This window comes from Chenopodium album, chromosome 14 (genome assembly GCF_948465745.1).
Source record: "Chenopodium album chromosome 14, dcCheAlbu1.1, whole genome shotgun sequence".
NCBI lineage: Eukaryota > Viridiplantae > Streptophyta > Magnoliopsida > Caryophyllales > Amaranthaceae > Chenopodium > Chenopodium album.
The window spans coordinates 43,944,016-44,016,104 of record NC_137847.1 but is presented as its reverse complement, the minus strand read 5'-3'; the positions used below and the strand labels follow the sequence as shown (position 1 = coordinate 44,016,104).

General features: G+C 32.6%; 4 protein-coding genes across 7 annotated transcripts in view; 3 read left to right on the top strand and 1 right to left on the bottom strand.

Moving 5' to 3' along the window:
• LOC145579290 (nucleobase-ascorbate transporter 2-like) overlaps nt 1-5,006 on the top strand; it is a 5,713-nt gene extending 707 nt beyond the window's left edge. Inside the window, exons 2-14 of the mRNA XM_081636540.1 lie at nt 8-105; nt 680-856; nt 1,589-1,689; nt 2,411-2,486; nt 2,680-2,739; nt 3,110-3,294; nt 3,405-3,501; nt 3,596-3,682; nt 3,793-3,851; nt 3,944-4,035; nt 4,127-4,204; nt 4,304-4,464; nt 4,558-5,006. Of these exons, the coding sequence (XP_081492666.1) occupies nt 8-105; nt 680-856; nt 1,589-1,689; nt 2,411-2,486; nt 2,680-2,739; nt 3,110-3,294; nt 3,405-3,501; nt 3,596-3,682; nt 3,793-3,851; nt 3,944-4,035; nt 4,127-4,204; nt 4,304-4,464; nt 4,558-4,770 (1,484 nt within the window). The 3' untranslated portion in view covers nt 4,771-5,006. The remainder of the gene's footprint in view (nt 1-7; nt 106-679; nt 857-1,588; nt 1,690-2,410; nt 2,487-2,679; nt 2,740-3,109; nt 3,295-3,404; nt 3,502-3,595; nt 3,683-3,792; nt 3,852-3,943; nt 4,036-4,126; nt 4,205-4,303; nt 4,465-4,557) is intronic.
• A 200-nt stretch (nt 5,007-5,206) lies between these two features.
• On the bottom strand, nt 5,207-14,337 carry LOC145579288 (O-fucosyltransferase 8-like). Of its 3 annotated transcripts, XM_081636539.1 has the most exons (11): nt 14,246-14,337; nt 13,989-14,117; nt 11,611-11,744; nt 11,384-11,483; nt 11,070-11,140; nt 9,473-9,561; nt 8,692-8,812; nt 8,452-8,595; nt 7,688-8,022; nt 7,336-7,576; nt 5,207-5,714 (listed from the first exon to the last, which is right to left on the bottom strand). In XM_081636539.1, exons 3-11 carry the CDS (start codon nt 11,653-11,655, stop codon nt 5,406-5,408), a joined length of 1,455 nt encoding a protein of 484 aa, XP_081492665.1. In that variant the 5' UTR covers nt 11,656-11,744; nt 13,989-14,117; nt 14,246-14,337; the 3' UTR covers nt 5,207-5,405. The 3 variants fall into 3 exon arrangements, with proteins under 3 accessions (XP_081492665.1, XP_081492664.1, XP_081492663.1); XM_081636538.1 differs by having other exon boundaries at nt 13,989-14,297; XM_081636537.1 differs by lacking the exons at nt 13,989-14,117; nt 14,246-14,337 and adding an exon at nt 13,189-13,662 and having other exon boundaries at nt 11,611-11,697.
• A 20,627-nt stretch (nt 14,338-34,964) lies between these two features.
• Nucleotides 34,965-39,639, top strand: LOC145580277 (shaggy-related protein kinase eta-like). The gene is made up of 12 exons (XM_081637700.1): nt 34,965-35,143; nt 35,717-35,809; nt 36,161-36,220; nt 36,308-36,580; nt 36,662-36,736; nt 36,813-36,869; nt 37,311-37,451; nt 37,558-37,608; nt 37,736-37,831; nt 38,116-38,199; nt 38,393-38,494; nt 39,060-39,639. Exons 1-12 carry the CDS (start codon nt 35,129-35,131, stop codon nt 39,153-39,155), a joined length of 1,143 nt encoding a protein of 380 aa, XP_081493826.1. The 5' UTR covers nt 34,965-35,128; the 3' UTR covers nt 39,156-39,639.
• A 4,159-nt stretch (nt 39,640-43,798) lies between these two features.
• Nucleotides 43,799-50,331, top strand: LOC145579287 (protein CLAVATA3 INSENSITIVE RECEPTOR KINASE 4-like). 2 transcript variants are annotated; one of them, XM_081636536.1, is made up of 11 exons: nt 43,799-44,207; nt 44,407-44,542; nt 44,643-44,714; nt 45,696-45,839; nt 45,917-45,988; nt 46,071-46,130; nt 47,724-47,800; nt 47,922-48,059; nt 48,180-48,518; nt 49,127-49,518; nt 49,917-50,331. In XM_081636536.1, the coding sequence occupies exons 1-11, from the start codon at nt 44,117-44,119 to the stop codon at nt 50,241-50,243; spliced, it is 1,848 nt and encodes a 615-aa protein (XP_081492662.1). In that variant the 5' UTR covers nt 43,799-44,116; the 3' UTR covers nt 50,244-50,331. The 2 variants fall into 2 exon arrangements, with proteins under 2 accessions (XP_081492662.1, XP_081492661.1); XM_081636535.1 differs by having other exon boundaries at nt 47,907-48,059.
• Nucleotides 50,332-72,089: the final 21,758 nt, after the last annotated feature.

The following is a 72,089-nucleotide window of genomic DNA, read 5'->3' as shown; positions in this document are numbered from 1 at the left end:
GAAACAGGGGAAGCTGTTGCTTTGGGTTTCCAGCATTACATCTTATCGTTAGGAACTGCTGTTATGATTCCTACATTCCTTGTTCCTTTGATGGGAGGTTCTGATGTAAGTTTTATCTTTATTTATTTATACCTTGTTAATTAATCATCATGGGGTTTTGTTGAAAATTCTTGAAATCATTTTATTAAGGAATAACTCTTGAAATCATTTACAAATTATTTATTTATTTATTTTTATTTTTTTTAATGAAGTTAATGTGATTATTAAATATGAATGTAATTTGTGGCACATAGTAAAATTAATAATAACTTATCAAAGTTGAAGTATGTTTTAAGTTGTATATGCTTGGGTGACAGGAATGTTTGCTAATTACTGTAGTAATTACCATGAAAATTTTAATAATAAGGAACATGTTTATGTTACATATTTATAATTAAAAAATAAATAAATAAATAAACATGACCAATTTTATTTGTTAAAAGTGATTTAAAAAAAAATTACATACACCTTAATTAGAATAATTAATTAAGAGAATCATTTTTTATAAGTACAGATTGACGAGCAATTGCTTTGTTTTTGTTAGCGGAAATTTGTGCATGTTGGTTATTGTTGTTGTGTGAACGCATGGGTGCTAATACATAGACATGGTTTTTATATCTTTACAAACTTTATAATGTAGGGTGACAAAGCAAGAGTAGTGCAAACACTACTATTTGTTCAAGGAATCAATACTCTACTACAAACCCTATTCGGAACCCAGCTACCGACCGTGATCGGAGCGTCGTACGCTTACATGGTCCCTATCATCTCCATCATCCATGACTCCACCTTTACAAGGATTGAAGATCCACACATGGTTAGTTTTTGTGTCATCTTTTGAAGATCTTCCAATCTTTTTATCTCTTTCACTATTGTATAGTGTAACATAATCTTTAAGTACTAGTTGAGGGCCCTTTGTAACATAAATAAAAGAAAGTAATAAAAGTAGATTTAGGGCCTGTTCACATTTACTTAATTTCAGTTCAGTTCAGTTCAGTTCAGCTCCAATCAGTTCAGTTCAGTTCCAATCAGTTCAGTTCAGTTCAGTTCAGCTCTTAATTTCCCTCTCACATAAAATATTCATTTCAGCTCAATTCAGTTCAGTTCAGTTCAGTTCAGTTCCAATCAGTTCAGTTCAGTTCAGTTCAGCTCAGTTCAGTAAATATGAACAGGCCCTTAGACCCACCTATGTAATTGGCTTTTAGTAAAGGAACCAACTTTAAGTTTATGAAAGTAAAGTAAGTAGTGTATCAATATACAATATACTTGCTTGTCTATGAATATGCACATAAGATTCCATATTTTTTATACCTTAAAAATTATGTGATACTTATCTTCAAAATGTCACTTTTGGAAAAGGTTAGTCCAATAGGCTATGGTATGGTCATCACAAGCCTAGAAAGCAACAAAATGATGCCCATTTAAACTTTTACCATATGATATGATGTGCACATATTGTTGGAATTCCACTATATATATTTTTTACTATGATAGTACTAAAATAATTACAGTATATGCTTGATGTTTATGTGTTAATATTTGATTGCAGAGGTTTAATAGTACTATGAGGGCAGTCCAAGGAGCTCTAATTGTGGCGTCAAGTTTGCAAATAATCCTCGGATATAGCCAGTTATGGGCTATTTGTTCAAGGTTAATTTTTTCTTTTATGTGTTACTCCGTAGTAACCGTAGTAAGTATACTCTAGACTGTTAGCACCCATATGACGACCATGAGACCCCGGCAATTGAAGCAATGTGACATAGGGGGTCGAGTAGTTATAAATCAATCTCCAAGATTACCGTAAGCCTGATGCCCTAATCTAGCCTGTTCACGCGGTTGCACCCATACGGGCATTGAAATAATGTGACGTAGGGGCCGATAAATCAATCTCCAAGATTTGTCCTATTTCAATAGAATGTTTGTAGAAAATGTCTAACATGAAATACTACCTAGATACTTCGTCTTATTTCCTCTATCTCTTTCCATTTACAATTACTTGCTTAGCTTGCTCTTTGTAACAGTGCACACTTTTAGTAGGCTATCCCGCCCATGAACAACTTTAGTATCCAAGAGCCATTGTGGATTCTTTGGATTTTTGAAGTCGACTTGATATCTAATAGAAAAATGTTTTACATAGCGCTTAGGTTTACATATAAACATTAAATACACTAAAAATATACACTAATTACACTGATTTACGCGTGTTTTTGTCGTAAATATTAATTTAATACAATTTTCAAGAGTGTAATGTTTATATATGGGCTACATATAATATTACCCTTGATAATATATGTAAACTTAAATGTGAAATGGAAGAAATAAATTAAAATGTAATGTTGTAATTAACAAAGATTAGTTTATGGTATGACAGGTTTTTTAGCCCATTGGGAATGGTTCCAGTTATATCACTGGTGGGTTTTGGTCTGCTTGATAGGGGATTTCCTGTGGTAAGTACAATCAGTCTTTAATCATGGTTTAATTTTTAAATTAACCTCATTTCGAGATTAGTTACTGTCTGCATTGTAACTAAATATTTCATTTATTTTCCTGCAATACTCCGTATTAATTTACTCTTCTTGTTCAACTTAAAATAAATAGGCACATTTTTCTAAAATTTTAATATGGTTGCATAATTTTCAGGTGGGACGATGTGTTGAAATTGGCGTTCCCATGCTTATTTTGTTTGTTGTCTTCTCTCAGGTATTTTGTCAATATTATTGCATCCTTTGTATGATTAGGAGGATAGTACTATCGTTTTGTTCAAAGTTTGAATTTTTTCAGTTATTTAGTCTTCAGTGGACATTATTGGGGCTAATTGGATATTAGTGGATTCCACTAACATAACTAGATAAGCTTGATATGATACACAAATAGTTAAACCAGTGAAAGTATTTGAAAGCATGCAAAATCTTGACTGTTTAGCAATGAGTAACTTGTTTAGATCAAAAGGTGGGACATTATCATGGTCTTAAAAGTTCTTCCTATTTGCACAAAAAGAGTCAAAATAGGGAAAAACTATTAGCAATGGAGGGAATAAGACTGTAGAACTAATTTCTTTTCCTTTGTGCAGTATCTGAAGCATTTTCAGGTAAGGAAACTGCCAATGCTGGAGCGCTTTGCTCTTGTTCTATCAGTTACTGTTATATGGGCGTATGCACACCTGTTGACGGCTAGTGGTGCTTACAAACACCGTCCTGCAAAAACTCAAATGAACTGCCGAACTGATAAGGCTAACCTCATCTCTACTGCACCATGGTAAGCTAATGCCAAGAATCTATCTCAGTGATGGGAAACTCCTTACATTGTTGCCATAGCCCACGCTTTTGGGAAAATGCTCATTCATCCCTTGATTTTTGCTTGTGTAGGATAAAGATCCCATACCCTTTACAATGGGGTGCACCTTCTTTTGATCCTGGTCATGCATTTGGAATGATGGCTGCTGTACTAGTCTCACTTATTGAGGTAGCATACAAAGTCACCATAAATTAAGCATTAGTGTACTTCCTATTTACGACTTGGACATGATTATAATGTGTGTAATTTCCTTCTTTAATAGTCAACTGGAGCTTTTAAAGCAGCAGCTCGTCTAGCAAGCGCCACTCCCCCACCAGCTCATGTTCTGAGTCGCGGTATAGGCTGGCAGGTTATATATTATGTCTTCCTACACAGTTGGAGGATGCCCTTCTCTTCCTTTTTTTTTTTTTTTTTCTTGTGGGTGTGCGTGCTTTTACTGATATGAGATTTTGTTCACAGGGTATTGGGATCTTACTCAGTGGACTCTTCGGAACATTAAGTGGCTCTGCTGTCTCTATGTGAGTTTACATGCATATCCCTGATTTTCAGCTAATGCAAGCTTGCTAGCTATATAACTGAACATTATTAATATAAAATGTATTGGATATAGAGAAAATGTAGGCCTGATTGGAAGCACTCGTGTCGGAAGTCGTAGAGTTATACAGATTTCTGCTGGTTTCATGATCTTTTTCTCAATCTTAGGTAAGGCCTAAACTACCTTCTTATATATCTCCTATAAAAGACATCATAAATCTGTCAATAGATTCTCAGTTTTTCTGATTGATACCTGCAGGAAAATTTGGGGCTCTATTTGCTTCAATACCTTTCACTATATTTGCTGCAACGTACTGTGTTTTCTTTGGCCTAGTTGGTAAGTCACACAATCTTTTTGGATTTGTGTAGTGGAAAGTAGACAACAGAAATTCATAAACTAATTGCTTCGGTTTGTTATTGGTTGATGGCTTTCCAGGTTCCGTCGGGCTATCATTCTTGCAGTTCACAAATATGAACTCAATGAGAAATCTCTTCATTGTAGGTGTATCTATGTTTCTTGGTCTGTCTATTCCTAACTATTTTAGAGAATACTCGGCCAGCGCTCTACATGGACCTTCTCACACTAGGGCTGGATGGGTAAGAACATCACTCCTACTTAAACCTCTACCTCCTGCTAAATTTTCTTCTCCAGCAAAAAATAACTCTAGCTTTGGTGGTTGTAATTTGCAGTTCAATGATTTCCTCAATACTATCTTCTCCTCTTCACCGGCAGTGGCACTGATTATCTCAGTTCTCCTAGACAACACCCTTGAATACAAGGATAGTGCTAAAGACAGAGGAATGCCATGGTGGGTAAAATTCCGGACGTTCAAAGGAGACAGTCGAAATGAGGAGTTCTACACCCTTCCCTTTAACCTCAACCGTTTTTTCCCTCCATCATAAAGCATGGTTGAGCCTTAAAGAGAGGGGACAGAGGAATAGTTTTAAAACCCTTAAACCAGTTTTCCGCTCCATCATAAACCCCTTAGAAGTAGTTTAGTTAGCATTGATAGCATTGTGATTATTATCACAATCCTGGTGATGATGGAGAAATGTTATTATCATAGAGTAAATCAAGTTTTGCTCTTTGGCCTCTTTCGGCCTTCCCCGGCGCAATTGATTTATGTATATCTCAACTCGGTATTTCGGGTTCAATTCAATAATAGAAATTATTTATTTGTTCTTTTTAACCAAAGTCCTGACATTTCTTACTACTGATGACAAACAGCACTGATATCTCTTGTGGCATACTATAAGTCAATGACTGAAGTATCATTTTCACACCAAGAAGTAACTCTTGAAATTATGTCCACACGAGAATAAGGAAGATTGCCTTGAACTTTATATTCATTTACTTTACCCAAAAAAATTAAGTGTATTTACATCAATGATCTAGTATAAAATGTTGGGGGGAAATAAAAATCAAAACTGCCCCCACCCGAAAACAAAAGGAAAGTGTAGAAGAGAGATTTTGCTTATCTTGGCTTATTCATCAGGTTGAATGGTTGATTTATTCACAGCAAAAATCAGGTGAAAGTCTAGCGAGCCTTGCACATGCATTCGGGGCTCCTAGGTTGTCGATATATGCTTTGTCCAAATCGTCTCACGTGAACCCTTTGACCTTCTTCTATCATTTTTGTTACCCTATACTGAAAACTGTTCCATGCTATGGTGTCATGATCCAACAATATTGCTGATAGCCTCTTCTTGTTTGGCCGCAAGGTAGGAGCATGACCGCCTCCAAAATAAGTGCGAAACCCAGATACTAATGATGATAGTTGGCTTCCCGAGTCAGTCATGGCAAAAACATCAGCCGTTGCACAGGCAATGAAGTCCAGTGCAGCAAGCTGCGGGAGATGATTAGAAAACATTAGAATCATATTGCTCAGGCTATATGTAAGCCTATAGGCCAAAATGGTCAAGATGGTGTTCACTAAACCCTTTTTCTAAAGCAAAACAAGTTTTCGATAACCCGAGTGTAAACATAGTTCAATACACCATGGCAGTGCAGTGCATCGATACCTCATACTTCAATACACCATAACCACGGTTTTCCTATTGTGGGGGGGGGGGGGGGGGGGGGAATTCTTCACTCAGGTATGCTCATGTAATGTAAGCTGGCTTAGTTTGTGGTACTCATTTATAATTAGTTCAGCTAATTGGGAACAAATAATCAGTTTGTGCCAATGGGAATGGAAAAACAGAACTAGCTTTTGGCGGATGGAGGTTTATAAAACAAAAACAACTGTGTGTGTGGTATTAGAAATGGGAGGGAATGAAACTGAACAATGTGAGTACCATGTAGATTCAGTATGTAACTAGTTAATAATAAAGTATTGGGGATTCGAGCACAAAAAAATAATTACTCCAGTATATCAAACAAAGCCGTGTCTATAAAAACATATAATGATATTTAGGACTAAAGTGAGCCTCAGATGAGTATCAATAAAACTCAGCATTGTCTTTGAACACAATAGGTTTATGTTTTCAGAGCTTCCATTGTAAAGCTACACGATTACTTTGCCAATTTTCCAATCTTACACTTCTTTCATTCTACAGTTACTTGGAAATCCATTATCAGAACAGGAGCTTTGCATATGCCTTTGAGTACAGCAACAACAACAACAAAGCTAGTCCCAAAATGATTTGGGGTCGGCTAACATGCCATTGAGTAATATATTTTAATATTAGGTAAGCTTCAGTTCCTTTCAGGCCCATTATACTGTGCGTTTGTTTGTGTGTGTGTTTTGGGTAGCTTCTCAATTTGAAAGCATAAAAATGTTTATGTTTTGTACAACCACAATAACAAAGCTAGCTGACATCATTGTGAAAAGGCAGTTCTTTTATTTGGTTTCCATTCCTTTAAAATATGTCAAAAAAATGCAGATATATTAAAATTATTATAAGATGTATGAGAGTATGATGGCTATTATAACACCATGTAAAGTGTACAGATTAAAGAGCACTAGAAAGAGTTTGATGGTATCATTTTTCCAACGTGTTGCACCTTCTTTCAGAAAGCCCATAGGCCAAGGTACTAAATAGATAAGTGTGCTTTAGCTGGATGTAATTTTGAAACGAGTGACTTCTTGGGAAGTTGCTTGAACTATGCATTGATTCAGAATGATTATATGCATTGATTCAGAATGATCAAATTGGACAAGTTGGTTTGTATAGGCATTTGCAGTGGTTAATTCTGGGATCTTAAGTGGGGGCAAATGTGTTAATTTTGGGAGCTCTGACCGTTGCCAAAAGTAAAAGATAGCCTAGGTTCTGGATTTGTCAATAACATTTTGGAACTTAAATTTATAACTGAGTAAACATCCATATATATGTGGCGTGACCTACTTTCAGATTAAAAAAATAAATAAAATTCAACAAGACTATACTGGAAAAAAAAAAGAAAAAAAAAAAAAAAAAAAAAAAAAAGGGGATGTTTTACGTATAGGTATCACTGAAACAGCTTACCTGAGAAGAGAAATTCCTAAAAGGCTCAAGTTCACTGGGAGCCAGAAGATCTTCCTTGGTTACCAAATTTGGATAAAGGCTGCTGAAAGGCTTCATCCTTGACTTTCCATCATAAATTTGAGATCCAGCAAGATAAATGTATGTACGACGCTCGAAACCAAGACCAGCAAGAAGAATTCCTGCTTCCTCTGGTGTCAAGGGACATCTTCCAGAGATTCTCAATTCTTCAGGAGACACGGGCCTGTACACAGCATCAAGATATAGAGATATATCAAATTAAATGAGGCAAGTAATAGACCACTGGCTTAGAATAAACGATCCAACATGTGACAGAATGAGATTGCTAACATACTTCAACCCCTTGAGTCGTTGAAGGAGCAATGGGAAATGAGTTTCTCTGTAAGCTTGGAGTTCTTTTCTCTCAATTTCTCCACCACCAAATTCACAAAAGGAATAAGCCACCATATCCACTTCAAATCTCAGATGTAGAGCAAGATACTTGGAAGGACCTTTACTCATATTATCCCTTCTTGAGTCATTGTCAGGCATAAAGTTTCCAAGAAGCTCCTTGTCTATCCGATTTCTTGATGAGTCATATTCCCTAATCCTTCTTACTAATAACGATCCAACTTGTTGGATATTGGGCACAAACTTCAAAGCATGAAAATTGCATTTACACCTCAATTTCTGGAATAAAGATAATAAATCAGTATGTAAGGAACTTCAAACATTTGATGAACTAATAAAAGTAACATACTGAGAACTAATGATCAGGGATCCAAACTGTAAAAAAGATTCAGTTTTCATTTTCCAGAAAATTTCCAGCAGCTTAATTTAAACTTACATTATATCAGATTTCAGAACCTCGACAGCAAAGAAAAGCAGGTTCTTTCACAAACGAAGCAAGACATAAACTCTAATTAAAAGAGCACTTAGTCTTAAGGATGAAATCTTGATTATTTTCCACAGGATGCAAGAAAAGTAGTTTAAATTTAAACTAACCAAAGGAGACATGAACATAATGCTAGACGATCATGGTTTTGTTACATATGTAACATCTTTACATATATGTTGAAAAAAAACATCTATAAAAAACTTTGAAATAATGTTATTAACCTGAAGGTGAGGAGGCAGTGGATCAAACCCAAAACGGTTTCCAAAGCCAAGTAAATGCACAACGCCGTTTTGCAGGAGGATTGGAAGTACAAGTCTCATATAATCAGTTGGTGTTGCCTCCTTATCAAGATCTGCATCAGTAACCTAAAAAGTAAAGTAACTTGAGAAAGTATCCACACATTTGTAGTCCAATTCAAGAGATTGAAGATTGCAAAAAGGCAACAAATAAAAACAACTTACTACACTACCAATTGCTTCAAGGTCTATTGATCTCAACTGTTGAGGGAGTTCCTTGGTAATGGATATGTCATCCTTCAATGAGTTGATGAAATGCTCTTCTTGATAAATATCACCAAACTGGCTGTCAATTTGTATTATTTCATAGCACAAATTAGCAACAAGTATTACATAACTCAAAACATACATAGATTTGATCTAAAAGATTCTTGTGTAATAATAATTAAAACTTCCATCACTGAAAATAAAGCCTATAAAAACATGGGTAAACTTGACTAGCTTGATGATCTTTTGTCTTAGAATGGTTAATTGCAATACACAACTGTCAGTAATGATCCCACTGTATGAAGGTGTTTATAAAGATCATGAAGTAAGTCTAAATGTTAATCACTATAGATTATCAGAAAGGATAACATCCTTTGATCAAAATGTTGCCAGTTGCCACCTCCCGGGTAAGTGTTTTGGTGTAAATTTGACAGAAAAAGTTGGGAAAAGAGGAAAAATATTATAATAAGGTGACAAAGTAAAACCAAGGAACTCATGTAAATTTTTAATTTGAACATTTTAGAAGATGCCAATGTCTAATTTTTAAATCCATCATCAATACAGAAGAAAATAAGTAAAATAGTCTGTTTTCTTCCACTATTTACTTTTTATTTCGGGGTGGAAGGAGGGGGGGGGGGGGGGGGGGAGGGGAAGGGAAGGGGTTGCATAAGGAAGCAGAGAGCAGAAAGAATTAATAGCTTAATGCTATAAAATATGTAGCAGCAAGACGGAATCGCACCTTGGATCCTTCCAAACACTGCTATACAGAAATCTTGGGAGAACTAAACTTGCATTGAGTAGTGATGAAACTGCAACTGCATTGCAGACCTGAAGACACCCAAAATATTCCATCAGGTTTCTGGTTTTTGAAACAAAAAGTAAACAGCAGACAGGTTCTTTTCTTTTTATAAAGAGGAAATATACACATTTGCTAATGGTATCCTTATCAAAGAGGTTTCTTTTTAAGGACACAAGAAATGAAAAAAAAAACTAAAAGAATCTACATTTACTACGACACCCCAGTATGTTGTACCCCAAATCTGACATGACATACAACACCTCAAACACACATGGATACAAATGTATGTTAAAATCTTTAAGGGTTATTACATACTCCGTAATAGAATTACATAAAGATTTTTGTATATGTCTGATACAGTGATACTTCTATTCTGTCTGATACTCTGATGTTCTGTTACCAATTTGATAGCAACTTCATTTAACAAAGGATTATGTTTTAATTAATTATTTTGTTACCAATCTGATAGAAAATGTGTTCATGTAAGAAACAAGTTTTCCCAGCCTTGCACAACAATCAGGTCTAGTCATTGTTTAGGTGAGTCTAAATATTGTGCATATAAAACTTAATTATGTACTTAAGCAGCACCTTTTCATTGTATCCAACAACGGAAAAAAATGCAGTACCTGTTTTTTAGAATATAAAAAGAAAGGGCCCAAGAATCAATTAAAGAGTCCCAAAACTCTTTCATGGCTCATTGTTTAGTGAATAAACTAGTTTTCTTAGGCCCTGTTTAAATCACCTTATATTCACTTACTTCAGAAAAATAAGTCCATATTAGGGTTAAAAAGGGTTACCCAAGTTCAATTTACAAATAAAATAAGTTCTAATAAGTTCTCGTAAGTTCAGATAATTTCTGATAATTTTTAGATTATAAAATAAAATCATCATGACGCTGAAAGTAACATGACAGACAATATATATCAAATTCGGAACTTAATATCTATGAATTTTCCCAACAAGATCACATCTTATTTTCTTAAGTAAGATCATTCTCTTTCCAATATAAACTTATATAGGTAATAACTAATAAGTGCTCATCTGCCTCTCTTTGGCTCTTGCATTTTACTACTTTCGTTGTAATTTCAGAGTCTCCAAATGTTTATATTCTTTATAATAATATCAAAATTAAAATATTTAGCAAAGCAATCACTAGATTCTGCTATTCTGAGTACAGTATTGGAAACATAGAAGTCAGAACAAAGTAACTCGCTAATCTGAAAGCCAACAGGTTAGCAATATAGGCTTCACACAGCACATTAAGGGAGCCAGATACAGATAATGGATAAATTGGAAAAAGATCATGTTGCTTATTGTCATTTTGGCAACGTTTCTAAACAAATACTCAGTCAAGCACTCAAGCCCCTAGCCTCTTGGGAGGTGAAGATATAAGCAGCTTTCCCGATCAGCAAAGGGGGTATCTTTAGAGCAATAAGTACAAAATAGCTGCCAATAATCTTATAGGAAATCAGTTAGTTATGTTCTAACAGCCTAAGAAGTAGGATGAGATTTGAAAATAAAGTGAGTTTGAACTTACGGCAACTCGTTGTTGATTGAGACCTCCATTTGCACTGACTAATATAAATCCATTGCTATTTTTAGGACTTCCTGTACCTCGAAATCGGAAAGGAAAAGGATCAATTTTGGCTTAATAAATTAGTCCACAAAAAAATTCCAACATCAATTTGTGCAACCCTAATAGATCAAATTCTCAGTTAACACATGCATCCACCTAGCTGTATTTATTGCTAAGCTGTCAAAGGAAGTTACTAGATGACCAAGAGGCTTGAAAAGGAAGAATTTCCGTACACTGGGTGCAATTAGTAAGGTAGCATAGAAAAATGTAACTACCTTGATCCTCTGGCCTTTGCACGTCTGCACAAGGTTTCCACACTGATGCTCGCGAAGATAATTCTTTCCACGACTTACTTGGCATACGTCCAAACTCTTGCTACACCATCAATATATGCACACAATTTATCAGTAATCGAGCACGAGGGCAGAAAAGAAACATATGAGCAAAGGAATTTTTTTTTTTTCAAAACAAAAAGCCTCTAGTGTAGATGCTGAAGCAAGACCTGTGCAAGATTAGTTGAAGCCAAGTTCAGAAGACGGCCATACATCAAAGGAGAACTTTCTTCCTTGCTAGAATTAACTCGTACATCCTTCCATGAACATATTCAAAATCAATAGGCATCCTTTAGTTACGTCCCTATGCATTACAAGGAAATTTTCACATACACCAAATGCAAAAAAACTACTATGTAATTGACAACATGAGTGGCAAGGGGACAAATGCATTGAAGTATGAAGTTAAAAAACCAATAAACGAAGAAAATATTTTATTCCAACAGTAAAATGATTATCCTAAACCCTGGTTTCTGGAGAGAACCTCCAGAAAAACAAAGACAAAAGTAAGAAGGTTCACACACTGTAGTATAGTGAAGGTCATCTGGTGTTATTGCAGTAGGAAAGAACCATAGACAAGATCTACTTTATAAGGCTAAATAGAAATAAGTCAACTAGTGAGATTGACAGAGATCATTGAGCCTCAGACACAGATTAGTTCAGGAATTACCAACATCTAAAACCATCATCTGATTGATATAGTAATTATTGATGCCTCAAAGTCAGCAGCTATCGACTCAACTATTACAAGTGATCAATCATCACATAGCCTAATGTAGGAATTTATAGGATCAGAAGACAGTCATCACATAAACCCTCACTTTTGACTTTGGCCAACTTCTATGGACCACCAAATGTAATAAATGATTAGCACAAAACAGCATTATAAGCTATCTTTTGACTAAAAGCGGCTAGCGTAGTTACTGCTGCTAAGAAAGACCAAGTAAGAGTTTGTTTTACAGCAAAGAAAACATCCGGATCAAAATAGTTCATTGAGCTTACCACAAGCTGAGAAGATCACCTACTGCTAAAATATCAACTCCAGTATTTCTATTTTATTCAAAAATACTTATAGCTTACCTATACAATGAATCGGAGACCACTGTTCAAATTAAAGGACCATTGTGGTAACATTAACAAAAAAGAATCCTTGGCACTGAACCATGCTCTACTTGTACATCCTTCCTTAAACTTGCTAACTTGTGGGAGGAAAAAAAAAAAACTAGACACCAACCCACACCAAGGTTACTACACTCAACCTTCGCAGTATAGAAGATGACTAGGAAAGGTTAGCATCTAGAAATTCATTTTGGTACTTCTGTAGTTGTTTCGAGAAAATATTCTTTAAGGATCTTGCAGGTGATTTACAGGGAGAAGCATAAAACCTCCATAGATTACCTCTAAGATACAGAGTCCAACCTCCTATTAGTAGGCTTCTACTTAATAATCTGGTCTATTTTCTAGCTAACTTATGAAAAGAAGTTCATCCATGCCTCCTAACTAATAAGTTCTATTCCACTCATAAATTAAGGTTGTAATTTCTATATGAAAAATAATAATTAAAAAAGAAAATCCCATCAGAAACTAGAAGTGTGGCGCATATAAACAAAGTCAGAATCGCGGAATGGAAGATTAAGGCCCAAATCTAAACTCCGAATTTCCGATAAATCTGATACTAATTTCTCAAGACTATCCAGCATGAAAATATATATCTATTGATTGATGATAAATATAACAAAGTTTGGTACCTCTGACGTGTTCATTTCTAAGACAGAACTTTTACGAAAATTTGCAGAATTGAAGTCCACCAACATAAGGGAATCCAACCAAAAGAACAAACCCATCAACCCAATAGCAAAACCAAACAACCTTAATTGCCTGTGAAACCAATTATGCCTTTTCCCGCCATATACTCCTTTACAAATTGATTGCTTTGCTGCCATACTATTATTATCACATGTACCACCAAAGAGAAAATTCTTGCACCAATGATAATCTGATCCTAACACCCTTCTACCTGAAAAATGATCATTATTGGCCGGACCCTCAGAACACCTCGCGGGACACTCTCTCATCCCAAACAAGAAATCAACATTAGCCGGATGAGGATGTGGACTCTTAGGTGATCCAAGCTTCCCCATTACACTTACAATCTCTCCCTAAAAAATCCGACAATCTAAAATTCTCGTTCGTTCTTCCCCGAGAAATATGAATAGCACAACAATTTTCCCTCCTTTTCAAGTGGGCATTTCTATTTTCACACGCCTACAAACTTCATATACCAATTCAACAAAAAAGACTTTTCACTTAAATTTTTATTTACAAACTTTGAATTTTAATATAAAGAAAGTGTCAAATTAGCTGAAACAATAACATCAAACTGACCTAAGCGAAAAATTCAAAGTGAAGCTACAAATATTCATTAGGTAGATAGACAACGATATGTGAGTGAAATTCAAGCAACAAATCGTGAAATAATTAAATAAAACCTAATTGATTCGATTGCGATAAACATGAATTCATAAATTAATTAAGAATTGCGACTCACCAAATTCCAAATATAGGTGGTTAGTTGGGTGGCTTTGACCGTCCAAATTGATAGTAATCGGGAAGATGAAGGCGACGAGAGAGAGTAAAATAGAAGAAGCAAACCCTAAATTCCGTCATTTTCCCCCAACTTGATTTGAGATGAGAAAATTAGGGTTAGAAATTGAACTGAGATCAAAGGAAAAAGATGAAGAAGAAGAAGAAATTAAGTGAGATTTTTATAAAAATAAATTTTAATTGTTTTTGATTGGAGCGTACCAAAAAAATTGGAGCAGTTGGCGGGAACAAAGAACAACGGCAACAACTTCTTTTGATATGGTTGTTTAAGTTTGTGTTAATTCTTGTTGAACTCCAAACTTGCATTTTTTCAAAAAAAAAATGTGATGTGAAAGGTTGACGATGTTTAAGGTAATCGTCTATTTTTACTCCTTTCTAAAAAGAGAACAATTAGTTTGAATGTGAAGGGGTAAGATTATAAATTTTTGACAAAGTATGAAATATATGTGTGCTACACAAGTGATATTATGGAGTATACTTTTTTTTAAAAAAATTACTTTTATTATTTAGAAAAAATTAGCCGCCCACAACACCAACTATAATAAAGGTGCGTGTAGCAGCACAACCTTTTAAGGGTGCGGTCTACAGCACAAACTATGTAATTGAGTGCACATATTAGCATAAATGACATTAATAAATTAAGGTTCCATGGAAAAAAGTGGAATCTTTATTATTTTATATAATTGTGTAAACATTATTTAAACTTATATGATTTTCCATCATGCGTGACTAAATTAGCCTTACCTTCTATTTATTTTTTTCATTCAAGCATTTCTTAACCTCCACCGTTATATTAAGCAGATTCCTTAAAAAAAAATTGTGCTATTATTTTCCTTCGTTCGCTTCTCCAATTACTTTTTCTAATATCAATCTCACATGATTGACTTAGTTTCCTTTCCCTTTCCACTTAGTTAAATACTAAATTGATAAATAAAAAAAAAAAAAAACATTTGATTACCTTTATTCTACAAGATTTCAGGATACATAGGTAACTTTCTAATACCAAACCCCCACAAAATGATTGTAAATACTTCATTTAAAAAATAATTTTAGAATTGGATTTTTGGATATGTCAAATTGATTTTCTTGTTTTTGATGTACAACACTTAATTGTGGAGGTTAAGAGAGAATAATTTAAAGGGAAAAAATTAATTATAGGAGGCTTTAGGTATAGTAATGTTAGATGTAGGAAACGGATTCAATTAAGTGTTTCCATTTCTAGTTGTTTGGTATGGGTTAAAAGCAACAAATACCGTTTCCGGAGGGTAACCAAATCCCCCAATTTGTTACCCTTGACAATCTAGTGGAAACAAAATATGTTTTCATACCCAATCACAATCTACTCAAATTGTTTCCATTCCACTAGGATACCAAACAAATAATAAAGGTCACGTTTATCATTACCCTTTCCCCTACTTATTTGAATCCTTTCCGTTTCATATACGATGTTTATACCAAACACCCCCATAATGGAAGAGGAAACTAAGTCAATCATCACATGAGATGTAAAAAAAAGTAATTGAAGAAACAAACGATTGAAAATAATGGTGAAAACTTTTTGAAATAATTCAATTTAATGGTTACTTAATTACATGAGATGGAAAATGAAAAATTATGTAGAATGGAATTAATCAAAAATATTTTTAAATAAAAAAGCATTAAATATTTAAGATTTCACTTTCAAAAGAAAGCTAAACTTTGCCAATGTCATTTACAAACATGGGCACGGGCCGTGCCCGTGCCGCCGCGGGCCGTGCCTGGCCGTGCCGGGGTGGCGGCCGTGCCGTGCCGTGCCGTGCCGGCTCCGCGGCGGGCCGTGCCGTGTCGTGCCTGAAATTGGCACACCCCAGCCCACGGCACGGCACGGCCCACGTGCCTAGCGGGCCGTGCCGTGCCGGGCCGCGGGCCAAACCGTGCCTACCTTAATTTTTTTTTTTTTTTTTTTTAAAAAAAAAAATAAATGTTAAAAAAACGAATTAAAAACAAAAATGCATATAATAAAAAAAAATACTAGTGCGATAATCCGAAAACACAAAAAAATGAAGAATAACTTATTTTATTATATGACGGTAGCCGGTACGAATGTACGATAATTCAATAATACAAAATTACAAAATAAGTAATGATAATTAAAAATCGTACAATAGTGTATGAATATTGAATAACTTCATTTATTATACGGAATACGAAGTTCGATAATACAAAAAGAATACAATAGTGTATAATGTAAATATGTAATCATGTAATTATTATTGGTCGTCTTCGTCTTCGCCTTCGTCTTCATCTTCGTCTTCGTCTCCTAGAGGTTCAAGGTCATCCGCCAATTGAGTGGATTGAGAAGTATGAGAACTAAAAGAAGTCGACGTTCCTTCATCGTCGTCGTTTTGTGCATAAGTACGATCTTGAGAACGAGTTTCGGCATCCAACCAATCCTTGAAGCAAACACACATTTCAAGTGTTTCGGGTTTTAGTCTTGTTCTTCTATCGTCTAGAACTCTTCCCGACGCACTAAAAGCTCTTTCGGAAGCAACGGAGGAGACTTGGATAGCAAAAATATCACGAGCCATTGCCGACAAAATTGGATGTTTCACGGCTTGTGATTTCCACCAATCGAGGATGTCGAGGCCAAACTTCTCTTCATCGTCCATGCCTTTCATGAAGTCGTAACTTAAGTACATTTGCAACTCCGAAACATCGCTTTGTGTTCTCCTAGATGATGATGATTCTGTACCTGAATACTTAGACATCAAGTTAGTAGCTTGTGCAAATAAACCTTTGGCCCGTTTACTTACATTTTTGGATGTTTGAGAAGGGGCAAATCGAGACACGGTTCCATATTTACTTTCATAAACATTATATAAATTAAAAAACTCATCCGTCACCTTATTCTTAAAAGTTTCAACATCATCTTCAAAATTCATGTTACTATAATAAATATCAATTAATAAAAAGGTGCCATCATATTTTTGTCTAGGATCTAAAATAGAAGCAAAAATATAAATCATAGGAATATCGGTGTAATATTTACGCCATTTATCCTCCATGGATGGAAGATATCCACGATAAACATGTTCTGATCGGTGTTCCGCAAAAAGTTGTGCAAGTAAACATGCATTGCTAAGAAAAGAATGAGCACAAGGATTATATACAGAAGAAAAACAATGTGTCATACCATATAGTAATTGTAAAAACTGCATATATTTTTCACAATTAGCCCAATCATCTTCAAGTAAAGCATTTTGTGGAAATTTCATATTATAAAAAAGTGTTAAATGAACCTTGTACTCGATTGCCCGACTCAACCTTTCATAGGTGGAGTTCCACCTAGTTGGACAATCCGGTGCTATTTTTATGGTTTTTATCCGTTGTTGCCTGCAAAAACCTTTCCATTCTTGATATCTCATGTTAGAGCTATTAATAGTGCAAATAGCATTCCTTATTTTGTGATAAAATGGACCAATTGCTTGTGTTCCATCCTTCACACACAAGTTAAAGAACATGACAAATGCATCTAACATGAAGTGCATCTCCATCTAATATAACATCGTTCAATTGGGATTTGACCAAATTCGCACTATATGTCATAGAAGTTGCATTATCGAAAGTCATAGACATGATTTTATCCCTAAGACTATATGCATCAATAGCTTCCATTAAATGATGTGAAATGTTAAGACCGGTATGAGGGTATTCAAGCATTTTTAAATGAATGATGCGTTTTTGTAACATCCACTCATTATCTAACCAATGACAAGTAACACATAAATAGTGAATTCCGTACCCACCATCCCATGCATCGGCGGTTAAAGAAACTCTACTAGGAAGATTAGTTAATTCATTTACTAATTTCAATTTGTACTCTAGATAAGTCTTCATGGCAGCAGATCGAACGGTTTTTCGGGAGATTTTTTTGTGTTTTGGTTGTAGTGCTCGGTTAATATAGTTGTTGAAGGCATCATTTTCGGCGAAAAGAAAAGGTTGTTCTGCATGTACAATCATTCTCCCAAGTTCATCCCCATCTCTCTCGTAATTGTAAATGAAACCTTGTGGATGGAATTGAGAAATTTTAGGTTGGGTTGGATCACTAGATGGTCCACCACATTTTTTTGTATGTCTAGTAAGGTGTCCCGTCCCTCCCTTGGTATCAGTCGAGAAAATTTTACCACAAGTCCGACACTTGCATTTTTTTCCATCTTTACTTAATTGATAATGCGCCCAACATTCACTCTTTCTTTTGGTTTGAGCAAAATCCTCTTCGGTACACCACTCTAATATGTTAGAATTTTGGGTGGATGGTTCACTCGACCCGGAGGCTTGTGTTTGGCTACCTTGGGAAGGAGGAGGAGGAGGAGGAAAAGGAAATTCATATTGTTGAAATTGGGTTTGTTGAAATTGGGTCCAAGGAGCCATATCATCCATTTGTTCTTGCCCTCCCGTGTTTTTGGAATGAAAGAAAGGGGTGGAAGTGTTTGGAAAGGGCATGTTAGAAGAGGGAAAGGGCATGTTAGGGGGGGGCATAGACATTGAAGTGTTTGGGTTTGGTGATTCCCTACGTTTTGACTTGGCTTTTCTAGAGGAGGAGGAAATGTTCTGGTTTGATGCCATGATTAATTAATAATAATAACACAATTAACAATAACAAAGTAACAATTAACAACAATGAGATCAATGAGAATTAATTAGTAAGTAGTTTTTATATAAATTAAATTTTCAAAAATAATTATAATAATAGTAGATTACTTGGATCAATGAGATCCCAGGTAGGAGAGGTTAGGAGCGACGTTGTCCAGAGCCCAAATCCCGCCTTAGACAGATTTCAACAATCCAAATAACCCACAATTAAAATAGAAAGTAGTTTTTATATAATTAAGTAGTTCCACGTATATAATAATAATAATAATAATAATAATAATAATAATAATAATAATAACAATAATAATAACAACAACAATAACAAATTAAAATAAAGTTGAGTTAGATCTTACAATGACGCTTCAATGCTTTCCCAAATTTATAATTTCTCGAACTTATAATTTCCCGAAATTTTAATTTCCCGAATGTAAATATAACAATTTTTTTTTTTTTTTGGTAGTAGACTAATAATAGTAAAAATGTAAAATTTATAAGAGAGTAGGAATTTTTTTTTTCTTTTCACAAAAGAGAGGAAGATTGTATGATTTGTAGGAATTTGAGAATTGAGAATTTGGGAGTAAGAAAATTAGAGAATAAGAGAGAAGAGATGAGTTGATGAATTGTGAAAATTTTGGAGGAAAATATGAGGTATTTATAGGGGATTTGGGTGGGAAATTGGGTGGAAATTGGAGGAAAATATGGCCGTTTATAGCAGTTGGAAAACGGCCATAAACGGCCATATTTTCCAACGGCTAGTTCAAGGCACGGGCCGTGCCGTGCCTGGCCGTGCCGGCGGGTCGTGCCAGCGCGCCGGCCGTCGTGCCGGCCACCGTGCCGCCGCCGTGCCACGGGCCGTGCCCGTGCCCCGTCCCAGAAATTTTGTTCACGGCACGGCCCACGGCCCACAGGTGGGCCGCCGTGCCGTGCCGTGCCGGTGACCGTGCCCGTGCCGGTGTCGTGCCGGGCCCGTGCCCACCTTTAGTCATTTATGTTGTTATGTGCACCCAAGTACATAGTTTGTGATGTTGAGTGCACGCTTGAAAGATTGTTCTACTACACGCACATTTGTCATAGTTGGTGATGTTGTGGCCAGTTTTTCCTATAATTTATATTATTTTACTATAGTTTAGCTCTGTTCAGTTCAACTTTAAAAAAAATATTTATTAAAAAATTTCAATTCAATAAAAATAAATTTAATTCGGTAAAATTAATTTCAATACAGTAAAAATCAGTAACTCTAAAGAAAAATTAAATAAAAAACCAAAAAAAATAATTTTAGTTCAATAAAATTAATTTCAGTAGTTCAATAAAAATAAAAATTCAGCAAAAATAATTTCAATTCAATAAGATGATTTCGGTTCAGCAAAATCTATGTTACTATTTAAAGGGAACACTCTTTTTTGGTTGGGTTTTTTCCCTTTCCACAAATACCCTTTATAAAAAAAATACTTATTTACTACAAAAAATGTAATCTTTTTTAAAAAAAATTAAAAACAAATGGAAAAATAAAAAAAAAACAAAAAACAAAAAAATGCCAACAATCCTTAAACAGTTTAACATGGGATACAAAAAATAAAAAGAAAAATAACTACCTAAAACAAATTATAATTTTTTCTCATACAAAATCAAAATGTCAAATTAAACAAAAAAAAAAAATGTTTACAATTGCATCAAATTTGGGTGACTCAAATTTTCCTCTATCAAACATACTTCAATTCGCATAACTTATAAGGTAAATTTACATCTACTAGGTTAGATCTCGTGCCATGCACAGTAATTTTTAATAACTATTTATAAATAAACAATTAATTTGTCTAAAATATTATAATGAATTTAATATAAAGAGCCTATAATGAAGTTGTTATAAAAGAGCTTATTAGCTAGATAGCTATTTTTAAAACACATTTGACTCACATGTATTTTTCATATATTTAATTTCACTAACAAATCTTTTAGTATATAGTTATTGATTGGTACCATTTTCTTGTTGTTAACCAAATGAATTTCTTAAAACATTGTACATTACACTCCATAGTTATGTCACAAATTACGTTAATAACCTTATTTTTTTCCCCTTAAATTTATAGTTGTTAATATTTTTTTTTGGACTTTTTGTTAGAAACTACCTCTTAAAAGCAATTTTGTGAGAAACTACCTAATAAAAAAAATGTTGTCAGAAACTACCTATTAAAATAAAAATGTTGCAAGAAACTACCTGTTAAAGCAAATAATGATGTAAAAAAGCTATTATTCGTCTAATTTTTGTCTTTGACTTATTTCTCCAGCGTTGACCATGCTCGGCCGGTCACATGGTAGGTAGCATTGTTGGTGGGGCATGGAAAAATAAAGGTCTTAAAAGTTCACGCGTGATTGGCAAGCAAGTGATCAACGCCGGAAAAATTAGTCAGCGGTTTACAACATTTTCATTTTAATAGGTAGTTTCTTACAACATTTTTTTTATTAGGTAGTTACTCACAAAAAATGTCTTTTAATAGGTAGTTTATGACAAAAAGCCCTATTTTTTAAAAAAAAAAAAATAATACATCAAATCTTTTATTTTAAGTATATATTTAATATTTGATATTCAAATTACTTTCTTGGAGCTTTTAACATATATTAAATAAAGAAAGATCCCTTGTTGTAATAATTGTAGTACATAATATTCTGGCACAAGTTAAAAATCAATTTATTATTATTTTTCTTTTTTTACTTAATTAAGTATGTATAGTTGTCAATGTATATATTATGGAAGAATATATCAAATCTTTTATTTATGTATTAGTTTCTATATTTTTATTTATGTATAAGATTTGTTCCTAAAGATAATTATAAATAAATAAATAAAAGGACACACCATAAAATGACACGTGTCATTGCTAGTGTGTCTTTTAGTATATAATTATTGATTATTGATTATTGATTGATTGATGATGGCGCTGATATTGCCAAGGCAAAAAAGTCACTTCCAAGGCAAATTATTTACCCGATTCCAATAATCTTTGACGATCTTAATATGTCAAACTTATTAATTCAAAAAATACTTTGTAATATTTTGTTGTCTATAATAATAGTAGCTAAATTTTTTTATTTTATTTTATTTTTGAGTAGTCTTACCTATTGGATTCATTTGTATATATACATATTTTTGTAAAGATATGCAACATTATTCTTATTTGTTCCCGTTCATTGTCCATACTACATACCACTACTATATGTATGCACATATACTTTTTGTTAATTAATTCATTTTTAATAATCAATATAAGAAGAATCAAAATATAATCTAAAGTTGAATTTGATGATTGTAAATTTGTAATGTATATAAACCAAAACTTCCAATAGCACATCTTCTTCCATCATTATATAATTAGCATTAATCTGCCAAAGGACATGATAAATAATTTAAAAACCTTTGTCTACCAATCCTAACTAGATTTTAAGAGTTTGAGAATTGAAGTATCCCATGTTAATATACAAACATAGTGTTATTTTTTGTTTCAATGGCAAATTTAATAATAATATTAAAAATAAAATAAAATAAAATAAAAAACAATTACGCCTAAAAAAGTAAATATGAAATTTTGTTTCAACGGCAAAGTTAATAATAAAAGTAGAACATCAGTATATCTTAAGTTAACATGAAAGTACCTTTACTAATAGTCAATATAAATAAGTTTAGAGGTGGCTAATACCTGTAAAGCTTTGATAATGGTGTCTCTCCCAATAAAATGTTAAATTTAGGGCATGTTCACATTTATTGAACTGAGCTGAACTAAACTGAACTGAATTGATTGGAGCTAAATTGAACTGAACTGTTGGAGCTGAACTGAACTAAATTGAACTGAGTTGAAATGAATATTTTACGAGAGAAGGAAATTAGGAGCTGAACTGAACTGAACTGAAATTAAGTAAATGTGAACAGTCCCTTAGTGATTGTATGTAATAGGATTATATTGATGAGTCTATGATAGTGAATGATTCAATTAACTGCATATTTTGACGAGAATAATTAGTAGTTAGAGTTGGAAAGATTTTAATTGTAGCTACTATTATTACCGACAACAAAATATTACAAAGTATTTTATTGAATTAATAAGTTTGACATATTAAGATTCTCAAATATTATGGGTATCGGGTAAATAATTTGCCTTGCAAGTGACTTTTTTGCCTTGACAATATCAGCTCCCCTTTCTTGGATCTTTTAACATATAATAAATGAAGAAAAACCCCTTATTGTAATAATTGTAGTACATAATATTCTGGCACAAGTTAAAAATTCAATTTATTATTATTATTACTACTACTACTACTACTACTACTACTACTACTACTACTACTACTACTACTTAATTAAGTTTGTATAGTTGTCAATGTATATATTATGGAAGAATATATCAAATCTTTTATTTATGTATTAGTTTGCTATATTTTTATTTATGTATAAGATTTGTTCCTAAAGATAATTATAAAATAAATAAATAAGGACATGCCAGAAAATGACACGTGTCATTGCGAGTGTGTCTTTTAATATATATTATTGATTATTGATTGATTGATTGATTATTGATTGTTTCTATATATCTGGAAAATAACAGCACAAATCTAAAATCATTTCAATTCCTTATTTAATGAAATGCTTAATGATGATTATTTTCATTCAAGTTTCTATCTACATGGAATTTATGTTGTTCGTTTTTCACCATGCATGCATTGTGTGAGCTTCCGAGCTTGTTAAGGACTTAAGGTAAAGTAAATAGGGCGTTAGGGTACATCTATTTTATATTTTATCTTTTTTAAAAGGTATGAAAAATAAACATTATGAAGCCCTCCTTACAAGGATAATTCCTAATGTATTTGTTAGTTAGCATCTCTAATGGTAAAGCAAAAAAACTCTAAGAAGCACAATATGGCAATCAATATTCTAGCTTTATTTTGCAATTTCTTACTCGAGTTAAATTAAGCAAGCAAGTTACATTCTTTTTCATGTAAAAAGAAGCAAGTGTCTTTTGATCCAAACCTTAAATGATTCAACCACTCAAATAATGCAGCTTAGTAAGTATGGCACCTTGAAGGTTGAAAGTAGAATGTGGAGGAAGAGTAAGGGAATAATAACGAGGGAAAATTACCGAAATCTTCACTCCAAATTGCCCTAATGGATAAGAATAAGGCAAAAAAAACTAAGGTAGTTAATTTGTTTTAGTTATTAGCACTACAAAGATAAAAGTGTTGGGTGCTTCTTTTATACTCTCTTTGTTCATCTGATACCGCCGCAATTATCAATTTTAAGGAAATTTCACAAATATTAGATCACTATTTTGGAAAAAAAAAATTGCTTATGAAGTTCCAACTCTATCCTCATGGGTGTATCTTTTTGCTTCTATTATTGTAGTTAACACGTGACCAATTTGTCCACTTTTATTTCTTTTTCTTCACTGTTCCCCTTCCTTAGTTTACATGTCCAACCAACGAATCTGCTTGTTGCAATATTAGGAGACACTACTAGAAAACATGCCATTTTCGACAGAAAAATTCTATCGAAAACACCTTGAAATCCGTCGAAAAACACCTTTCCGACGGAAATTAAGTCGTAACTGGTCATCGGGAAAGGGTTTGTAGGAAAAACGACCTTTTCCGTCGAAAGGAGATTTTCCAATACCGAAAAAGTCCGTCGGAAAATTCTTTTACGAAATTAAAAAAAATACGTCGCGCCACCACCGGCACAGCGTATCACAGCCTCCAACCACCATAACCCATTACCTTTACCCAACTGCCCGAAGAACCCCAGAAAAACCCAGCAACCCACCCTAACCGAACTAGACCCACCACCTTAACCCACCCCACTTAACCCTAACCAACCCAAATCCAGATCTACCACCCAAACCAAACCCATATCTACAACCCTAACCAAACAACCACCCAAAAATTAACAAAAAAACAAAAAAAGTCACAACCACAACCACCAATACAACTAAAAAAATTAACTGTAAATTTTTTTTTAAAAGAAAAACCAAAAAACGAAAATTAAAATCAAGATAACATATCTTAACACGAAGTTAGATGTTAATTTCTCCTTGAATTTGGTTTAATACGGCTAAATTCGACCATGAAACCTCTAGATCTAGAGATTTCATGGTCGAATTTGACCGTATAAACCATTAATATGAATGAAATAGACCATGAGTAGTGGAAAAAGAGGAGAGGCGTGAGAAAGTGAGGGTTGACAGTGAGAAAGAGAACCATCGGCGCCGACGCCGCCTTCAAGAAAGCTTTCTCGCGGCAGATCTTCAGTTTTGAATGAAAGTAAGAGAAAATAAAGAAAATAAGAGGAGAGAGAGGAGACCCGTGAAAAGAGAAGTGAGGAAAGAATAGAGAAGAGGAGAGGAGCAGAAACAGAAGATAAGAGGAAGATAGGAGAGGAGAAAGAAGCAGAAGAGAGGCGGAGAGAAAGAAGAGACGAGAGAGAGAGAAAGAAATTAGAAATAAAAGGGGGAGAGGGCGCCGTTTTAATTAGGGTTTTGGGGTTTTTTTTTTAACTTAAATTCCGTCGGAAACTTCCACTGATAAAATTTCATTTAAGGCAGAAATATTAATTGAATATGGTTAATTTTGGACATATCTTTGGTAGACAAGTGTACCACAATATATGTTGGTCAAGTGCCATACAAAGAGTATAAGATGATGAGAACCTCCTCAATTACAATTTGACATTTTCTTGTGAAACTACCTATCATAGTGGATAGGTGTTGGAGAAATCAAGCTAGAGGTACAATTGTATATAACCATTTTTGCTGGTTTATTATTTTTTGGAAAATTGGCTTAAAATAATACCAACAGTGTGTGCAAAATAATACGCACTCAACTATTTACTAAAAGTGATACCACATTTTGTACTTTATGTGCAAAATAGTACGTCGATCATCGAAAAACTATTTCGAGGAATATTCCATCTATTTATATTATTATCATTATTGATTAATTTTCTGTTTAATTTCTTTTCAAAGTACATATTATTATGTTAAATTTCATTTATAATCCAAATTAATAATGCCCCACCTTTTTTTTTTTGAATAGATAATGGCCCACTCCTTTGTTAGCTTTTTTCTTTCTTTCTTTCTTTTTTTTTAATTGTCAAATGTATTTAAATGTGCTTTTTTAAAAAAAAAAAAATACCTGTAGTAATTTCTACTACCACAGTACCACACAATAGTAAATAGGGTATTTAAAAGCATTATTATTTTGATATAATTAGTTTAAAAATCAAAAATTTCCCCACATTATTTTGGTTGGTGAATGTGGGGCGTTGTTAATTTGGGTTGTAGTATAAAGGAAATTGTTAACATAATATGTATTTTTAAAAGAAAACATAAAATTAATAACAGAAATATAAAAATAAATATAGACGGAATATTCATCATGACACTTTTCCGGTAACTGGCGTTTGCACATATAGTGCAAAAGGTGGTACCACTAATTGTAAATAGTTGCGATCGTATTATTTTACCCACACCGTTGATAGTTGATATTATTTTAAGCCAATTTTTCTTATTTTTTCAACACCTTGCTGTGATTTTTAATAAATTAGACCTTGACACTTGATTTAATTTGATGTTCTTTATGATTTTGAATCCAAGTATTAATTTCAATTTAGTTTGCCCTAATAGTTATTGGCAAAGACAAAAGATCTTCCATCTTTACCGTACTTATCTATTTTCATTACTAATAAAACCAAGACCTCACATCTCTTTCATTCAATTAAATAATAACTAAGTTATCTCTTATCCCAACCTTTTAAAAAGTTTGAGATAGCTCTTACTAATAGTATTGAACAATTATACCCTTTAAAAAATGTTTATTTATTTATCTGCCTTCATTAATGTAGGTTTAATTGTCCGTCTTTTGAAATCTTAAGAATAGTGTACTGACGTTTATACCCTTAATGTATTTATTTACATACTTTTCTTCATTAATATTGTCACTAACTAAAGTTGTGATATAAGGTCAAATTTAAAAAGTTTACCGTACATGTCAAACTATGGCGCGTGTTAGCCACGCCCTAGTCACGCTTGAAACTACATCTTTCTCAAATCATCAACGAGGGGTTCAAGGTAAATAAAAAAAATGAAAAAAACTAATATCATTTTCTAGCTATTTTTAGCCCATATATAAAAAATGATAACATTATATATCAGCATTTCATACAAAATCACCGAGACAAGTTATAGATTACTCGAAGTAACTCCATTTATATATTTAAAGCTAAATAAGAGTGTCGAATGGCCTCACCTTATTCGTACATAGTTCAAGACTCAAACTTTAATCTTCATTTCTTAATGTCTTACTCAATTTATTACAACTCTTTCGTTGAATTCGCCAACAATTGCCACCTCAAATGCTTTACTTCTTATACTTGTATATAATAATGTTTAAAAACAAGCATTAATCACAATATTATTGGTGTTATTGGACTTATGTCCTTTGAACATGTGCATTACTCTAATTAATAATTTATGGGATGGTTAATTAGTAATAGATTTATATTATTATTTAAGCTAAGGGGGGAAAGAGAGAGTGAAAAGTTGGTGTCAAACTTTTTAACTACCTAAATTGCCCCTATAAGTTAAACAAATAAGAAATGAAATATTGTATAATAATGTGAGTTTCCAATTTTGAATACATAATCCATCAATAAGAAAGAAAGAAAATGCATTACATAAATATACCATTAAATTGACATTCAACTTTTCAATACATTATTAAATTCAATATTTTTGTCTCAAATTTGGATATTTCTTTTCTATCATATATGAAGTATGCTATTGTTATTTAAAAATAAAAATAAAAAAATAAAAAAAAAGGATGCTATTGTTAAATCGACCACTAATGCTAATAATTATTCTTCTTTTTTCGTCCATACATCACAATGCATAAAATTATTTAAAATACAATTTAAATTATGTATTATGAATTCACAATAATAAATAATAAATATTAAATTATTTATGACTTATTATTATGAGATGTTTTGGAATTTGTTTTTTATTAACACTCAATATAGCATCTATAAAAATATTATAGAGTGTATGACTAAAAGAATTATATTTTTCGTTCACTGTATACTTTTTGCTTCTTTATTTATTTTAAAGCCAAAATCATGATATTAATACTATCAAGCTTTAAAAATTTGTCAAAGCATTTATGTAAAGACAATCTTCATACTGAATTAATATATATATATATATATATATATATATATATATATATATATATATATATATATATATATATATATATATATATATATATATATATATAAAATTGGCCGCAACAACACCAACTATGACAAAGGTGCGTGTAGCAGCACAACCTTTCAAGGGTGCACTCAACATCACAAACTATGCACTTGGGTGCACATAACAACATAAATGACATTGGCAAAATGTAGATTTCTTCTAAAAGTGAAATCTTAAATATTTTTAATGCCTTTTTGTTTAAAAATATTTTTGATTAATTTCATTCTACTTAATTTTCCATTTTCCATCACATGTAATTAAATAACCATTAAATTGAATTATTTCAAAAAGTTTTCGCCATTATTTTCTATCGTTTGTTTCTTCAATTACTTTTTTTACATCTCATGTGATGATTGACTTAGTTTCCTCTTCCATTATAATTAATTTTTTCCCTTTAAATTAATTCTCTCTTAACCTCCACAATTTAAGTGTTGTACATCAAAAACAAAAAAATCAATTTGACATATCCTAAAATCCAACTCTAAAATTATTTTTTGAATTAAGTATTTGAAATCACTTTGTGGGTTTTGATATTAGTATTTAGAAAGTTACCTATGTATCCTGAAATCTTGTAGAATAAAGGTATTTAAATGATTTTATTTTTTATTTTTTATTTTATTTATCAATTTAGTATTTAACTAGGTGGAAAGGGATAGGAAACTAAATCAATCATGTGAGATCGATATTAGAAATAGTAATTGGAGAAGCGAACAAAGGAAAATAATAGCACAATTTTTTTTTTTAAGGAATCCGCTTAATATAATGGTGGAGGTCAAGAAATGCTTAAATGAAAAAAAAAAAAAAAAAAAAAAGGTAAGGCTAATTTAGTTACGCATGATGGAAAATCATATATGTTTAAATAATGTTTAAACAATTATATAAAATAATAAAGATTCCACTTTTTTCCATGCAACCTTAGTTCATTAGTGTCATTTATGCTAATATGTGCACCCAATTACATAGTTTGTGCTGTAAACCGCACCCTTAAAAGGTTGTGCTGCTACACGCACCTTTGTCATAGTTGGTGTTGTTGCGGCCAATTTTTCCTTAAAAATTTGTCAAAGCATTTATGTAAAGACAATCTTCATACTGAATTAATATATATATATATATATATATATATATATATATATATATATATATATATATATATATATATATATATATATATATATATATATATATATATATATATATATATATATATATATATATATATATATATATAACATTTTAAAAAGTTTTCAACTAATTTTTCTTTTTTTTCTTTTTTTTTTTTTTTTTTTTTTTTTGTGATAGAAGCCTATAAGAGGTACATACCCAACTTTGATATTCGTTCTAAATATGAATTTTACTTTAAAAAAATAAATTAAATATGAACTTCTTAATGGTGATTACATGATGAATTATATATTTGGTTCAGATCATTTTGGGCATTAAGTAATTTCACTTTGGGCTTCGGTGTAATACCCCGTATTTTTATATGTATTTTCCTAATTAATTAATTAATTATTATTTTCTAAAAAGGGTATTTTAGTAATTTAACTTACTATTTAAATCTTGGAGCCAAAACGATATTTGAATTTTGGCGCCAAAAGTATTTTAAAAACAAATTATTATTTTGGATAAGATTTATTATCCATTTATCCTATTTTAAAAACCGGATTATTTATATATTTTGGATATTTTAATTAAGGCAAAAGCTATATTTTATTATTATTTTAATAAGTCCGAAAATCCCATTTATTTGGATAATAAATTTCGGATTTTCCTAAGAGAAAATCTGATTTTATTAGTTAAATTATTTGGTGAATATTTGGTATTTTATTATTTAATTATTTATTACAATAAATATTATTTACACAATTATTTTAATTCCTTAAAACTAGCAAAATAATTTCCTAAAGTACTAAATAGGAGGGCCGAAAATATGAGCTTAGGAAACTCAAAAATTTCGGCCATCCCATGTAGATTTTGGGAAAAATACTTTGGTAATTTGTATTTTTAATTATCCCCTTAAAATCTCCTATTTTCCTTAAATCTAATTCTCCATCTTTTTAGTATCCAATCATTATATTTTCTTGCCATCCATTCTTCTTAATTATTCCCCAAGTAATTCCGATTTCCTTAATATTTTTCATGACAATCATACCTTCCATATTCAATTATACATAATCTCTTTAATATCAAAACTTTCCTTAAATCTTTACTCACTTCTCCAAGTAATCCCTTAAACCCTACTTACCATAATTCTTCCTACATTTTCCTACCATAATTCATGATCATACTAGCGTATAAATACCCCTCCATACCTCTCACATTCTTCACACTAATTCTCTTCTTTTCTTCTCCTCTTTTTACACAAATCATCCCTTTTATCTTTGAAGCCAATTTTCGGGCACTTCTGGTCAGTTTTTGGGGTATTGCTGTTTCACAGAAGATTGTTCCTCTCAAAAAATCCTTGAGTTTAGGCTCAAGAATCACCCAATTCGGAGTTATATCAAAGGAGTTATAGCCTCTGCAAGTTCTGCCTATTCTTTCCAACGAAAATCCAATTCTTCTCTTTTCCTTGGTTTCTTATCTTTTCCTTGGTTTCTTATCTTTTCTTCTTCACTTCTCTTATTCAATTATTATTATTATTATTATGGGGGATTTATAAAAAAAATTATTATGAATAGTTTTAATTATATAAAATTAGATTTTTAATGATGTTTATGAAAATTAATTTAAAAGGTTCATGTACATATAGTTGGGGGTTTTTAATTTAATTATTGTGATTATTTGTTAACCTTATATTAATTAAGATTATATTTATTTGTAGGGTGTGTTCGATCAAGAATCTTGAGGTTCCTTTAGTGTGTTTTGCTAAGCAAGGATCAAGGTACGTTAGGTGGTTAGATACCTTAAAAAAAAAGATTGATTTGAATGAGCATGTTTGAATGATTTTATGGTGATTGAATTAAATTGACTTGAATTATGGTTTATGAAATAAAAGTATGTTTAAAAGATTGGTTTTAATAATCAAATTGGAGTATTGATTTTTTTATAACATGTTTTGATTAATTAATTTATTATTCATGTTTAAAAAGGATTGGTTTTGAAAGCTTGTTGGATTTATAAAAAAAAAAAGGGAGTTTGAATTATTATTATTAAAAGTTGGAATTATTGGATTTAAAGAGGATTTATTTAATCATTGAATTAAATTTATTATTTATGCTTTATAAGCATGTTAGTAATCCCACTATGCGGATTTGGTATTTTGATAAGGTCTTGGACTTTGTATGACCGGATTTTTCCTCAAGAATAGCCTTGTAACATAAGGAGACTAGCTTGGGGGGGTGTGCACACTTGGGAGATGAATTGGTTAAATTGGTTTAATTGGTTTTAAAATAATTGGAATTGGTTTTATTGATTATTGGGATTTGAATATTGAGAATTGGTTTTAAATCATGAGTTTGGAATTACTGGATTAATTATTGGAATTGATTTCAAAAGCATGTTTGCAAATAAATTGAGTTTAATTATCTTGCACTTACCGTACTTAGCATATTTTGCTAACTCGTATTTCTTATTTGTTTTGGTTCGCCCTATTTACCGTAATGGTAAGCAGTGTTATTTCAGGTGGAGTGAATAAATTGATGTATTGGAGTCCCGGGATTTGGTTTCACTAAGTTAGGAATCGTGGTCTTTGTATCTATTTTTGAGTACTCATAACATTGGTTTCTATTCATAGTTATTATTAATAAAGGAGAGTTTTGAAGTTTCCGCTGCAAAGTATTGTTTTGTTAGTAAGTTGAGTACCTTGCGTAATCACGTGGCGGTAATACGCCTAAGTCTATCTCTACGGTATAATTATACGTATTATACTAGTATTTTCGTAGAGGAAGATTTGGGGGTGTTACATTCAGGTTTAATTTGATTGGGTTAAAATCGGGTCAAGCCACTTAGGGTATCTAGTAACTTTCAATTTTTAAAACATCATTTTAGATCACTTCAAATATCACTATCTCTACCTTTTAAAAAGTATGAAAAATCAGTGAATAGTGTAAGGACTATTATATCATTATAAATGTTTGTTTACCTATATGCCGTTATTGATATGGTTTTAATTGCCTCTAAAATTTTCCTTGTGTGATTCAATGATTTAGCTTTTTTTACTAGATTAAGTCCCTTGCCATACACGGTTATAATGAAACTTTACAATAAAAATTATAAAGAACGGTGTTAATTCAACAATAATTTATCCAAAAAAATATTTATAACAAAATAACTTGAATTTTAATTTATACCACTACCAAATGCATAAAGGTTATTGAATTGAATTTTATAAAAAAAAAAAATAATATAGTAATAGAAATTTAGAAGATATAAGGTTTTATATAAGAAAATGAAAATATTAGCTTAGGTTAGTACCCATATATGAACTCATGTACATTTGTCCTTATAATTTGTTGACACACTTTGACCGACATAATATGAAAATATAATTGATTTTATATTACTATAGGATAATTATTATTATGTAATTAACTTTTTAAAATATATTTTTAGTGAGTATAGGGGTTTTTAATTTTAATTTTAATAATCACATTGCTTAAATGCATAGAGTAATTAGATTGAATTTTTTCAATAAATGTTTTGTACTCTCTCTCTCTCTCTCTCTCTCTCTCTCTCTCTCTCTCTCTCTTTTATTTATTTATTTTATTTTATTTTTAATTTTTATAAGCAAGAGTTGGAATTTTACATTATTCAAATGTCATCATTGACTTAATTTTTTTTACCAATATACAATATATAAATATGATCATGTAATATGTTGTTGGATTATTATCATAATGTCTGCTTTAATAAAAAAAGTTTTCATAATTTTTAATAATCTCTAATTAAAAATACTGATGGTCAAAGTTGTGTCTCGACAAATGTGCAAATCCAACTCTAATATATATATATATAATAAATAAATAAATAAAACGAATGGAGTATAATTTTTTTAAAATAAAAAACCACGGAGGGAGTATAAAATAGTAAAATGATTTTGTTTAGTTGTTCTTAAAAAAGTTATGTATGATTTAAAGATATATACAAAGTATGCTTACCAAAATGATTTTTCTATTTTTAATTAAAATAAATTTTATTGCCAAATGATAAAATTTGGAGAAAAAAATATTGATAATACTATAACAATCTTGGATAATGATATATTTCAATACCTTATTTTAAATCTAAGTTAGTATATTTGTAACTAAAAGATTCCTAGTATATAAAATATATGTTAAAAAAATAATAATAAAAAAATTAATATAATATGATCGGATTAAATGTGTTGTCAAAATGAAAATAAGTATTATCAATCAATCAATTACATTATACTAAAGGCGAAACTTAGAGAACACTTGACAAAATATTATAAAAAGCTTTCCCTCCAAAACCACTTACTAAAAAAAACTTATTGTAATTAAATTATGACTTTTAGTTTGTATAAAATCTAAAATAAATGTCCTAAATATCAAATTGCCCATTATAACTATTACATATTTAATTATTTTTTTTCACAATATTTCATACTTTTTACTACTAAGTCTATTTATAATATTTATATCCATTATTTTTGGTAAAATTTATTGTCATTAGAATTATTTAACAACCGTGTATTGAACGAGGTTTAATCTAAAAGATTCCTAGTATATAAAATATATGTTAAAAAAAATAATAATAAAAAAATTAATAGAGTATGATTGGATTAAATGTGTTGTCAAAATGGAAATAAGTATTATTGTATGTTATAAAATGAAAGCCATTAAAATTCGGCAAAAAAAAAAAAGGAAAGAAAAAAAGGCGGGAAATTTTTGCCTCACCACTTGCGTCCCTCTAACCATAATCAAAGCTTCCATGAACACTCTCGAAGCCATCTCGATTTACCCAAACATGCCTATTCAAATCACTTCAATATATAGTTTCTCTGTGTGGGTAGGCACCCTGTACCACCTCATCTAAGTCCTCCCACAATTGTTGTTTCTCCTCTGCATCTAAACCAACTTGGAAGCATAAGCACTAATAACATTAACAATCTCATTACCACATAGCAACTCCACCCTTATCAACAAATCATTCTTCTAATAGACCTCGATTACCTCTTTCGACAACCTCTCATCAAGAATCACCCACCTTCATTCCTTGCTCCACCATTCTTAGTTCTGTGCATTTCCTATCCCATGTACCACACTTTATACCCCAAAACCAAGTCTCGAGCTCCTTATCTTGTCCACCTGTCTCTTGGAGGCACATGATGTTTACACATCTTTTCTTTATCACTTTTACCACCACTTCTATTGATTTTGCCGTAAAAGACCTCACATTCCAATAACCAATCCGCAGACTAGAGTCCTTCATCACACGCTCCCTTGTACCACACTCTCTCGTGCTACACTCTCCCGTGCCCCCAATTGCAAGCCCTTTCTCATTTGACACCACAATCGGCAATGTGGCGCGACGCTTCTAGGTGACGACCTAGCAACCCATGCATACTTATCACTACACCCGAGTTTGGGAAGTGTAGCGTGTTGCTTAATAAGGACACCCCAACTGCATGCCCTTGTTCATTTGAGTATTTGGATAATTATACTCTCTAAAATGTTTATGTATTTATTTGCCCTCATTAATGTTTATATATATATTTTTGTAACTTTTTAAAATAGTGTGTGTACATTTATACCTTTAAAAATATTTGTTTACCTACTTTTCCTCTTTATATTGCCAACGTACATCGCGTGCATTAACCACCGTAATCAGATCAAAAAAGGATCAACTTCACTTCAGCTCAGAAGATTGATTAATCAAATCCGGGCCAGTTTTGCTAGCATAAGTCAATATACAATTACAATACTACATCATTGGTACGAGTATTTGTAATACGAGAATGTACGCATAATACAATGAAAATAGCCTAAAGATGAGGTAGTCGTATAATAATTCCCCAAAAGAAAAGAAAAAAAAAAAAGAAGGGGGAAAGGGCAAGAGCTGTAATCACATGGGTATTGTCGTAACTGGGGTCTTCCCCTTTTCTTTCTCTCTCCTCTCTCCTTCGCCCTAAACTCCATTTTTCCATGCTCCTTTCTTAACTCCTCTCTTTCTCTCTCCTCCCTCCTCCTCTTTCCCAGCTTCCATGGCTGACGACAAGGTACTCTCCTTCTCCTTCTCTCTCTCTTACTCCTCCTTTCTCACCGTTTTTCTAGATTCTCTCTCTATGTTCTAGATCTAGGTATTCTAGCTTCGAATTCTCCCTGTTTTTTGCTTCATTTCAGATCGAATTTTGTGTTTTTCTTAGGGTTTTGCTTCCGATCTATCAATGGATCTTCTTCTTAGTTTGTGTTTGTGTGTAATTTTGTTGATTTTGAGTGAATTTCTGTTTTTTGTGTGTTTGTTTTGATGGATTTGATTTTTGTTTATTCTGAAATTCCTGTTGTTGTTTTTTTTTTTTTTTTTTTTTTTAATTTTTAGCTGGAATTTTACTTGATTTTTGCAGAATTTGTGACTTTGTAGATCTGAAATGTGCTTGATTTTAAGCTGTTTATGTATACTATTGCAGATTTTTGTGATATTTTGAATTTTTTAAAATTTCATAGAATTATCACTACCCTAGCAGCACTTAGGTTGTCGATTTGCATTTTTTATAGCGTTTAGCTGATTTAGATTAAATATTGAAATTGAGTATGGCGTTGATGTTGAAACTAAATTAAATTTGCTGTTGCAGGAGCTAGCTTCGACGGTAGAAGACGGCAATGGTGCTGTCACAGGACACATTATTTCAACTACAATCGGGGGTAAAAATGGAGAACCTAAACAGGTGTGTTGTATGCTCTATTTTGGCAATTGGATCTCATTTCGCTTGTCTCGAGTTTATAATTCTTTTCGCCTTTTTAGAGTGATGGTGTTTGATTTGAGTGATCGAACGAGTCTAAGTGCTTATGCTTTATGTGTTTTATCTGCTTTGCTTGACACCACTGGTTCAACAGTTATTAATCATTCTTAGCTATCATCACGAGTTGTGCTTTTATTTTGTGCTTAAATTTGTTCTAGGATGTAAGATATTTTGTGATGTTCATACTTTAAGATGTGGATTTGTGCATTGTCATTGAGTTTGTAAATTGTTCTTTTACATGTATATGCTTGTTTAACACAATTTTTGTTCTTACAGACAATTAGTTACATGGCAGAAAGAGTCGTGGGCACTGGATCTTTTGGAATTGTATTTCAGGTATATATATAGTGATTGCTAAGACCTATTTTGGTCCAGAAGGCGAAATAATTATTGATTTTTCCCTCTGATGTTGTTTTTGTTTAGGCTAAATGTCTGGAAACCGGAGAGACTGTTGCAATTAAGAAGGTGTTGCAAGATAGAAGGTATAAGAACCGTGAGTTGCAGCTGATGCGAGTGTTAGACCATCCGAATGTAATCTCGCTGAAGCATTGTTTCTTCTCAACAACTAGTAAAGATGAGCTTTTCCTAAACTTGGTGATGGAATATGTCCCTGAGACCATGTATCGGGTTTTGAAGCACTATAGTAGTGCTAATCAAAGAATGCCACTCATCTACATTAAATTGTACACATATCAGGTACGTTATATTTTCATGCTGGTTTTCTGTTACGATTGTCATATTTAAAGTATAATTATTTTAAGTATAATCACGTTGCAGATCTTCCGTGGCTTGGCTTATCTGCACCATGTTCCTGGAGTTTGCCATAGGGATTTAAAGCCTCAAAATGTTTTGGTATGTTATTTTCCATTAGTTCTTTCCAAGCTTAATCAAATAATGAGCTGAATTTTGATGTAATTGATCCCTGCAGGTTGATCCTCTCACCCACCAAGTGAAAATATGCGATTTCGGAAGTGCCAAAGTTCTTGTATGTCAAAACTCCCTTTCTTTTTTTTTTTTGTTCACTAACTTATTTTTCATAATGTTTTGGAGTCGAAAAATTCTGTTGTAGTGGTTGCCGAGACATGTTTTCTCCTTGTTAATTGTGATCTGTGCTGTGAACATTGCCAGATTAAAATACTAATATTGTATTTCCTGTTCTATTCATTTGCTTTATATATGTGCATGATCCTTTTCTTTTAACAAATAGTGAAGGCATAAAAATGGCGATGATTGGTTCTATATGTATTCTATCTAATTGCTTTCGCATGGTAGCATATTAAATATTAATTGCTTTCTCTTAATTAAAAAAAGACTTTAACTTTCTCTGCCACTTCATCTCCTCCGTTGGGAAGGGAATGGGGGGTTACAACCTTAAATTTTGTGTTTTAACCTCTTGTTTTTTTTTTTTTTTTTTTTGTCCAATCAGGTTAAGGGTGAAGCCAATATTTCCTACATTTGTTCTCGGTTTTATCGAGCTCCTGAGCTTATTTTTGGCGCCACTGAATATACATCCTCAATAGATATATGGTCTGCTGGCTGTGTTCTTGCTGAACTTTTGCTTGGTCAGGTGAGTATATTATGATAGCTGAATTTCAATTTGTGGATTTCTTTTAAGTGTTATCTGTATTTGTATGGAGCATGATCTTCATTTTGTGTTCTTTTGAATTTTCCAGCCATTATTTCCCGGGGAAAATGCTGTTGATCAGCTCGTTGAGATCATTAAGGTATGCCTAAAAGTTTAATTGAAAGGCTGTTCAGCTTCAGCATGTGGAAAGTTTAGGGTCATGTTGTAACTTATTGCCTGTTCTTTTCTGTTTTTTTTGACAAAATCTGTACTTTGTATATTTGAAGGTCCTTGGTACACCAACACGGGAAGAAATTCGATGCATGAATCCGAATTACTCTGATTTTAGGTTTCCCCAGATTAAAGCAACTCCCTGGCACAAGGTATATTACTTGTATATGTGCTTTTTGTAATTTTTGTTGAGTTAATTTTTGGAGGCCATCATAGATTCACAGATGCTGCATGCCTGCATACTTGTGTCAGACTGATTAAGCTTATGCTGTTGAAACTTCTATAATCCTGCACGTTTGTCACATGTCATTAAATAATCGACAGAAAGGAAGAATTTATTAGCACAGTGCTCAGTTCTCAAGAATCCCAACCCTTCCCCTTCTCTTTAAGTTGAGTTTTTAAGATTCAAGTTGTTTATATTTCTTTTTCGATTCAGGTTTTCCACAAACGCATGCCTCCAGAGGCCATTGATCTGACGTCAAGGCTGCTTCAGTACTCACCTAGTTTACGCTGCACTGCTGTAAGTTTGAAAAGTTTCTGTAACCAAATTATATTAATCCTTTATGCTTTGCTCTAATTTAAATTTAATTATATTAATCAGCCAATAGCATTTTGATCAGCTTATTCTCTCGTCTTGTTTTCGTGGATTATAATTCATCTGTAATTTTCAGTTCATTGAAGTATTGATACGTTTTATCTTACTTTTTTTCCAGTTGGAAGCATGTGCGCATCCTTTCTTTGATGAACTCCGGGAACCAAATGCTCGTCTTCCTAATGGTCGCCCATTGCCTCCTCTCTTCAATTTTAAACAGGAAGTATGTTTGTTTTTCTCATGCTTATGTTTATTTCAGCTATGTTTTATGCTTTTACACTGAGCCAGATGGAAATTTGCTTGATACATTTGACTGCTGGAACTATTTATAAGTAAAAATCGTGATTTGACCACTCCATGATAGAAAATGCCAGTTGATTGTGTTGTACCTGGATTAGGAAATTCAGGTCCTGTTTACGGTGTTTGGTTTTTTTACATTATCATACCGAGTTGATAGTATCATGAAGCTGGAGAACTTAGTAATGATTTGAAGGATTATCTAGTAACAAGGAGTTAAGGACCCTCTTTCACTGCTGAGGAGAATCATTACATTTTTTATTTCTACTGGAGAATAGTATTATTTGTTTTATCTTGAATATCTGACATTGTAGCATGTATATTCTTTCGCTCATTAGGCATAAAACCTTAGGCTGTCCTTTGGGATCATGCAGTCAGCGATTATATTGCTTTTGAATCTTTGCATTGAGAAACTAGTAGTATTCAAACAATTTTGTAATTTTGGATGATAAAGAGTTCCTATTTTTGGTTGCTGTTGTTTCTTGTTGCAGCTGTCTGGAGCTTCATCAGATCTAATTAACAAGTTGATTCCAGAGCATGTTAGGCGACAGTATGGTAACAATTTGATGCATCCAACAGGGACATAATTATCAATATAGCACATATAGATGTTTTTTGCTGGTTGATGAGTGAGATCCTGTGGAAAACCGTGATCAAGATCTTAGTCTCAATGTATGGAGGCATCCCTATATAATTTTCTCAGCCAGAACGAGTGGGCAATTAGTAGCTCCAACAGCCTCTGCTTGCTTAACTCTCGTGCACTCGTTCTCACCGCCAACGCGCTTTTTTTGTCTGTAAATTGTTGATAGAAAAGGTCAATCTGATAATGTACTCATTGAAGTTAGTAGAGAGGAGGTTGTAATTGTTTATGGCTGTTAGGAAAGACCGCTGAAGAGCGGTGGAGACAGAAAGGTGTAGTTGGTGGGTGTATTTTCTTGTCTATTTTGTTTACTCTGTATGTTGTCCAGTAGTTTTTCCATCTTTATTGCACCAAATGCAGACCTTGGACAGGAAGAAGTGTAGTACCATTATTATCAATCATCCTGTGAAAAGTATGTTTGCTTACTATCATTCAGTTCTTAAATTAGTATTTAGTAAAGCTCAATTTTCTGTTGCATAAGTTTATGAGTGTGCTTTGCGAGTTGAATTTCGAATTACATCTTTGATGCATCTTATTTTAAGTAGGTGATAGTTCCTGTTGTTTGCTGATGTTGACAGTAAGGAGGTTGATGTGTTTGCTTTGAGAATCCTTACTGAGATCCTTATGCTTCTTAGTATTACGAAGTATATGCCAACTTGCCAAGTTGTGATAGGTAACTTGAAAAGATCACAAAGGCATATTCACATTACATCATCCAAGTCAAGTAAGGCATATGGGAAAACTCTTAGATTAAGATGTTTTATACTCTGTTTCAAAATAAATGCTTTGCTTTGACTTGTACATTTGTCAAAGCCAACTTAGATTAATACTCCATCTGTCCTATAATACTTGTTACAGTTTTCATTTTTTTTCGTCCCAAAATAACCCAAAACCCAATTAAATCCTACATTTTCTCTCTTCTCATTACCCTTATCCCCCCAACTTTGTGTCTCCTTACAATGTAAAAATACAAAAGAGAATCCTTTATATAATACAGTAAATAAATATTTTAAATGGACTCACTTGTAATTTTCTTAAACTACATATCCACCTCACCTCCCCAAGTATTATGGGACGGATGGAGTAATATTTTTAAATTAAATGCCTTGAAAATGTCAACGTGATCCAACCGAAAATCTGAATTTTCAAAATATTCAATGTGAATCAATTTGATTTATAGTTCTAATTCGACTTGATTGATAACTCGGTTTGGATTAGATTTAAATTTGGTTTTAATCTGAATAATGGGCACCTCAAAAAGCTTCTTTTGGTCAGTGATATGTTTTGATGTTTTATTTGTAGATTAAGATGTTTTCTTTTTTGGACATTTTGTTTTACTCCATCCGTCCCTAAATTACATTCCTATTTTTAGTATTTATTTCTCACATAATAGAGAGAAGTAGGAATGTAATTTAGGTACGGAGGGAGTAATGTACATGGATAGTAGATGACTAAAAAAGTCAATTGATCTGTTAAAAAAAAAAAAAAACTCCGTATCAATCAATTAAACGCATCAAAAAACAAACAATTACTTGAATACGAAGTATTATCTATAGATAAATAAAATAATATTCATTAATTTATGTCCATTAGTACAATCAATCTATTGATAAACAAATTTTCAATCAATTAATTACAATCAAATTCATCTCTAGTACTGTAAAATTTAGGGGCGTCTATTTGATTTTCGGTTTGAATTTTGGCCAAATCCAATCCAATTAGTTTTTAATTTTCAAATTCAATTCGATCAAATTTCTCACCAATCTAATCTGATTCAATTCGAATTACAATTCGGTTATATGAAACTACCATCAGATCTAGGCGATAAAAATCTATCTTATCCGAAAATCCGAATTAAAATACAAAATACATTGCAAAATTATAGGGCCTAAAGTGATTATAAAAATAAAAATGCAATTATAAAGTTGTAAATTATTAGTACAAATATTGAAAACATAGTTTTACATAATTTATATTAAGGTAATTATCAACATAATTTTACATGATTAATATAAACAATCATTAGTTGTAAAAGTATGGTTTCATATGTCGGTTAATTCGATTTTTTGGATCCAAACAAGGTCAAACCGATACGATCCTAAAATCCGAATTTTCAAAAAATTTCAATCTGATCTGACCTGAATTAAAATTTGGATCTAATTCGAATTAATAATTTGATTCGGATTGAATTTCGATTTTTATCCGAATAATGGTCACCTCTAGTAAATTCAATAACTCAATAAAGGAGTGAAAGAGAGAGATGCCATTTCTTTCATAAATATTGCTATTAATTTAATTATCACTAGCTAAAGTCGTGTGCCATACACAATTATCTTTAATTTTTTTTCCGAATTATATTTTTTATGAGGTATTAACAAAAGTTGTTTTTAAACAAAAATAACTAAACTTTAATCTATATCCAATACCTATTTTTTTTTTTAAAAAAAAAAGTTTATATCCAATACCAAAGACATCAAAGTTGTTACTCTTCATTTTTTTTTTCTATATACTTCGTATATGTATCTAAATAAATTTTTTTTAATGAAATGAATTCTATAGTCAATAACCTAAATATATTTGTATAAGGTTAGTCAATAATTTTTTGTTTGGTAAATAATATGAAAACCCTTATATATAATCAATCAATGGATATTTAATTTTTTTTTTCTTTTTATAAGTTGGAGGTAAAAATAGCACCATGAAGTGACATGTGTCTTCCCGGTCTCCGTTTTAGTATTATGTTTTTGATTAGCTAATGTATTAGTATTATGTTCATATCTCGACGTAAAAATTTAATAAATCAAACTCATTCTATCAACTCTCTATGTTAGAAATCCAGTCAGACGGTCACAATTATTAGTTGGGTATGAAACCCAACAACCTACCTTCACCCTTTCATACATGAAACAGTTTGTGCATATGCCAATAGGCTAGTTGATTCAATTCGTGCATTACACGACCAAAAAAAAATGTTAAAACTTTAATCTCCTTAATGGCCAATTGACCAGGTTGGTAAAAAAAAAACCTAACCTCAAGCAATAATTTGGTAAAAAAAAAACAATCTTAGGCAACAATTAAGCTTAAAGTTCAAAATTTCCAACAAACTACTTGCATTTGCTATTGTTTTCGTGGTTATTTTAAAAAAAATATATATTTTTCCACCTAAATTTCCAAACCTTTATAAGGAAATAAAAATTTGAAGAAAAAAAATTAAATATTAATTTTCCTACCCATTATTAACATTTTTTTTTAAAAAAAAAAAATAGGGTTGCAAATAAATCTATGTAACTCAAAATTTAGCAAAATAAAAAGGAGATGACATAATAATTTAAATTTTAAATGTAAATTTTTTTTTTTAAAAAGCACAAAACAATTTAATTAGGACTTTTGAAGAGTTTGCCCGAAAAAAGCAGATTTTTTGGTTTAAATGTCGCCTTTTTTTTAATACCGAATTGCCGTCGGAGTGATTTTTTTTTTTTTACCAAATTGTCATGATGGTTTTTTTTTTTTTTTTTTAAAAAAAAAAAACCAAATTGGTCGATTAATTCTTTACTTTTCTCATAGAAAATTAATTATGAAATAAGCTAATTGTATTACTTTATACAATCCATGCTTTACACAGGACAATAGACTAGTTTGTTATCACATGTTGTAATTGCTTAAAATCTCAAGCCGCAGGAGTAAAGTTTATTATTCTTACAATTTTTTTTGTCCACTAACCCCACTTGTTTTAATCAATGTAAATTTAATTCAGTCTTCGTAAACTCATCGTTGAAAGTGTACCACTTTAAAAAAAAACAATTGATATACTCCACAAGAGATACTAAGGGTCTATTCTGATTTACTGAATTGAGCTGAACTGAACTGATTAGAGCTAAACTGAACTAAACTAAATTGTTTATGAAAAAAGAAAATTAGAAAGTGAACTGATTGAAGCTGAACTAAACTAAAGTGAAATTAAGTTGAAAAGAATATGTCTTAAGAGGGCTAAGACAACATGTATTCTAAAAACCAATGTCAACAAAACAAATATACACCCAACTATAAAAAATTTACATTCCAACTACATACTTAGGCCCAGTTCACTTCACCTTATTTTTGCTGAACTGAAATTATTTTTACTGAAACAAAATTATATTTGCTGAATTTAAATTATTTTTATTGAACTTAAATTAATTTTACCGAGCTGAAATTATTTTTGCTGAACTGAAATTATTTTTACTGATTTTCTATCATAATTCTTTTTTAAGAAAACTGAATTTTAATGAACTGAAATTGTTTTTACTGAAATAAAATTAATTTTACTTAATATTATTTTTGTAAGGTGAAGTGAACGTGACCTTACAGTATGCCATTTAATTTACCACTTTCAATTATCAAGTCAATATATTTCCCCCCTCAAATAAGCCTCTTCTTCTTACCATACCGATTGTCCAATTATCGGGTCGATATTTTCCAAAATTTACCTATTCAAGTGCCCATTTTTGCAAGGCATAGGGAGTAACACGAAGGAGTGAGTACCACCAAATGCCACTGACTATAGTATTGTAGGACACCCTTGTTCTCCACTCTACTAGATTCTTAGACAAATTTGACACTAATCATTCAAATCTCGAGACAAAATTATCTTTGTTTTTGAGCTAATTTTTCAAACCCCAAAATCCAAGGACACACACACTTATGTTTCGTTTTCTTACTTCTTTCAGCATCATCTGCTAGAACTTCTTTATTGGCACCATTTTCCTTACAAAGTGTCGTTTTTTCTGCAACTTTTTTTCAGAAAAATCCAAGTTTCTAACTTTTTGACATTACACTCTCACTTCTCACTCAAGATCTATCAGTGATTCTTTTTTTTTTTTTTTTTCATTTTAGTGAATTTTAAATTTTTTATGATTGTATTTCCTGGCCATGGTTCTATTTTTGGCAGTATTTTTGTGCTTTTTTGATGTGATTGGAGCTGCTGATAGTAATCTTTCTCCAAAGGGTGTCAACTATGAAGGTTTGTTTCTAAAACCCATTAATTTAATCATTCTTTTTTTTTTTCTTGATTTTTGTTTTCATTTTATAATATTGGGATTATTTCAATGTTTGATGTTTAGCTGCAAAACCCCATCTATTGAATCTTTATTATTTGCTGGAATTTCTGTAATTTTTATGTGATTAATATGAATGTTTTTGATTTGGGGTTACATTTATAGTAGCTGCATTGATGTTAGTGAAGAACAAGATGAGAGATGAAAAGTACCATGTTCTTGATGGTTGGGATATTAATTCAGTTGATCCTTGCACTTGGTATATGGTTGCTTGCTCTAATGATGGTTTTGTTATCTCTCTGTAAGTTGCATTATTTTCCAAGTTTTTTTCTCCCCAAAAATCACAATACTATTTTGAAAATTTGTATTCTATGCTTGAATTTGTGATTTTTTTTTCACAGTGATATGGCTAGTATGGGATTGTCAGGAACCCTATCTTCTAGTATTGGAAACTTGACTCGACTTCGCTCAGTGTAAGTTCCTTGTTATTTGTTAAGGACAGAGATATAATTAGGCAATAATATTGACAGTTATGGCTCTATTTGATTGAAGAATGAGGAGCTGTTGTTTATGAGATGTTTGTCTTTATGAGAGTTTCTGTACTTTCTGTTTTTGGATTACAATTGTGTTTATTTTGTACATTTTCTGAAATTTTTGGTGCATTAAATGAGACCAGCCCCTTCACGAGAATATGTAGATTTTTAATGAACCATCAGTCTTTACCATTATACAGTAGTTGATTAGTTGATAGTTCTTGCTGGAGATTCCACTGTTGGCGTCATTTAATGCATCTTTGTGTGCATAGTTTACAGTTGGTTTTATCTGTTTTAAATTCTCTTATATGGTCCCAACCTATAATTTGATTGTTAAAAAAAAGGGGAGTATGAGTGCTGTCATGCTGATAATAGAGATGAAATTTAATGTATGTGTTCATTGAAATGCATTACATGCTCACTGAAATTGAAGTGTGAAATTATTACAAAGGATATTTTTATGCTGAGATTAGACTTAATTTCTCTTCCATTCCTTAATTTAGTACCTTATATGATGGATCCTAGAGGTACTTCCTGCTTTGCCTTTAATCAGTTAGTTGTTGATGGTCAATTGATTTATGTAGATGGGAAAAGACCATTTTTTTTCCAAGTTTATCACTTATCTTACCTGCAAGTATTATAGCTTTGAATTCTAATTGCTAATCATATTGCTCCATAGCATATTCACCTGCATGCAAACTTCTATTGACAATAATATTTCAAACCTTTAGGCAGGACATAAACCTGAAGAGAATGACAATTTCCTTTAATAAAGGCAAAATAAAGATGTTTTAGATATGATGGTTGCTGAATTATCATAGGTGGCCTAGGATATAACTTTATTTCCTAGGCTAATTACATCTTGAAACTGCAGCTTGCAGCTGGTTGGCATAACTTGTCTAATTACATTGTGCTCTACAGTTCAATGCAGAACAATCAGCTGTCTGGTCCAATTCCAGATGAGATTGGGAAGCTCCAAGAGCTTCAAACACTAGACCTCTCAGGTAACCAGTTTAGTGGTGAGATTCCTGACTCGATTGGTTACCTCAGCCGTCTAAATTACTTGTAAGTATAGCTTTAAAGTTTTGTTTTTTCAACTTCCTTCTAATGTGACTTTAATATAACTCTTGTGCAATATGCAGGAAATTAAGTAGAAATAAATTGTCTGGACAGATTCCTAAACACGTTGCAAATCTTTCAGGTCTTTCATTCTTGTATGTCTCCTGTCACTAATATTGTTTGTTAATCTTCAGTATGTTTATTGTTGGCGCTGAAATGAAATTATGCATTTGGCAGGGATTTGTCATTTAACAATCTCACTGGTCCCACGCCAAGAATATTAGCAAAAGCATACAGGTATAGACCTTTCTACTGTTAAAACTTGTTGAATTTCTCTACTCTACTCCATAGTAGATCTGTGTTTCTGTTGTTGTTGTTGTTGTTGTTGTTGTGTGTGTGTACATCAGTGATCAGTGCCATTTTCACTTGACAGATTACAAAAGTTTGTGGGTCTGTACAATCTTCACTAAATCTTTTGAATGTTTGGTACAAATGTAAGACTGATGACATTTGTGTCCGCTGAAAAGATAAGGCATGAAAATGAGATATCTATGCATATAATGATGGGGGATCTAAGTTTACTGTAGGGGCTGACTATGCTACAAACTACTTGACACTTTTATAAGACTGACTATTTGGTAATGGAAGCTACAGAGTAAGAGAAGAAGATGGAGATTAAGATGATGATCTGGAAAATGGATTTAATAGATAGAAGTTTAGTATTGGGGAAGACAAAAAATTTGGGGATACATTTTGATTGTAATTTATTGCTAATAAATCTTCAAATTGACAATAAAATCCAAGGCCTTCGAGTGGCTGGACACTCTCAACAACAAGCTGATCAAAGTAAATTAAACTTCTACCATAGTCTGCATTTTCCTCTTTCTCTCATTGGTCTCTCTCTATATATACATGTTCTGCATCCTTTTCTTCCTTCTCTAGTCTTACCACTTCTTTTTACCAAGCTACCTCATAAGACTATAAGAGAATTGCATTGTCATTCCCAGTAGTTCCCCTACCACTAATTCAATTTATTACAGCATACTAAAGCGCTATCTAAAGACCTTATTTGTCTCATAGTGCATAGGACTGCAATAAGTGTGTGAAATACAAGACCGATGGGCGGTTTGCGTCCATACTTCATAAAGAACAAGGTATTAAAGATTTCAAATAAAGATAGAGTATCAAGAGACAGAATGAAGAAGCTTCATCCATATACAGCTTATAGACCGAGGTATTGGTGGGTTTGTATAGAGAAAGTGTGCCTTTCCTAGAATATTTTACCCTTCATGAAAAATCTCATTATCTATCATCAAATCATGACCATTACCAATTGGCTACAATTTGTTATCCACAATTTTATCCTTAATTTACATAGATGTATCCCCTATCATGTTTTTTCATGAACTTAAAAATTAATTAATTTATAACCATAGATTGTGTATCTATACTAAATGAAAACTGTTAAGCATATGTAGTTTATTTAGAAATTGCAAAATTTCAGAGTTGATGATATAATTTCTAGTCTTACTACTTGTGAGCTGATGGAGATTGTGTGCCGCTTTGAGAAACAATAACACTTGTTGCTTTGATACAGCTGATATTTAATCTTGTAAAATGGTTATTAGAAGGTTATAAAACAGCAAGAAGAAACATGTTAGCGCTTAGCCGGTGATAATGAGCTGCTATTGGATCTTCTTTCTCCAAATGTGTTCAATTTGTTTGTTATTATCTGAGGTGGACATTAACACTTAGTATCATAATGTTTAATCACTATGTATGATTGCATGTTACACAGAAATCTTATTAAATTGTTCACTAATGCTATCAAGTTTTTCTCTCCTCACTATAAATGAGTTATTATGAGGGACACATTGCATTTATGTGTAGCGTGACAGGGAACACATTTCTTTGCTCTTCTTCTTCTTCTTCCCAAGTTTGCATCAATGGAAAGAAGCCTGAAAATGGTAGCTCTCTCTCTCTCTCTCTCTCTCACACACACACACACACACACACACACACACTCTTTCTCACTCTCTCATTGATTTACTTGTGTTACCTATTCTTTTCCAGACACAAGTCATACAGCTATCTCAAAATCAAGTCATCATCGTCGATGGGAAATCCCAGTGGCTGTTGGTGTTGGCTGCACATTTGTGATTTTGATATTGCTGATAATTGGATGGGTACACTACTACAAGTCCCGTCTTCTCATGACATCATATGGTATTCTCTGAAGCTAAAATATTTTCATCTTTTTCTTTTTTTAGTTTAATTTATAATTTATTTGAGTGTTTATATGGTGATAACTATGGTGTGAAAACCTCTGATTATTGGAATATGCAGTGCAGCAAGACTATGAATTCAGTATTGGTCATGTGAAGAGGTTCTCGTTTCGTGAACTTCAAGCAGCTACAGGAAACTTCAATCCCAAAAACATACTAGGAAAGGGTGGTTTTGGAGTTGTCTATAAAGGTTGTCTACCAAACAAGACTATGATTGCAGTTAAAAGGCTGAAAGACCCCAGTTTCACTGGTGAAGTACAATTTCAAACAGAAGTGGAGATGATTGGTTTAGCTTTACATCGGAATCTTCTGCGTTTATATGGATTTTGTATGACACCTAATGAGAGATTGCTCATATATCCTTACATGCCAAATGGAAGTGTTGCAGATCGGTTGAGAGGTTGGTCTTTATTTTCTTTCCTTATCATCTTTAATCATGATTAGTTGCTTCTAGCAATTAATGTTTAAATTCACCTTCACTTTCTTGTTTGAGTGAAATAATTAAAAGTTTTTACCCATAAGCTTGCAGTTCTGACTGGATATTAATGAGTAGATGGTTTGCTTCTTTATATTTTTGTTACATACTTACATGAACTCGAGTTTGAGCATAGTATTCAATATGGTCACTTGTCAAAGTTTCAGAATCTAACACTTTCTGAAATTTTACATGTTTTGACCTATATTGATACCAGAAAATGATCGTACTTGGGTTTAATTGTCACATATCCGATATAGATATGCATATGAAATGATGAATATGTGTACTGTCTCTTTGTTCAATTGTGTATGAAGTACAAAGTCTACAAACTACGCTGTAACAGTAATCTTTGACTCTATGATGTGGATCTACTTTCTAGCTTGCTCATTTCTTTTCATGAGGAAACTTGCATATCCAATGCTTAATAGCTGGATATGTAAGCTCTCTTACCATCAGATGCATTTTGAAGAAGTCTAGGAAAATTGGTGCATTCTTACTGTTAATGATAAATATTATTTATTTATATTCAGACCCATGTGGGGATAGGCCTACTTTAGATTGGTGCAAGCGCTTGCATATTGCTCAGGGAGCTGCTCGTGGACTCTTGTACTTACATGAGCAGTGCAATCCAAAAATTATTCATAGGGATGTGAAAGCTGCTAACATCTTGCTTGATGAGAGTTTTGAAGCTGTTGTGGGAGACTTTGGCCTTGCAAAGCTTTTGGACAGGAGGGATTCTCATGTCACTACTGCTGTGCGTGGTACTGTTGGTCACATTGCCCCAGAGTATCTTTCAACTGGGCAATCTTCAGATAAAACTGATGTCTTTGGATTTGGCGTTCTACTTTTGGAACTTGTTACAGGGCAAAAGACAGTAGATGCTGGCAAAGGTCAGGCTCAGAAGGGAATCATGTTTGACTGGGTAAGTTATGTCCACTTTACAATTAGATCATTTTATTTCCATTCACATTATATATGCTTGTTTATGGAGAGTAATTTATATTTTCTCCTTCTGGAGTAATTTACTAAGCCATCATTTGATTGGCAATAAATCCTGTTGGACTTGGAAGTCCATGCAAAGTGAGTAAAGTAGGGAAGAGGATAAGGAAGTGATTCACATGTATACAACTCCCTAAATCGTCCCACCCCCTTTCCAATAGCTTGGCTTGCAAAGCGGGGTTGAGTTGACTCGGGAGGAATTCAGTCCAGTAGGGTCCTTTTCATCTGAGTTACCTACAAATACATCTTACCTACAACAAAAGTATATGTGCATACTGCTTAGTATGTTTTGTTCACTTCTTTGCACCTTTTTTTTTATAGGTGAAGGCATTATATGAAGAGAAGAAGTTGGACGTGCTTGTGGACAGGGATCTAAAGGGATATTTCAATGCTGATGAGCTAGAGAAAACGGTGGAATTGGCTCTTCGGTGTACTCAAGCTAATCCTAGTCTCAGGCCAAAGATGTCTGAAGTTTTGAAGATTTTAGAAAGTATTGCAGGGCAATCTGTACATGGAGATGAATTGCATGCCAGAAGCTCCCTTCCTGAGGATAGATCTTGTATTACCAGTTTCTCTAGGAATTACAGCGATGTTAACGAGGAACATTCCTTTGTATTCGAAGATATTGAACTATCTGGCCCTAGATGATTCGCATTGTAATTATTGTATGAATGGCAAATAGTCCTATGATTTTGTAAATTGCTTCTTTGTCTCTAAATAATACTTCAGTTCACATTTTCACATTTGATTCCAAATCATTCATCGAGAAATTGAATTGAAAGGCTAAAATCATCATTTACCAAGTAGTTGAAATTGTTATTTCCATCTTGCCACAGAATGGGGTTAAATTCTTAAGGTAGTTTTCTTGTTGAAGAGTGAATTGAATATCATGCACTTTAAAAAGCCCGTTGGCTATATGGTTCCAACTTTTCACCACGCCATCTTGCATACATGCCCCCCCTACAAGGGCTACATCAACAGCCGTTGGCTATGGCTACGATTGATTGCCATCTATTTCTATATACTCGCAACAAAATGACTTTAAATACATTTTTACTACTCTATTGAAAAAAAATGCTACTCTACTCGTAATATACAGTAAGATTAATATTAATATTATTTTTTCTTAATTTTTATTATTATGGTTGTATATTATAATAGTCAAACGTGTGCATTAGCCCGTGTATTATTTAATTGTTGCAATTTTAAGAGCATAATATTTTTCATAATTTGGTAGAGACCAAAAGTGAAGAGAGAAACAATAACTATTGTGGTAGTATGACATGTTGTATTGTGACGGAGATTGTTATATACACCTGAATGTACGGTACACCTAAGGGCATTTGTTTGTTCATTTGATGATAAAATGAGTATTCCCTCCGTGTTTTTTTAAGTGACACACTTTGACCGACACGTAGTTTTAGGAGATTTTATTGACTTTAATAAAATAAGATGTTAGTGGGGTAGGTTGGAGGAGTGAAAAATGATAAAGTAAAAGAATGTGAGAGGAAGTGGGGATCATGAAAGGAGTGAGAAATGATAAAGTAAGAAATAGTGGGGTGAAGATATATTATTAAAATGTAAGGAATTTCTAAAAGAGAAAGTGTGTCACTTAAAAAAAAACGGCCGATTAAGGAAAGTGTGTTACTTAAAAAAACACGGAGGGAGTAATAATCATTGAAATGAGCAAAAAATACTCTTAGGTGTACCGTGTAACCGGGTGTATAAAACAATTTTTAGTAATGTGAGCCTGTGATGTGAATAAAAATTAAAGGAAAAATAGGGATTTTTTTTTTTTTTTTGTGTAAAATAGAAAGGGTACTTAAGAGTACCTTAATTGTCCAAAAAAAAAAAAAAAAAAAAAAGAGTACTTTAATAATGCAAACAGAAGAAGTAAATCAATAAATGACAAATTAAGGTCCCATCAAGAAGATTATAATTTTAAACTGTCAGATGAATAAATGGACTAACAATCATAGATATTCCAAAAACAAAAAAACACGAGTATTAATCATAGAGTAAGTTGCTTTCTATTTGCTCACCACAATTTTAAATTCCTATATTATGGCTGATCTTAGGCCTCATACCTTAGCCACTAATATACCTATCAAATAAATATGCACCTAAATATTTATGAACTAAAACAAAGTCAACGACATCCAAAATTAAATACAAGAAGAAAAAAAAAAAAAAAAAAAAACGTAACAGGTGAGCATCCTTAATGATCAGCTACATGGGCTGCCACATCATTATTTCCCAAACTACATAATGGCAAGCTATTATCTTTTGCAAAATGCAAAAAAAAAAAAAAAATTACTCATTTAAAGTGGACAACACATGATTTGGGTTAAATGAAACTACGTAAATAGCTCTACAAAGTTATGTAGTTTCACCTGAAATATTTTATACACACTTGGGTAAACTGTGCACCTTACTAACACAAAGTTAGATTTTGCTCTTCATTTGATGATTAAATGGAATACAATTATCAAAATGAGAATAAAATGTTCATGAGTGTACCGTGCACCGGGGTGTATATAACAATTTCAAAGATTACAATCCTTGTAGCTCCACAATGGTGAACTACTAGCTCTAACTATTTTAAATCAGGCAAGAATCTATTTACAACCATTTTGGATGGCTGGATGCGCAATTTCCATCTTACTTCTGGAGTACTCAGGTTTATAAAATTTATGTTACTTTAATATGAACTTTTTGTTATTTCAATTTTTATATATGTTATTTTAAAATAATTAAGTACGGAGTACATGTTATTTTATATTTGCATGCTGGCTTTTTTTATTTTTATTTTTGTTTTTATTTTTTATTTTTAAATATAGATATATATTTTTTAATATCCAACATCGATCATTTCACTATACTCTAGGTTTATAAAATTCATGTTATTTTAATATAATGTGAACTTCTATTATATATAACTTCTATTATACATCATGATCCAAGAGTATATAATACTAACTTTGGCTGGATGCTCAGGCAAAATGCCCAATATAATAATTCCAATTTCCCACAAATTAACAAAATAGGTTAGCTCTATTTGTTTATACAACTATGTACTACTTATGGAAGTATACTGTAAGAATTTCAAGATCTTTAACAAATTACTTTTCTTATTAAACTAATGTGTATAAGTTAATGAAGAAATTTATACTCCCTCCGTCCCTTATACATGCTTACTTTTCTTTTTGGGGGTTTCAAAACTATATGTCTATTTTTATTTATAGAATATAATTTTTGACAATATTTTCTCTTTTTGACAAGTTGTCATTATTTTTCTTTTAATTTTTTTTTGTACTTTTGACGTCATTTTCCAACACTTTCTCTCTCCATCTTTTTAATAATTACTAACTACTACCTCCGTCCCCGAAAGAACGACCCATTTGATCTAATTTTAGTCCCAAAAAGAATGACCCATTTACATTAAAATCCCCACCAATTTGCAATAATATTTGTGGAAAATTAGCTTCCCCATATAAAATTTTGTTTCTCTATGTACTTTTATTACTTTCTCTCTCTATTTTTTTACAAACCCCATGTAAATTTATCTTTCCAATATACTTTTACTTCTTTTTATTTAACTTTCTTAATACCCGCGAAATCAACTCAAATGGGTCGTTCTTTCGGGGACAGAGGGAGTAATTTTCTTTCACTCTATCTCTCTCTAACCCTACATGTATATTTGTACTTCCCAATCATGACTTTTAAAGAATATCTAAGTTCCTTAAGTCCCATGTAAAATGAAAAGTAGACATGTAGATAAGAGACGGAGGGCGAGTACGGAGTAATTTTTTGTAGGAGAGAGAAACTGTGTAAAAAGATGTTACTAAGTAAAGAAACAATAAATAATAAGGATTTCATGTTAAAAATTAAAGTTTTTGCAAGTATTTAATTGAAAAGAAGATATGAGTACAAATGTGCAAATACAATAATTGTGCAAATATTTTCAAGTAGAGGGATGTTAAGAAAATTCTCTGACAAGTAGACATTATTTTTTTATAAAGTATTCATTTATTAGTTTAGAGATAGCCACAAAAGCAATGATGTAGACGAGATTTGATTTTAAGAGTACATCCTAAAACTTTAACTAAATAAGGTAGTTGACATCAATTCTCTATAATCATTAAGTTCCTAACACATTACAATATTCACCTTGACTTTTTACACTAATTAATTAGTGTAAATGAGGTTAGTTGAAAATTTTTGGTCACATTTCTTAATAATATATACAACAAAGTGAGAGTGAGAGATAGCTCAAATGGTTAGAGCTCCTTTCCCGATTCCAATAGATCTTGGGAGCGATTCTCATCACTCGCCCTTGTGGCTCTCCAATCACGAAAAAAAAAAGTTATTGTAATTTATAAAAGGGTAATTTTATATGTAATTCTTAGGGCTAAGGCCCAGTTCTCTTTACCTTATTTTTGCTGAACTGAAATTATTTTTACTGAAACAAAATTATATTTGCTGAACTTAAATTATTTTTACTGAACTTAAATTAATTTTACTGAACTGAAATTATTTTTGCTGAACTAAAATTATTTTTTACCGATTTTCTATTATAATTCTTCTTTAAGAAAACTGAATTTTACTGAACTGAACTTATTTTTACTAAACTGAAATTATTTTTACTGAACTGAATTAATTTTACTGAACTGAACTTATTTTTACTGAACTAAAATTATTTTTACTTAATATTATTTTTTTAAGGTGAAGAGAACAGGGCCTAAGAACTCTAATTTGATATTAATTTAGGAATACATGACAAAATCACGCGTAAACTAGTGTAACTAATGTCATATTTTCGCGGCTTGTAAAAAAAGATCATATTTTCATTTTTTTTTCCATTTTTTGCTCCATGTATATGTTGCACTGAGGGCTATGTATAGCAAAATATCATTAGAGTAAAATAATTTTTTTTAACATTTTTTGTAACTTTTTATTTATTTATTTATTTTGTGCGCACACACATTATGAAACTATTGTTGGATTATTCTTAATGTGTATTTTCATAATCTTTAACTTTTGTCATTCTTTTTTACATGTATGATATATAAATTCTAAGAGTCATATATAAGGAGCTAAAAGTGAAAGTATTAAATAAAATAAATATTATCACAAATTCAAATACGAGACTAGCCTAGAATGTAGCCACTTCACATCAGACAATTTATTTATTGAATAATAAGGGTTGCATATGGGGATGATCAAATGGGGTTATTCATATGGATGAGGTTATTCCAATAGAAAAATTGGGTTACTCTAATAAACTAGTGTATTTTTCCATTAATTGTTAAAACACAAGAAAAAGGGTTATATATATCATACAAATGAGATAACTTTTATTATTATTATTATTATTATTATTATTATTATTATTATTATTATTATTATTATTATTATTTTTAATCGATGTTACTTAGCTTGTATATTGAATTGAGGTTTCTAATATGAATAAAATTAGGGTATGTTTTGATTTATTGAACTGAACTGAACTAAATTGTTTATGAGAAAAGGAAATTAGGAACTGAACCGAACTGAACTAAAATTAAGCTGAAGAGAACAGGTCTTAAGTTTAATCTTACATATAAATGAGAAAGCTGATATTAATAATACATATTATACTAATAAACAAATGTGACCACATTATGTTATTAACCATACATTAAATATGCTGATCTTTAATTTTGTCTACCAACATGTTATTTGGTCATTCATTTTTAAAAGGAAAAATTAGAAAATAACACCATAAATTTCTCAAAAATTGGATTATAACACTACAAAATCTCAAACTTTTATTATAACACCACAAAAAAAACCCAAAAATTGGATTTCACCACCATCTAACAGATTTTTGGATGGAATCCGTTAGTAGGACCCACCAAGTACACGTGTAACTTATTGATTGGTTAAAAAAAAGGAAAAATAAAAAAAATAGCAACCTAAACCCTTAACTAGCCCAACCACCGGCAACCGGCAACCTTGCCACTACAGCCGGTAACCCCTCTACCGATCCTATCCCCACCGTCGGCACCCCCAGCCACCGAAAACCCCACATGAGCCGACCTTGAAACACCCCAACCACCAAAAATCCCACCAACCCAACCTTGAATCACCCTAGCCACCGAAAAGGGCGAAAACCGACGTTTAAACCCCAACAATCGAAATTAGAACGACCGAAAACCCTAACCCAGATTTGCCGATTTTCTGGCCATTGTGCGAGTTGGTGCGATGCGTAAGGTGGTTTTTGGGTATGGCAGGGGAGCACGAATTGGTTGGGGTCGGTGCGGTGTGTGAGGTGGTTGCGGGGTTGGTTTCCTTTGGTGAGTTGGTGCGGTGCGTTTGGTGGTTGTGGGGGCTATGGTAATTTTCGGAGAGGGTGAAGGCGGGGAAGTGGTGATGTCGGTAGTTTTAGTGGGGTCACGGGGTTCCGGCGGCTGGATTTGGGCTGTCGACGATTGGGGGCAGGTGGTTCCGGTGAGGGTTTAGGGGTTTTTTTTTTTTTTTTTTTCAAGAAAAATTTTTATTTTTATTTTAAATTTTATTTTTTAAAAACCAATCAATGAATGGCATGTGTTTAGAGTGGGCCCCACTAACGGATTCCATCCAAGAATCTGTTAGATGGTTGTGAAATCTAATTTATGGGCTTTCTTCTTGCGTTATAATAAAAAATTGAGATTTATGGTGTTTATTATCAAATTTTTGAGAAATTTATGATGTTATTTTCTAATTTTTCCTTTTATATGGTGTTAAAAGGAAAAATTGACCTCAACAATAGCATCTATGGTTTGAGTGCATCTAAATGGATGCAACCCACATCATGTACTATAAGTTTAGGTGTATGAAAAGACACAAATAACATTGGAGATGAAATAAATACTCCCTCCATTTTTAAATACTTGCTTCACTTTTCTTTTTCGGTTATTTTTAAATACTTGCTCAATTTCCTTATTTGAAAAGCTTTTATAATATTTAATTCATTTCTCTCATCTAGTGGACCCAATATAAATCATATTTTATTAATTTCATATTCTCTCTCCTCCAATTCTCTCCACTATTTTTGTTTTTTTACAATTTTTTATTCTTCCACCTACCCCACTACATCCATATTTTATTACTTTCTCCAATTTCTCCTAAAACTCCGCACATGAAGAAACGGAGGAAGTATTTAAAAACGGAGGAAGTATACGATACTATTTCTTCTACTACCTCCAATTTTTTTTAGTTACAACTTTAGAATATTTTACATCTCTCAAATAATACCCTAAACTTGTGACTAAAAAAAAACTCGGAGGTAGTAATAAACTGTAATACCTCGTATTTTTATACGTATTTTATTTAAAATAAGTATTTTGAGAAGTATTTAATTGAATTGAAATGTCTTATTTAAAGTATTTTAGTTATTTATTTTAATAAGTTGGAAATATTTTATAAAAGGAAAGTTTATTTAATTAATTATTTTAATTAATTTAGGGTTTAATTTAGGAAAGTTTATTTAAGTAAAGTTTTATTAGGGATGGGATTAGAAAAATTAAAAAGGGAAAGTTTAGGGAGAAGGGTCTTGGAGAAGGGGTATAAATATCCCACATATGAGGCAAATCAAACTTTGCCCAGAATGGAGAAAAACCCAAGGTAAACTTCTCTATCCTTTTTCCTTATTTTTTTTTTCTTTCTCCTTTTTCCCCTTCCCCTTCCTTTTTTTCCGGCCACCCCACCACCACTGCTAGCCACCAGCAGCAGGTGGCTGCCGCCGCCAGTAGCGTCGGCCACCAGCAGCAAGCGGCCACCGGCGCTGGCAGCTGGCGTGGTGGCTGCCGCTGCCCCTTCCTCCCTCTTTTTCGAATTAAAAAAAAAAAATTTAATCTATGTTTTAAAAATCAATTTAATCCTAGATCTAAATATTAATTATGGGTTTTGTGATTTGATTTTTGATGTTTGATTATAAGTATTATGTTAATTAATTTTCAGATTATATTTTTAATTAAAAAGCCCCAAATTTTGAAATCCTAGGTTTTTGATTTATAAATTATTGAAAGATTATGATATATAATGGTGTAAACCTTTGATTAAAGTGTTTTAAGACTAAATTACAGCAAGATTTAATTAAAATATAGTGCTGGAATTTTTGGTAAAGCATTAAAAATCAAATTTCTTTAAGGAATTTTAATTACCCATTAATTGGGATTGAATTATGATGTTTTAAATATAATTTCAGCTTATTTTAAATAAATTATGAGGGGTTTTATAATAGTATATATTGTTGAAAATTTGTGTAGGATGGATTTTAATATTCTTCTATGATTTTAAATTGTAGGAGACTTTGAAGTGAGTGATTTCTATTAATTGTGGCGATATTAAGATCGTATTCAAGGTACGTTCGCGTATTTAGCATAATTATGTTAATGTAATGGCATGCTAAATGTGTTTTATTGATTACAAGTAGTATCATGTTAGGTTTGGTTTGGAAATTATGATTTGGATGTCATTGGTGATTGGATTATGAAGCATGATTTATTTGTGATGGAATATTGGATAGAAAATAATAGTTTGGAATATTATTTATGAACCACATATTTATTTATGACATGATAGAGAACATGTTTAATTAAACTAAATGTTTAATTTGGTTTGGAATATTGAAAAGGAAGTTATTTATGGTTCATATAATTTTTATCGATGCTATAAGCATGAGGAAAGGAGCTATATAAGTGTCTATGTACACGAGGAATAAATTGTATGTTGGTGCCTTGATGCACTTAAGGTGTTTTTAACACCGAGGGATAGGATTTGTGGCGCTTTATGCGTTTAAGGTGTCATTGGCACCGAGGTAGAATTAAAAAGGATTCAACGTTAAATATTATGTGGTCACTAATTATTCAAGAATTAAATTGGCGTGTTTGATTGTTTGAATAATTATTGTTGATTGAATGATTATGGTTTGAGAGTCATCACTGAGTTTAATAATATGTAAATAACGTAAAGTGAAAGAGATTACACACCAAAACTCTTGGAACATATATACCTCGAGTATGAACATATGGGGGGAGTTATGGGGTTTTATATTTAACCATAACTTCTACTGGAGTACAGGACGCTGTACATTCCTTTTATTATTATTATGCGCAGGAATTCTGCCACCTATGTGTGGTTTTTAATGCTGGCACGGTTAGCTCCCGTGTCAGTAACCTCAATTTATTGGGGGAGGTTAGTGGGAAACCCGTTCGATGCGTAATCAACGCTAAATAAATTATTTAGTGTCTAATGAGAATTTTTATTGAATGTGGTATGCTTGAAAAAAACAGGTGCAACAAGGTAAGTAGTGTGTTGATAGAGAATTGTATGTTAGTGTGTTATTTACGCTTATGTACTCAGCTTTGCTGATTATGTGTTTTGTGTGTTTGTTGGCCTTGTCTTTATCTTGGCCCTATGATGACCCATTTTTAATGAAGAGTAGTGGAAATAGGTAGAGATAAGCTTTTCAGGTGTTGAAGCATTTTCATGAATGGGCATGAGTGAAGAGCGTATTAAGCTAGTTTCCATAAGTATATGATGTGTTTATCGCTTTAATTATTTATGATAATATTATTGTGTGTGACTAACAAAAAGGTTTTGAATTTGGTTTGGTTTTAATAAGGGCCTATAATGGTTCCAAGTTGTGGGTTGATTTTATTTTATTTCGTTTGACTTTGGTTTTACTTTACTTTCGTGGATTGACTTTTCAAGTAGACTTGTTTTGAAAGGTTTTGAAGTTAGTCTTCCGCTGTGTGTCTTTGATAATTGCCTTAGCCGTTATCACGGTGGCGGTAATGTCTTAGATATTCCTATTTAAAGTTTTAAATAGGACAAAAACAGGTATTTTAATGGAAAGGAATTTTTAGGGTGTTACAAAGTGGTATCTGGGAGCTTTGGTTGAGATTTTATTACCACTAAAGCCAAAAATGTGTTTTAAAGTGTTTTAATTTTAAACTTGGCCAAGTACTTATTTATTGGTAAAATTTTGTTTTAGAGAATTAATTTCTATTTTATTTTATTTTATTCTGATTATTTTATTTTGGGAAGATTAAATATTTATTGATTTAATTTAAAACCAAATTTTTTTTTATTTGGTTCGATTTTTTTTTTTTTTAAAAAAAGGGGTCGAAAATTTTTTATTTTATTTAATGGTCCGAAATTTTTTTTCTAGAGGGAAGTTCGAAATTTTTTTTAGGGAGGCTCGAACTTTGCCTTCTTTCTTATTTAATTTCGAAAAATTTAATTAACAAGGAGTCAAAAATATTTTTAGTTTGTTCATTTTGCAGGAAAGCAAGGATTAAGGTAAGTATTATGTGTTAATAGCTTTTAAAAAGCATGTTGGTGAGATTGGTAGGAAAGAAATTGGGCAGAAATAATCATGTTCTTGTATGCATTAATATCTAGGTTGTGATGTTTAATCATGTTTATGGATTACTTGTGAGCATGTATTTATGTGATTAGAAATAAGAAAATTGTTTGATTGAACACTGAACCTATTTCATGCAAGAACTGTATTATTTTGTTTTCGTTGGAAAAGGGAATTCTTTTCTAAAGTCTTTTCCTTACAGGATGCCGAATCTTCCTAGCAGATACACCGAACTAGGCACCTCACTAAGAAACCAAATGAACATCCCTATGATCACGTTCAAAAGATTCGCTTTTACTGTTCCTACAGGAGCAATGTTTTAAAGGATAGAGTTTTTGATAGCCCTGACCGTATTTCAGCTTTGATTGTCCGTTGCTTGCCGGATGAGCCCCCTTATTATGCTGTCAAATCCAAATTTTCTGATTTTTAATTACCAGGGGACATCCCAAACTACTACAAATACAGGGACTATTATGGACAATGGTACCCGGATTACAGATTTTTAATTTCCTATCTTGTTAGGGTCGAGAAAGCCCATTGCCGATAACTTTACCTTCCATATCATGACTATTATTTCGAAAATCCAGTGGGGCAAAATCCACCTTCTCCTAGTCATCAGTCAGGAAGTTCTTCTTCTTCTCCTTCTTCAGGGGGAAATTAAGCAGAAAATGAGGAACAACAGCAGGAAGATAGTTCGCTCATGGAAATTTCTAATCCATATCCACCTCCAACCCCAGTCATTATAGAAATTTCTTCTAATGAGGAGGAAGAAGGAGAGTTCGTGCAGGTAGAACCTGAACCGGAGTCACCTGAGCCGATGGAGGAGGAAGATGATCCGGAGTTCGACCCTGGTAGCTACAAGCAGTCGGCCGACAAGAGAGACGATGTCCAAAAGGATTAGATTTTATAGCTTTCCTCGTCATGAATTCTCAGTCTTTATTTCAGTTATTATCATTTTAGTTTTAAATTAATAAGTGGCATGACCACATAAGTTTCTAGAAAACTATTTTATTTTAGTAATTCAAGTTTATTTTAATTAATAAAATCTTATTTATTTCTTTGTTAAAATTATTTATATTATTAATAAATAAATTCATTTATTTTTTTCTAAAATCTTCCATTTCACATCATTATTCCAATAGCCAAAATTCCAAGCAAATTAATCCCAATAAATTATTTCTAAGCTATGGGAATCTATGGGAATTATTTTTTTTTTATTTATCCATGTGATGCTTTATTAAATGTATGGTTGGTTAGCAATCAATAATTGATTGACAAAGCTACAAATTTAGGGAATTCTTAGTTTTTGCTATCCCAATTTGTTAGCTTCAAATTTTACTGTGAATGTTTCAAGAGTACTAGGTAATAGATGAGTGTATGTCTTGGGAACTAACCATAGCCATTTCTAATATAGACCCTTGTCCTTAATTCAAGAGAAGCAAAATGGCAGGGGGAAATAATTATGGTAATGGTGGAAACGATTTGAATGAAGTTGTGAGACAATTAGCAGTTGGCGAGAAATTCATCCACCAATGGGGATGCTCAGGGAGAACTTTTTAAGAAAGTGGCCCAAAGAAAACCACCAACCTATCAAGGAGAGCTTGACCCTACCATACTGGAAAATTGGTTAAGGGAGTTTGAGAAACTGTTTGGGGCAGTTGGGTGCCCAGAAAATTCTAAGGTGGGCTGTGCTACTTATTACTTGAGAGGTGAAGCTGATCTTTGGTGGCAGCAAAATGAAACAACTATTAGAGCGCTACCTGGATTCAATTGGACTAAGTTCCAAGAAAAGATGAGAGACACGTTTTACCCTAGCTTCTTACAGAGCAAAAGGCTGAGGAATTCTCAAACCTCAAAATGGAGGGCATGTCAGTGACTGAATACTATACGAAGTTTATAGAGCTGTCTCGTTTTGATGAAGAGTCAGTTTCTACGGAGAAGGCAAAGGCTAGGAAGTTTGAGAGTGGGTTGACTACTGATTTGCAGCTGAAGTTATGTGGTCAAGTGTTTGAAACCTTGGATGAAGTGTATGGCAGAGCTGCGCACTTGTATGCTTTAGAGTTGAAGAAAAAGAAAGAAATGGCTGATGTGGAAGTGAAAGAGAAGAGGAAGGAGATGGGACAGAACTCTGGGAATCAACAGGGTAACCAGAACAGCTTCAAAAAGCAGAAGTACCACCATAATAGCAACAACTTCCACCAGAACAACAATCCCCAGGGTAACAATCGTCAAGGAGGACGTAACTTCAATGGAGGGGTTAGAAACAATAACCAAGGGAATAACAGAAATGAGAGGCGTTATTTTTGCAGGAGATGCAAGAATAACCATCCTGGAAAGGACTGTGATGGAAACCTGGTTACTTGCCGTGCTTGTAACAAGTTGGGGCATAGAGAATACGAGTGTTTCTCTAAGGGTTCTAATGGGAGTAAACCAAACAATAATTCAGGAGGGACCCAAAGGAACTTTCAGGGAAACAACAACAAATTCAATGGGAATAAGGGAGCACAGCAGAATGGAGCAAGGAATAACAATAACAGCAGCAATGGGAACAATCAGCAGAAAAGTGGAGCCGTAGGAAAATTGAATGTGTTGAGTAGGCATGAGGCGAATTCCACAAAAGATGTCATCACTGGTACTTTTTCTATTCACTCTATTCCTGTTAAAGTTTTATTTGATTCTGGTGCAACTTTTTCTTTCATTTCGAAAAGAGTCGTTTCAAAACTTAAAGACTGTTTGAAAACAGTAGAAGTAGTGTATTTACCGATAACCATTTGGACGGATGGGGTAGTGAACTATACCAAAGCCTTTAGGAACGTACCTTTAGAGATCAAAGGGAAAGTGTTTCAGTCGGATCTGATCGAGTTTGGGTTAAAGGATTTTGATGTCATCCTAGGAATGGATTGGCTGAGCAAGTACAATGCAGAAATAGGTTGTCGATTGCAGAAAGTAAAAATGACCACAAGTGGGAATGAGGCGGTGACTTATTGGATTCATGGCAAAGTCAAATGCCCTAGGTTTATTTCTGTATTGAAGTTGGCAAAGTACATGAAGAAGGGGCATCCAGTATACTTTTGTAGTGTGAGGAACATGGATTATGAGGAGGCAATTAAGCCAGAAAATATAGAAGTAGTGAATGGATTTCTGGATGTATATCCTGACGAAATCCCTGGAATGCCACCCAAGAGAGCAATCGATTTCACCATAGACTTAGTCCCAGGGACAGCACCAATATCCAAGGCACCATATCGGATGGCACCGGCAGAAATGAGTGAGTTAAAGGAGCAATTGCAGGATTTGTTGGACAAAGGGTACATCAGGCCGAGTGCATCCCCTTGGGGAGCACCAGTTCTGTTTGTTAAAAAGAAAGACGGAAGCATGAGGTTATGTATCGATTACAGGGAACTAAATAAGGTGACAATAAAGAACAAGTATCCACTTCCAAGGATTGATGACTTATTTGATCAATTGAAAGGCGCAACCGTGTTTTCTAAGATTGACTTGAGGTCTGGATATCACCAATTGAGGATTGCAGATAAAGACATTCCTAAAACTGCTTTTAGGACGAGATACGGACACTATGATGCCATTTGGATTAACTAATGCTCCGACAATCTTTATGGATTTGATGAACAGGGTGTTTAACCAATTTATGGATAAGTTCGTTGTGGTGTTCATAGATGACATATTGGTGTATTCCAAGAACAAGGAGGAGCATGTGGAACACCTGAGAGCAATTCTGCAAACGCTGAGAGAAAACAATCTTTACGCAAAGTTCTCTAAGTGTGAATTTTGGTTGGAAAAGGTAGCATTCTTAGGTCATTTTGTGTCTAAGGATGGCGTGGAAGTAGACCCAGCCAAGATCGAAGCTGTAAAGGGTTGGCCTACGCCCAAAACAGTGTCTGACGTTCGGAGTTTCTTAGGTCTAGCAGGATATTATAGGCGTTTTGTGAAAGATTTCTCGAAGATTGCTAAACCTATGACTACTTTAATGAAGAAAGACAAGAAGTTTGAGTGGGATGATAAGTGTGAGGAAGCATTCCAACTCTTGAAGCAAAAGCTGGTTATAGCACCAGTGCTTACCCTGCCAGACGACAGTGGTATCTACGATGTGTATAGCGATGCGTCAAAGAATGGTTTGGGGTGTGTGCTTATGCAAAATGGGAAGGTAATTGCATATGCATCAAGGCAGTTAAAGACCCATGAAGTGAATTACCCAACCCATGATTTAGAACTTGCTGCGATTATCTTTGCACTAAAGATCTGGCGTCATTACTTGTATGGTGTAAAATGTAGAAGTTATACAGACCATAAGAGCTTAAAGTACATTTTCACTCAAAAGGATTTGAACTCTCGACAAAGGAGATGGTTGGAATATACGACGGATTATGACCTGGAAATACAGTATCATGAAGGGAAAGAAAATGTAGTTGCAGATGCTCTAAGTCGTAAGACCAGTCACGGATTAAATACCTTGATAATGGCTGATGATTTATGTAAGGAAATGAGGAAAATGAACTTAGAAGTGGTATAATGGGGAGTACCAGCTGGCATTCTTGAGAGTCTGACTATCCAACCAACCATATTCTACGAGATAAGGGAAAACCAAGCAGGAGATGTGAAATTGGATAGGATTCGAGAGAAAATAAAGCAAGGCAAAGCTACAAATTTCAAAATTCATGAAGATGGAAGTTTGAGGTATAAAGGTCGATGGTGTGTACCTCAAAAGTGTGAGGAAGTGAAGAGAAAGATAATGGAAGAGGGGCACAATACGTCCTATTCAGTACTCCTAGGAGGGGATAAGCTATATAAGGACTTGAAAAGGGTGTATTGGTGGCCTAGAATGAAGAATGAAGTTGCGGAATTTGTAGCAAAGTGTCTGACTTGCCAAAAAGTGAAAATAGAGCACAAGAGGCCACAGGGAACGGTGCAACCATTGGAAATTCCTGGATGGAAGTGGGATTGCATTTCAATGGATTTTGTGACTTGCCTTCCAAAATCAAAGAGTGGAAATGACACCATTTGGGTAGTGGTGGACAGACTGACAAAATCTGCGGTGTTTATACCAATGAAGGAGACTTGGAAGATGGAGCAACTTGCAAAAGCTTACATCAAGAATGTTGTGAGGTTACATGGAGTTCCAAAAGATATTGTGTCTGACAGAGATTCCAGGTTTCTTTCAAAATTCTGGAAAAACGTACAGGAAAACTTTGGTACGACACTTAAAATGAGTACATCGTTTCACCCTGCCACAAATGGGCAAACTGAGAGAACCATTCAAACCTTGGAGGACATGTTGAGAGCTTGTGTTATAGACTTCCAAGGAGGATGGGAGGATAGCTTGGATTTAATTGAATTTTCTTACAATAATAGTTATCATGCGAGCATAGGAATGGCTCCATTTGAGGCATTATATGGGAGAAAGTGTCGTAGTCCAATCTGTTGGAACGATATAAGCGAAACAATGATTCTAGGGCCTCAAATGATCGAGGATACAGTGAAGCAAGTAAAGGAAATTCAAACTAAGATTCAAGCAGCTCAAGATCGCCAAAAGAGCTACGCAGATTTAAAGCGTAGAGAAGAGGAGTTTGATGTTGGTGATAAGGTGTTATTAAAGGTATCATCAATGAAAGGAGTAATGAGATTTGGAAAGAAAGGGAAACTAAGCCCAAACTACATTGGTCCATATGAAATATTGCAAAGAATAGGCAAAGTAGCTTATAGGTTAGCTTTACCTATGGAGCTAAGCAAAGTGCATGATGTATTTCATGTGTCTCAATTAAGAAGGTATATACCTGATAAATCCCATGTGTTACAACCTGAAACCATAGAGCTAGACCAAAGTTTGACCTATGAAGAGAGACCTGTCAAAATTCTTGACAGTAAAGTGCGTAGTACACGCAATAAGAATGTCAAGATTGTGAAAGTATTATGGTCTAACCAAGAATATGAGGAAGCCACTTGGGAGGCAGAAGATGAAATGAAAAAGAAATACCCTGAGTTGTTTCAGGTATGTTGAGTTACGGGGACGTAACTCGTTTTCTTTTAGGGGGTAGAATGCGGTAGAATTTCGCGCTTTTCCCTATATATTTAGTTATTTTTGTGCTTTTTGCACAATTTTATCGAGTAATTTGAGTTATTGTGTTCTCGATGAAACACAAAGGGTAAAGGTATGACAAAAAGTACAGCAATATTATACTAATTAAGGAAAAACTTTGGATTTCGTTTCCCAAGTTTTGGGACGAAACTTCTTTTAAGGAGGGCAGACTGTAATACCTCGTATTTTTATACGTATTTTATTTAAAATAAGTATTTTGAGAAGTATTTAATTGAATTGAAATGTCTTATTTAAAGTATTTTAGTTATTTATTTTAATAAGTTGGAAATTTTTTATAAAAGGAAAGTTTATTTAATTAATTATTTTAATTAAGTTGGAGTTTAATTTAGGAAAGTTTATTTTAGTAAAGTTTTATTAGGGATGGGATTAGGAAAATTAAAAAGGGAAAGTTTAGGGAGAAGGGTCTTAGAGAAGGGGTATAAATATCCCACATATGAGGCAAATCAAACTTTGCCCAGAATGGAGAATACCCAAGGTAAACTTCTCTCTCCTTTTTCCTTATTTTCTTTTTTTTTTCTTTCTCCTTTTTCCCCTTCCCCTTCTTTTTTTTTCGGCCACCACCACCACCACTGCCAGCCACCGGCATCAGGCAGCCATCGACGCTGGCAGCCAGCGTGGTGGCTGTCGCTGCCCCTTCCTCCCTCTTTTTCGAATTAAAAAAAAAATTTAATCTTTGTTTTAAAAATCAATTTAATCCTAGATCTAAATATTAATTATGGGTTTTGTGATTTGATTTTTGATGTTTGATTATAAGTATTATGTTAATTAATTTTCAGATTATGTTTTTAATTAAAAAACCCCAATTTTTGGAACCCTAGGTTTTTTATTTATAAATTATTGGAAGATTATAATATATAATGGTGTAAACCTTTGATTAAAGTGTTTTAAGACTAAATTACAGCAAGATTTAATTAAAATATAATGCTGGAATTTTTGGTAAAGCATTAAAAATCAAGTTTCTTTAAGGAATTTTAATTACCCATTAATTGGGATTGAATTATGATGTTTTAAATATAATTTCAGCTTATTTTAAATAAATTAAAAGGGGTTTTATAATAGTATATATTGCTGGAAATTTGTGTAGGATGGATTTTAATATTCTTCTATGATTTTAAATTGTAGGAGACTTTGAAGTGAGTGATTTCTATTAATTGTGGCGATATTAAGATCGTATTCAAGGTACGTTCACGTACTTAGCATAATTATGTTGATGTAATGACATGCTAAATGTGTTTGATTGATTACAAGTAGTATCATGTTAGGTTTGGTTTGGAAATTATGATTTGGATGTCATTGGTGATTGGCTTATGAAGCATGATTTATTTGTGATGGAATATTGGATGGAAAATAATAGTTTGGAATATTATTTATGAACCACATATTTATTTATGACATGATAGAGAGCATGTTTAATTAAACTAAATGTTTAATTTGGTTTGGAATATTGAAAAGGAAGTTATTTATGGTTCATATAATTTTTATCGATGTTATAAGCATGAGGAAATGAGCTATATAAGTGTCTATGTACACGAGGAATAAATTGTATGTTGGTGCCTTGGTGCACTTAAGGTGTTTTTAACACCGAGGGATAGGATTTGTGGCGCTTTATGCGTTTAAGGTGTCATTGGCACCGAGGTAGAATTAAAAAGGATTCAACGTTAAATATTATGTGGTCACTAATTATTCAAGAATTAAATTGGCGTGTTTGATTGTTTGAATAATTATTGTTGATTGAATGATTATGGTTTGAGAGTCATCACTGAGTTTAATAATCTGTAAAGAACGTAAAGTGAAAGAGATTACGCACCAAAACTCTTGGAACGTATTGAAGGAATTGTGTCTTCGATAAGTGCAATTACTAGATATATCAAGGATCACTATTATGGAGATAATAAGTTCATTCTATTGGGGCGTCATCCTCTGTTGCTAGACTATGAGAGATGATCTTTGGGTTAGTCAAATAGCCCAAAGCCCTTTAGAATGGATCCTATATTGGTCACACACAAGGGTATTGGGTTAAGCAAGTTAGAGGCCCATTAATGGGCCTCATGAGCAATCAATTAGTCATAAGCATGAGTGGGCTAAGTATAGTTTGAGTGGGATTAGGAAGTGGGCTTGGATTTGGACTTGGACTATTATTTAGAGATGCGATCTATAAATAATAGCCTTGCCTAGGGTTGGACACACAAGTCACAATTGACAATACAGTGAATTGTGAATCAAGCAACCACCATCCAAAAGCCCTCATCCTCCCTCTCTCACACGCACGCCTCTCTCCTCCCCTCTCACCCACGGCCGGCCACCCCTAGTGGCCACGTGGTGTTGCGCGGTGATTCTTGCCTAGTTGATCGTTCGTCCATCTCCGTAGAAGGTCGATAGAAGTGTTCTCTCGCGACTAACTAGCATTAGTGGAGGCCTTAATCCGTGCCCGTGGACCAAGTAGAGGAATCGCGTTTGAGGTTCTTTATCTCCCTATTGTTCTTGCTCGATCATCGTGGAATCACGCTTCAAAGGTATAATTCTTACTTCTTTATGTGTTATGCATGAGATCCTTGGTTTGGTGCTATATGAATATGATTCATGTTAATTCCGCATTTAGTACCTATAATCTCCTACAGTGGTATCAGTTAGCCTCTTGCATTTACATATATTGAGTAATAATTCTTTGATAATCCACAATTTTAATTCAATTAGGAGGGAGAATAATTTAATTATGAGTCAATTGTTATTTTAAATGTGATTTAACAATATAGAATCATTAAAGGTGTTTAATTTGCTCCATATTAGCCATAATTTGATCCGAATTTGCCCCAAATTAATCAAAAAAAAAAAAAATTCGAACCCCTAAACCCTAATTTCGAAAATTTCGAATTTTAAACCCTAATTTGTGAAATTTTGTGTTTAATTTTGATTTATTTCGATGGTAATATGTTTAAGGAATTTAATCTATTTGATTACATGTTAAAATTATGAATTTTTCATGATCAAATTATTTAATTTAAGTGTTAAATTAAATTGGGGATTAATTTCATCAAGAACCCTAATTTCAAAATTGAATATGATTTAGTTTTGGAATTAATTGGACCACATAAAGTTTAATTTAATTTTACAAAATATGTTTTGTTTTAATTAATTAAAATAAAAAAAAAGAAAGGGAAAGAACAGCAGCAACACCGCGGCTGGGTGGCGCTGCCACGGTGGTGCCGCTGCTGGTGGTCCAGGAGGGAGGGGGCGGGGCTGGGTCAGGCAGCAAGGAGCAGCGCAGCAGTGCACCACCCCTTGCGTGTGCTGCTGCTGCTGTTCCTGCGTCACTGCAGGGGCAGCGCACACCGTAAGGTGTGCGGCCACCGTGGCCGGCTTCGGCTGGCCACACCACGGTGGCTGACGCGGCCTTTTTCAAAAAAAAAAAAAAAAAATTATTTTATTTTATTTTAAAAATAAAATCAGTTTTCAAATTTAAAAAAAAAAAAATTAAAGATAAGTTTAAATTTTGAAAAGATAATTAACAAATTTAAAGTTGTTATTTTTGTTAAGTTTGGATAATTATGGAGCAAAAGATTCTATTTGGATAATAATTGATTAAATAATGTGATTATCTCATAATTATTTATGGATAATAATTGATTTAAAATATGTGATTGGCAAGTAATTAGGATAGAATTCCTAAATTATTTAGGATAATCATGGAAAATAAATATGATTTATATTCCATAATTTCAAATAAGATTTGATTCTATCTCATACCTAAATTAAAATATATGATATTTTATAATTGGTTATGATTAATATATGATATTATCTAATTACAGTAATTAATTAAAATATGAGATATTTATAGCCATGTTTCCTTCATTATGATCATCAGATGTTATAGTTTAGGAAAGCATGATGAGTGATTTATTATATGGCACTTTATAATATATGATATTGTTTATTGCTATATATAGACTAGTATGGCCCATAGATTCTAAAATACGATCTGCGCATCGTGATGTATTTTTGTAATCTAAATACGGTCTGCGTACCGTTGAGTATTTTGTAATTTATTTTATTTTATTTAAGTAGTAGATAGAATAGAATAAAATTACAGGTTGCAGTTGATCCAAAAACCAATGAAGTGAAGGCCCAATGGAGCAAGATGGATGAGATCCATGAAGGTTCAAGTGGGAGCATTTTACTTTATTAGTTTTCTTAGGATTAGGGGCCATGCTATGTCTTATTTATGCATTCAGTATTTTATGCATGTTAGATTTTATTGATGTTTTGTGATGATGCGCTAGAGTTCACTATTTAATCACAACATAATAAATCTAGATGCCAGTAATATTGATGCAGCTTTTCCAATTAAAAACCCGACGAAAACCTTGATCGTTTGTGATGGGTCGGCCTCAGCAGAGCATCATAATATATCTTGGGGAAGTGGGGGTAGATCACGTTCTACACTTTTAATTGGTTATATTCAACAAGGTTACCTAAAGATCAGTTTAGAACCTTGAAGCTAAGGGTAATAGTTAAACATGTGATGATTAATTATTCAACCAAGAGTTACAAGAGTTGTAATCAGTAAAGAGTTTACTCACCTTGAAAATGTAATGGTTGATGGCAGGGCCTCAGTCCGGTTAATTATTGCACGAATAAAGGATCTTGGAATCACTTTATTCAAGATGGGATCACTTAAATTGAATAGAGTGTTTTAAAGTTACCAATTTAATTCGCTTTTGGTACTTTAAATTTAATAAACATAATTGAATTTTGCGTTTACTTATAAGTAACATGTCGTTCTAATTTTATTATTATATATAATTTCCTCGATTGAAAATAAAGTTGAGAAACGTTCTCAAAAGTTTAAAAGATAATCCATAAACCTATATTCTAATTTTGCTAAGATTGTTCTAAAAGGCAAGTTTTAGAAATTCATGTCACATGTCTAAGGTTGGTTTTATTCAAAATGTTTGAGTAAAATACCAACACATCTTCATTTTGGAAAATGTTTCAAGGGATATAATGAGATGGGAGGTACAAATCCTCCAAAAGACAAGTATAGAAATCCAATAAAATCTCTTATCTTCAATATGATTGAATATGAGAAAGTGATTGGAAATCTCTATGATCAAAAGTTGATCAAATGATAGTATTCTTCATCTACTTTATATAGAGTTTAATACTTGATTAAACTCAAATATAAATAATGATAGAATAGACTTAGCAAGATCATGAAAAATGCTTAAAGTAGTTGAGCAAGGTATCATTTTGAACCTAAGAGAAATGTTCTAAGTGGCTCAAAGGGAAAGGTTTAGGAATATATGAGGATTGCATTAAGAAGTTATAGGCCAAGAAGTGCAAACAAGTTGGTACTTCTCAAACCTAAAACTACTTACATGCTAAAAGTTGTTATAAACAACAAATGTTTCAAATTAAATGGACAAATTCCAATTGATTAGAAACTACCTCATATAGTTGGAAGGTAAAAGAATGGAAATGTTCCAATTTAAGAAGTATACTATAGAAATTAGTTTAGCATATTGCTACTTCTTGGACATATGATGTCTTGTTTAGATCACTCATTGCACAATCTGGTTGAACTAAAGGAAGAATTTAGCTAAAGGAGGAATAAATCTACAAGTTTAGAAGCAAATTTTGCTACTTCACAAGTAGAATCTACAAGTTTAGAAGCAAATTTTGGTACTTCACAAGTAGAATCTACAAGTTTGGAAGCAAAAGTTGCAACTTTGCAAGTAGAACCTATATTTCACCTTGCCTTGGTATTGGCTAGAATTAAATAAATGTTATTCATTCTTGCCATTATCAAAACACCATTCAATGTTAGTAATGACTAAGCATCGAAGATTCAAAAACGTGGAATAAATGTTATTCTATGCTTCATTGAGTCATAATGTGTTTTGAATTTCTAAATAGGTTTAAAGTTCTATATGATAGAAATAGTTAAACCATTTCTATATATATAACTTGTCTCTAATATGTCAAT

Coding starts and splice junctions, on each gene's coding strand:
- LOC145579288 (XM_081636537.1), bottom strand. CDS start 13,581: ATGGGGAAGCTTGGATCACCTAAGAGTCCACATCCTCATCCGGCTAAT. Junction 11,141..11,383: donor GCAAAGGCCAGAGGATCAAG/GTAGTTACATTT, acceptor TTCGAGGTACAG/GAAGTCCTAAAAATAGCAAT. Junction 9,562..11,069: donor TCAATCAACAACGAGTTGCC/GTAAGTTCAAAC, acceptor GGGTGTCTTCAG/GTCTGCAATGCAGTTGCAGT.
- LOC145580277 (XM_081637700.1), top strand. Junction 35,810..36,160: donor AAAATGGAGAACCTAAACAG/GTGTGTTGTATG, acceptor TTGTTCTTACAG/ACAATTAGTTACATGGCAGA. Junction 36,581..36,661: donor TTAAATTGTACACATATCAG/GTACGTTATATT, acceptor ATCACGTTGCAG/ATCTTCCGTGGCTTGGCTTA.
- LOC145579287 (XM_081636535.1), top strand. CDS start 44,117: ATGGTTCTATTTTTGGCAGTATTTTTGTGCTTTTTTGATGTGATTGGA. Junction 44,543..44,642: donor GATGGTTTTGTTATCTCTCT/GTAAGTTGCATT, acceptor TTTTTTTCACAG/TGATATGGCTAGTATGGGAT. Junction 49,519..49,916: donor AGGGAATCATGTTTGACTGG/GTAAGTTATGTC, acceptor TTTTTTTTATAG/GTGAAGGCATTATATGAAGA.